General features: G+C 35.9%; 1 protein-coding gene across 1 annotated transcript; it reads right to left on the minus strand.

Moving 5' to 3' along the window:
* Positions 1-1886: 1886 nt before the first annotated feature.
* sema3ab (sema domain, immunoglobulin domain (Ig), short basic domain, secreted, (semaphorin) 3Ab) lies at positions 1887-47952 on the minus strand. The gene is made up of 17 exons (XM_055174364.2): positions 47401-47952; positions 32438-32598; positions 30556-30618; positions 19994-20113; positions 18806-18893; positions 16246-16365; positions 15186-15328; positions 13021-13135; positions 12848-12917; positions 12576-12720; positions 12257-12476; positions 12050-12141; positions 10813-10854; positions 9972-10129; positions 9115-9182; positions 5543-5688; positions 1887-4463 (listed from the first exon to the last, which is right to left on the minus strand). Exons 1-17 carry the CDS (start codon positions 47513-47515, stop codon positions 3993-3995), a joined length of 2337 nt encoding a protein of 778 aa, XP_055030339.2. The 5' UTR covers positions 47516-47952; the 3' UTR covers positions 1887-3992.
* Positions 47953-72089: the final 24137 nt, after the last annotated feature.

Genomic DNA, 72089 nt, shown 5'->3' on the forward strand with positions numbered 1-72089 from the left:
TTTGCATTTTTGTCAAGAGATCCTTCTAAAAATTACAAACTGCACCTTTAAATTAACCATGCTATTTGTAGCAAAACTATGGCAATAGATTTGTAATCAGTCATATAGTGTCTAATTTCCTATAACAAATCCACGGTTTACTTACATATTCGCATACAGTACCTACAAAAGCTCGGGAACGTTCATGATACAGTCTAAAATCCATTTAAAGTCCACTCACCAGTGTTTAAATCCATTTTAAAATGATATACAGCACTATCGTTCAGTCTTACGTTTGTTTATCCTTCACTAAGTTGGATTTTATCGATATTTTTGCTACCTTTAAAATGCACCTGTTGCAAACATAAGCAGGCATGATGATGCGCTAATTTAATTTCATTAAATTAAAATCGCAACCTTTATTATGCACATTTTCGACATGCTGTTAGTTAATTTGTGCAATATATAATATATATATATATATATAATTAAAAAATTTTTTACTAAATGCACTAAATGCACATGATCGTGAGACTAGTACACTGAATTCATTCAATTTACTAAATTTAAGTTAAGTTGCAATCAATTTATTTAAGCTATATTTAAACAAAAGTTTTTTTGTTTTGTTTTGCCTTTATATTTTTTTGTTGTTGTTGTTTAAATGTATCTTAATCAATTGATTTCAACCACTTACCTCAAAAGAAAATGAGTAAATTGAATGAATCATTTTTTTCAGTGTACAGTAGTTCATTTTATTGCTCTAGTTTAGAGAATAACTCCAAACTAATTTTCTCAGTATGTTTTGGTAAAACATGTAAAGCAATATTTAATATATTCGCACAAACTATTAAAGTTGTCCCGCATCGCTCAGCTTCATCAAACGTCATTGAATGACATATTTCTACTCCATGTTTTTGTAAGAGCTTCAGTAGCCTCTTTCACACAGTAATTCTGGTAAATTACCATGAATTTACCAGAATGAATTTACCAGTAAATACAAAAATGTGCTGTTCACACACGCAGTGACGTTCCGTTATTTTACCAGTAAGACATCATTCACACATCAGTATCAAAATACCGGTAAATTCGTTGAGAAAGCGGAAGTACCTGTAGCACGCGGCGAGCTCAGTGTTGTAGCTATTTGTAAACAATCCACGTCGTTCATATCCACGGTCCGTATTTTGTTGTTTTCACGTCTGTGGTAAACAGTCGCGAAGTTGCTCATGACCAAACAACATTGAATGAGACGACGTCAAACCGAAAATGCGTTTTTAACAACAGTACTGTTTGCACTTTAAGGCTTCACAGAGGGCGTGCTAAGGACGTCGGCAATTTGGCGGTAAGCTGTTTTAAACAACTTTGGTGAAGAAATGTGGACGTAAACTTCAGGTTTGCTCAACTTTCAAGCAGCATGTGTGTGTGGAAACGTCAGTAAACACTGCGGGGGTAAACGCGTCATCTGTATTAAAGCGCCATGATTGGCCCGAAGCTGTCAGCACGGTCTGACGTCGTCCGTTCTAAATGCCGGTAATTCTATAATTTTTGTTCACACATAGCGCTTACCGGTAAATTACTGGTAATCTTACAACCTGTTTTACTGGTAAATTGGGAGCACTGATTTACCGGAAAGGTTCTGTTCACACATGACATGTTAACGGCAATTTACCAGTAAATTACCAGTAAAGACTGTATGTGTGAAAGGGACAAGTGACTTCACTCTGAACATTAAGTTGTTGTTTTCAGCAGTAATGTGAGAAGAGAACCCACTGAACATCAGCAGAGAGAATAGAGTAAAAAAAAAACAGGCAGGAACGTTAGTTGTGTTTCGACATAGGTGCTTCAGAGCCCAGAACACAAACAAAGGTACAGCCAATACAATCAGAAATATAACACATGCACCCACCAGCCTCTTTAAACAGGATCTTTAGAAGACACATTTATTTGAACAGCAGAATGCATGCCAATAATGAACAATTTACAGCAGCATTATCATGTCATGTCCTTATTTGTCCCTCATTTTTGTTTTCAGGAGAGTCCATATGAAAGTCTGAGTAATGCAGGTGTTGTTTTCTTTTAGATGATAGCTTACTTAGGTCCATCCAGACAGAATGATAACCACATACAGTACAGTTCGGTTCAGCACTGGAAATCCTCTGTGTGAAGTCCATTCAAAAGTCAATTTTTGATGGGTATACTTAAATTTAGCTACAAAGTCAAAAGAGTCCATTGGGCAGAAGTTGTAAGTCAATAACACCATATGTTATCAATAGCAGAATATTCTTGAGCACCGCCTGGAATTCAATGGCAGACAGATTTGCTCATTAACAAGAACAGACTGTAAACAAGTATGCAAATGAGTGATGCTGTAAATTTACATGCAGTTTGTACACAGTGGCATATATTTTGGACCATTTTATTATAAATAGTCTATATGTTCACAGCTACATTCTGATGTGTGTGCTGTATGTGCAATGAAAAAGGGGAAATGTTGTATTGAGACCATACCAGTTTTGTGTCACGCAGCAGTTCTTTCTTTAACTTAACATAACCACACATAGGGGCATACTCAGGCTATTATATAATACAATAAATTTGTCCTCCCTTTTCCTCACATTTAATGTCCAAAATGACCCTTTTTATGTCCCTGGTCCTGTTGTGCATGATTTATCAGTACACAATATTCCAGATATAACACCACAGTCTTTTTAACCAGTAGGTGGCAGTGTTGTCCTTCTTTGATCTTCACTCACTGTTCACAATCCAACCAATTCCCAAAGCATAAAATCAAATCTACATTTTTGTTTATCTTGCTGAATATCCAGTTTACTCGAAAATACATCAGACGGGTTGCTTGCTTTCATGTTGACTTTAAATGGATATCTTGGCATACAGTAGGCATCGCTTATAAAACAAAACTATTTTACTATTTACCGCAGCCAATGAAACTCTAATCTCTATAATCTATATCTCCTCTGTAGCAGATATGCAAGTCATGCTAAATAAAGTTTTAGCTGAAAAAGACTTCACAGATGTGATAAAGTCTGCCTTGGTCTTGCAAAATGTATACTCAAAACGTGATAAAAAGCAACATAGTGACATTATCCCTCAAATTAAAGCCACTGTATTTCACATACTTGACCACAGTGGTTTATATAAACATTGGTTTGAACATAGATTAAATCATGTCAACAAATAATAACTTAACTGAGGAAAAAGGGTTAGTGAAGAGAGTTTATGTACCCTCAATGCAGTGGTTTAAAATGAGGAAAACTAATAATAAAATAAATCTATAATGCAATATTTTAGATATACTCTGGAACAGTACAAAATTAAATATTGATCTAAAAAAATAGCAGGAATAAATCGTGTTTTCTTTTACCTAAAAGAGCTTATTTAGAGGAACAACACATTTCCATTAATAGATTTGCTGAGGCTTTGTTTCTGGAGCAGATGAAAATAGAAAACACAAGGAAGACAGAAAAGGACCTGAAAGAAACACTTGATGTACTTAATGGATAACAACAGAGCCTACCTTTCCATTTTGAAATAGATATACAGTACAGTATATGTTAAGGTCAACACACTCTATACACATAATAGTACTAACAGTTTCATTACCCAGAATGCACTGGGGTTGTGCTTCAGCAAAGAGTGGTCTTTCTGTATTCTCCGTGTTTATTTTTGTCCCTCACCATTTGAAACAGGGCTTTTATACAAACTGCAACCCGTTTCACAGTATATTTTTTCATTTTGCGTCGTATTTACACATAGTCCAGTATCGTCCAATGAAGCTTTAAGCTCCATCACATCCTCTTAGAGTCAGAATACATACTGTAGGTGTGAATGAAGTGTGCTCAGGTTTATAAAGTACGTAAATAACTCTCTCTCTAAAACACACATACACATGCACACACCAGGAGTGAGATGCCACACTTCCTGTCTGTGGCGTTTCCATCTCTTTGTTTGATATTCCCGTCCTTGTGTTTTAAAATGTTTATTTGGCGTGCAAGTGATCACACGCTCCGCGGTGCCCGCTGCATCTCGTGGGTCCTGCGATTGCGTCCTTTCTTGTTTTCCTGTAGTAACTTCCACTTACTGGCGTGTGATTGGCTAGACTGGAGGAGCTGGCTGGCATGCGATTGACTGGCATGCAGTAAATTGGCTTTCTGCCTACGCTGTTTCCGTTCTCTCTTCCAAACCTGTTCGCAGAGTTGATCGACGCTGTTCGGGGTGGTGGGGTTGATGAGGGACAGAAAGTCACGATACCACATCTTGCCATTGGTCGGATCGTTTGTGTCTGGTGTGTCTCGGTGCAGAAGATCATCCAGGTGGTCGGTGGGAATTACGTGGAGGGTGAGACGGAGGAGAGTCTGGATGAAGCCGTGCTCAACGGCGTGGCAGTAATACACACCTGAATCCTTCTGGTGTAGAGTTCGGATCAACAGACCCTGTTCTGTACCCAACACCCTGTCATCTGACTTGATCTGGAAAAAAAGTGGTTACACATGTGGATTACATCATAAACTCTAAGTACCACAGTTCACAGTTCACCATATAGTTCATGCCAGAGTACATGTTGTTATTAAAGCAAATTACTTTATACTTCATATAAAATCATATGAACGTTTTATTCTAAAAAAATTGTTGATAATAACCTTTGTAGTTATACATTTTGTGTTAAAGGGACACTCCATTTTTTTTAAATATGCTAATTTTCCAGCTCCCCTAGAGTTTAACATTAGATTTTTACTGTTTTGGAATCCGTTCAGATGATCTCTTCAGCTGATTAGCATCGCGTTCAAAAATAACCAAAGAGTTTTGAGATTTTTCCTTTTTAAAACTTGACTTTTCTGTAGTTACATCGTGTACTAAGACTGACAGATAATTAAAAGTTGCGATTTTCTAGACAGATATGGCTAGGAACTATACTCTCATTTTGGCATAATAATCAAGGACTTTGCTGCCGTAACATGGCTGCAGGAGGACTTTGCTGCCGTAACATGGCTGCAGGAGGACTTTGCTGCCGTAACATGGCTGCAGGAGGACTTTGCTGCCATAACATGGCTGCAGGAGGCGCAATGATATTACACAGTGCCCGAAAATAGTCCGCTGCTATTGAAAGTTACCAAGGGGATTATTTTCGAGCACTGCATAATAACATTGCGCCTGCTGCAGCCATGTTACGGCAGCAACGAGAGTATAGTTCCTAGCCATATCTGCCTTGAAAATCTCAACTTTTAATTTTCTGTCGATCTAAGTACACAATGTAGCTACAGAAGAGTCAAGTTTTAAATATGAAAAATATCAAAACTCTTTGGTTATTTTTAGCGTGATGCTAATGGTCTAATCAGATTCAATGGATTATGCTAAGCTATGCTAAAAGTAGTAGCCTACCGCCAGAACTGAAGATCGGCTGATTGGATTCCAAAACGGTAAAAATTAAATGTTTAACTCTAGGGGAGCTGGAAAATGAGCACATTTTCAAAAAAAGTGGAGTGTCCCTTTAAAAAATCATCAGTGGTCTCAGAGCTTTGGACCCCATTGCGTCTGTAACAAAACAAACCTCTTGTTTTCTGTCCTCCCCGTGTCTCTGAAACAGCCAGTAGATAAGAGCGCGCTGGGATTTAGGACTGCACTCCAAAAACGAACTGCTATTCTCAACCCCATATACCGTCCTGTCTTGCAAACCTCGATCCCCATCTGCCTCATCTACAAGACATAGAAAGTGATACAAGACATAAGTAAGTGATCTTGATTCCTCTGTGATGATGTGTTTAACATGGGCATCCACAAGTTCACTAGAGACACTTGACATAGTTCAGATCATATGCTATCAAGCACACACACAGTATGTCTATCACAGCTGCAATATCTCAGTGAACTGGGATCTACAGGGATCCAAGGCTAAGGGTGAATAAACTCTTTGTATTTTACCAGACCGTCCTAATTTAAATGCCATCTCTTGCCCTGTCTTTCATTTTCATCTTTCATGCTTTGAAGTCCGAACTATGAAATCTCCGAGGGTATTGTGGGTTAGCGGTGCCACTGTAATGAGGTGTGTGAGGCCAAAACTATGACACAGGAAATCAGTGTGTGGTCCTGGGAATTGCGAGTCCAGTGGCCATGCGACGTACGTTTGTGTAAGTGCAGGTCCTGTATTTCTGCAACAGCTGTGAAACAGCAGTTAAACGTGTGTTATTAACATAGTAAAATTACCTTTTTAGACTGAGTTTCGTTTCGAAAGCTTTAATTAAACACAACCTTGGCATGTACAGAATGTACTCAGTGCTTTAAAAAAAAAACAGCTGCAATTATCTCTTTAGCTTCTTTTGCATCCTCAATTTTTGTTTATAAAGAGAGATGTCCTGACTGGCTCCTTGGTTTCTTTATTTTTTATAATGTGACTACATTCATTTTAATCTTCTTTGACATGACCTTACTAAGTCAATTTTAAAGATATCAAGGTTATGTTTTCACGAACGGTATTTACTTTATATATGATGAGTTTATGTAGAAGTAAGATATCATTTACACATTTCGGATCCGATTCCAATACCATAATTCTGAGTATCGGCCTATACCGATACCTGCCAATACTACTGTATTTTTCTTGAATAATTTAAAATTGCACACATGCACACACACACAATTTTAAATGTGTATAGTGCTTTCTGCTACATCTAGTATAATTTTAATTTTAAAAACCAATAATTTAAAATGATTTACAAGTTACAAGAACATAAGTAATTATTAATCATAGCAGTGTTTAGGAGAACATATAATAGGTACGTTTAATCAAATAATTATGCTAAATATATTTTCCTTAATTGCGCAAAACTGTCACAGTAAAAAAGTTTTAGTGTCCAAATGGTTATTTTGGGAATTATGTGCTTGACCGGACCTTTAATGCACATTCTGCGTGCAGAATTGATGTGCCTAAATCATCCACCAGTGCATTTACCCAGTTGCGAGTACAGAGTTTCCGTAAACTTAAATATCTTTAAATGTGCGTTTGTTCCTTTGCATGAAGCTATCAAGTGTATTCCACTTTTTTTTCAAATATGCTCATTTTCCAGCTCCCCTAGAGTTAAACACCTGATCGAACCGTTCCGGAATCCATTCAGCTGATCTCCGGGCCCGGCGCCAGCACCCCCAGCATAGCCCAGCACAATCCATTGAATCCGACCAGACCATTAGCATCGCACAAAAAAATAGTCCCCTTGGTTACTTTCAATGGCAGGGGACTATTTTCGAGCACTGCGTAATATCACTACGCCTGCTGCAGCCATGTTACATCAGCAAAGTCCTTGTTTATTACGCCAGAATGAGAGTATAGTTCCTAGCCATATCGACCTAGAAAATTGCCATTTTTAATCTTTGTCGGTCCCAGTACACGATGCAACTACAGAAGAGTCAAGCCCCAAATAGGAAAAACATCGAAACTCTTTGGTTATTTTTTAGCACGATGCTAATGGTCTAATCAGATCCAATGGACCGTGCCAAGCCACGCCAAAAGTGGTAGCACCAGACCCGAAGATCAGCCGAATGGACTCCAAAACGATAAGAATCAAATGTTTAACTCAAGGGGAGCTGAAAAATTAGCATATAAAAAAAATTGAAATGTCCCTTTAAGAAGACTTTGAATATAGTACATAAAAATGTTTAGGGTGCTTTTATAATTCTTTGTCCTTTTAATAGCTGGTCAGTAACAACCACAGTTAACACACAGGATCAGAATTGGAATCGGTCCTGTTAGTCCGATATCCGATCCAGCCAAAAAGTCCGGATCGGCCCCGATACTGATCCAAAATATTGAATTGGTGCATCCCTACCAATGACGGTTCCCTGACAAGTTTTAACGGTAGACCTATATTTCTGCTATTATCCAGTAAGTGGCGCTTTTACCCACTTCATAAAAAACTGAAGAATCAACTAATTCAACAACATTGTAAACTCTGTGTATGTTTTGATCATTGTTCTGTATTTGATCCCTAACAAAAGTACTTAAAGGTGCAGTGTGTAATTTTTAGAAGAATCTCTTTACAGAAATCCAAAATAATATACAAAACTATATGATCAGGGGTGTATAAAGACCTTTCTTTATAAACCGTTATGTTTTTATTACCTTAGAATGAGCTGTTTTTATCTACATACGTCGAGGGTCCCCTTACATGGAAGTCGCCATTTTGTGCCGCCATGTTTCTACATAAGCCCTTACCGGACAAACTCTTCTACTAAGTTGTCTCCGACGATGACATGTTTGTTCCGTTGCGGCTATTGTAGCTTGCGTTTTAAAAGTGAGGGGTGAGCAGTGGACTAAGCTGTTGGTTGCAATGCGCAACCTCACCGCTAGATGCCAAAATACACACACTGCACCTTTAACAAAAATGCAGTTATTTTAGCTTTTTGATCAAAATTTTGTATTTTTGAAAACTATGCATATTTGAAAGGTTATAAAAATTTGATATATTGTATGTTATTTATGTATAAAAGAAACATCTCCTGAAAGCATTTTGTGAAACTTTTGTGAAAATCACAAAATGCTTGCGGCAAATAAAAAAAGTCTTTCAGGGAATGAGTTAAAGGAGCATTTCACCCGTAGAAACATTAATCTTTATTGAAAGTGCGTCATATTTGTAGTCGAAATGTAGCATACATTTCGAATTTGGTGCCTATTTGACAGAGAAAAGGGGTGTTTGTAGTCTCACCCCTCAACAAAGATATTGCACTTCCTTCTTTCAATGATGCAAAATGATGATTTTTACATCATTGAAAGAAGGAAGTGCAACACTGAAATCTGTATTTCTCCTGTCTCAGGGACAACTGAGGAAATGATGCACGACCATTTAAAAATATTACTGGGGTTCTAACTATACAAAGCTTAATGCAAATGGGTAAAGTGTCCCTTTAACAGTAAATTACTAGTACTCTTACAATGTCTCTTATTGGTAAACTGGCAGCACTGATTTACCAGACAGGTTCTGTTCACACATGATCTGTTAACGGTTATTTACCAGTAAATTTCCAGTAAAGACTGTATGTGTGAAAGGGACTATTGTTGACACAAAACACAATGGTGTGTGTTGGCTATACAATAAACATCATTTGCAATTGTACAAGATCCATATATATTACCGTGATGCTGTAGATCTGAACATTGAGTCAAAGGGTCTCCGTTCCTGATATCCTGACGCCTCGTTCTCCTACAGGCACAACATACAAACACAACAGAGAAAAAGAGAGGGCAGGTGAATGTGACCGCAATTCATCTGAACCTTGCATATCCACACCCACACACACATCTGTCTCAGAGAGATCTCACCACGTTACCATCATAGTAAATCAAACACGGCCTGTTTTAGCTCTATGTAGTCTCCATGGAGAAAAGCCAGATCTGGTGCTCACTCTTTAAGAAAAAGCATCATGCAGTTTGTGTCCCAAGTACCTTGAATTTCCCTTTAAGGTAATTCTGCCAATGTGTAAAGCAGTTTCACCACCAGTAGCACACAAAGAACCTTTCTGAGAAACCATGCTGCTTGGCATGTACTGTAAATGTGAGACCTCATCTTGTTCTTGTTTTGAAAACGGACTTTGATGTAAAATATTAAGTAGGGATACGTTTATCTCTAAAGTAAATTATTTTGACACTTAAAACCTCTCATACAGTAGTTCGTCCAAGCAGTAGAGAGCAGTAGTCAGCCTGTCCAATAAAGTTATATATGACAACCCAAACCAGGCCAAGAACTGAAAGAAGGTCTTAAAATATTTCTGGAGGTTTAAACATTTCATATTCGGTCTTTGGTTGTTTAGAAAGCTTCCATAAATCTGATGAAAGCCACACAGTTCACTGTGGCTTATCTGGAAGAGCATTGCTTAACCCGTGCAAAAGGTCACGGGTTTAAGTCACACATACTCCTAAAATGTATTAAATGTGTGAAATGCAATTCGAAAGAGATTTAATTTTGCAATGTGTGTTTGAGAGCTCAGCGTACCTCTTAGCAGTAGGGAAGTATCTGGAACATTGCGAGCCGTCCCAGGCGCAATATGGATCACGTGCCAGGCAGCACTCCGCACAAGCCTTTCCATAAACATCGCAGCGATGCAGGGGCATCTGAGACACCCCGATAGAGGATCCCAGATAGAGCTGTTGCTGTGGACGGGAGGTGTAGCAACTAAGACTTTCTTTTATAAAACAATGTGTGTTAATGGAGCCACAGTTTCTCTCAGGACACCGGGATACACGAACACGCTCTGGGCTTGGATGCATCTGTTTAATAATAAATCCTTCTAGCTAACCTCTCAGTGTCTCCTTGATTATTCATACTGTCTGTGTAGCACCATAATCGTAGATGAACGCTGCAGCTCGCAATGCAAAACCAGCCGGTGTGTGTGTATGTGTGGCCTCTAATGAGAGTACCTCATGTTGTCGCGTTGTGTGAGTGACTATGACAGCAGCTTCATGCGTAATGTAGCCAGGGGCCAAGCAGTGTGTGTGTGATCCAGTCTGAAGTGAAAGCCATCTCGGTGCATGATAAATCTGAGTGTTCGTTAGTACCTCTGTCAGCAAAATGCGGTGCGGAATGGCAATTTTCCAACAACCCCAATGCTAAACCAGTTCACCCGATCCCCTAAAACACGTTAGGCTAGTTGTGTTCCCTAGAGGTAACCTATTTGACTTGTTGTGTTAGACCTGTTTTGCTTTATTAGATCCATTCTGTTCCCTATAGTTCACATATTAGAGCAATTATGTTCATCAGACTACCCTAATGGGTTCGTGTTCAGCAGCGACATTTATAAAGAGCACCTTTATTGCCCTTGTCTGATAATGCTTACCTGCTTTGTGGAGAGCTCAATGGCTGTGATGGCAGTTGGTTCCTGTAGAAAAAGGGGTGTTTAGTATTTTATCACCAATACATTAAATAAATGGAAAAATAATACAGCTTAAACAGCATAAAACTGTAGAATACTTTAGTATTTTCTATTGTAAACTGTAAAAAATTATGTTATATGTTAATGTAATATAGTAATTACTGCACTTTCACTGCAAAAAATGACTTTCTTAGTTAGTATTTTTGTCTTGTTTTAAGCAAAAGTATCTAAGAATTCTCAAGTCAAGATGCATTTTCTTGATGAGCAAAATAACCTAAGAAAATAAGTCTAGTTTTAAGACAAAAAATCTCAAATTTAAGTGAATTTGTGGATTAAACAAGCAAAAAAAAATATCTGCCAATTGGGTAAGCAAAACAATCTTGAACTTTTTTTCACTTAATTCAAGAAAAAATCAAGAAATATTTGCTTACCCCATTGGCAGATTTTTTTGCTTGTTTTATCCACAATTTCACTTAAATTTGATTAATTTTTTCCAAAAACTAGACTTACTTTCTTAGGTTATTTTGTTCATCAAGAAAAAAAAACATCTTGATTTAAGAATTTTTAGACATTTCTACTGAAAACAAGACAAAAATAAAGTAAAGTTATATTTTGCAGTGTACACTTCAAAAAATGATTTTCAAGAAAAAAATTCTTAGTATTTTTGTCTTGTTTTCAGTAAAAATATCTAAAAATTCTTAAACTAAGATGCTTTTTCTTGATAAGCAAAACAACCCAAGAAAATGAGTCTAGTTTTTAGACAAAAAATATACAATTTAAGTGATTTTGTGCATAAAACAAGCAAAAAAAAAATCTGCCAATGGGGTAAGCTCATTTTTCTTTAAATTTTCTTGAATTTAGTGTTTAAGAAAAATGTTCAATGTTTTTTTGCTTACCCCATTGGGAGATTGTTTTGCTTGTTTTATGCACAAAATCACTTAAAATTGATATTTTTGGTCTAAAAACATTTTGCTTATCAAGAAAATGCATCTTGATTTAAAAATGTATACATATTTGTACTTAAAACAAGACAAAAATATTAAGTAAGAATATCATTTTTTGCAGTGTACTAAAGTATTCTGCAAGCAAATAAATTTAATCCATTTGTGATAAAATACCATAGTGTAGCATTTATGATTTGACTTGATGAGATTTCAAACCATATATTGGGAAAAAGGCTAAATAAACCAGTATAACTCACTCTGAACACAGTCATCTCCTCCAGCAGGACTTCCTCAAGATCATGCCAGGTTCCTCTGGGTATGGACACCACCTTAAGAACTGTGCCCATGTCTTAAAGGGAAAATAACACTTAATGAACTTGCTTTTTCTGTAGAATACATGCAAAACGACATAAAAGATTTTGTTAAATGGAAATGACTAACAACTAATGCTGTATCACACTCACCGGTGCCAATAAACATGACATCATACTGGCCATCTTCTGCCTCCACCCTGTCCACTACAATCTGAGTAAACTGATAATCCACATCCGTTCTGATTATGATTGGACGGTTGTTAATGGGTAAGACTGGATTGTACATGGCCGGATGACTCCTGGCAAATGTGATAACGTCATCAGGAAAGTCCTTTGTCGACTCAAAGCCATCAAATGTTTTACTTGGGCACGTGAGTATCCAGGGAATAAAAAGGAAGTGTTAAAATGTCAGTTAAGCAGGTCAGCTGTTAAGAAAACAAATAGGAGCTAATGTATTGGCTATTCTTACCGTGCCAGGTCTTGGGTATGGTACTCTACCCAAAAATGGTACCCATTGGTAGTTGGGTCCATCTCTGTGTGCATAGGGGCCGAGAAACACCCTCCTGATATCGGCCATACTGTACATGCACACCGCGGAGCCTTTAAAGATGTTACTGTAAACCCAAGATACAGCAATTGTGAGTTTTTCACAGGGTTTTGACTCGAGGGACATAAGACACAATTATCAAGGTTCGAATTTGTTTGAAATGGGTATTTGGTGTAAATTGGATTTTGTAATACCTGGATGTTGTAAACACAGCATAAATAATTGGATTTTTGGGATCCTTTGAGCTCATGAGAAAAACATCCTCTGTTAGAAATCAAACACAAATTTAGGGAGAAAACCGTGATGTTGTAAAACGAACATGTCAAAGATGAGCCTTGATGTACAGTATTGATGTAAAGTAACTTACGCAATTCATCAAAATGTGTGTCAATGCCGTTCAGGCCTGGAACCGAGCAGATTAAACGGGCTTTCAGGAACGTGGTCCATTTGTTCACCAAACTCCTGTGGCCTCCAAAGTCATTCTGTCAGTAACAAACCAAACCTTATTGTCATTTAAGCTGACAATACATTAGAAAAACTGGCATAAAAGATGAAAGAATGTCATTACACCGCAAAAAAATATTTTCAAGAACAAGTTTTCTTAGTATTTTTTTCTTGTTTTCAGTAAAAAAATATCTAAAAATTCTTAAATAAAGATGCTTTTTCTTGATGAGCAAAACGACCCAAGAAGTTTTTTTAGACAAAAATATCAAATTAAAAAAAAAACTGCCAATGGGGTAAGCTAATTTTTCTTGAATTTTTCTTGAATTTAGTGTTTAGGAAAAATGTTCAAGATTTTTTGCTTACCCCATTGGCAGATTTTTTGCTTGTTTTATGCACAAAGCCAATTAAATTTGATAGTTTTGGTCTGAAAGCTAGACTTATTTGGGTCGTTTTGCTCGTCAAGAAAAAACATCTTAATTTTAGAATTTTTAGATATTTTTTAATGAAAACAAGGCAAAAATACTAAGAATTTTTTTGTTGAAAATAATTTTTTGCAGTGTATTGTCCACCTCTGCTATCAAGGCCAACTAAGTTCAATTTAAGCTAATAATAGTCAGTTTTACTGGCATTTTCGCAGCAATTTGTTGAACGTTTGCCACTCAATAGGGCGAGCTCTGGCGTGGTTACGTGGAAAAGTGACGTCAATGCATACCCTCTATACTACAATCTGTGAAATACTAACTCCAATTTTAAATAATATTTAGTGTGGACAGGGTGCAAATTGGGATGCAGGGCAAGAGTCCAGAATATTCTGGTCCCGAATTTAGTAAAGCCTGGGTCGCTCTTTTGATGTAAACCAATGGGGTTTCTAACATTAATTACTGTATGAGCAACAACAATAGTGATGACTTAAAACATAGCAATAAAACATCTACATTCATACTAAACTGCAATTAAAAGCATCTAAATATTGACTCTAGTCATCCCTAGTGATTGATAGTTTCGGAAAGGTGCATTTATATATATATAAACAAACGTGTCTTTTACGTTCCCGCCAGCTGTCATGTGAAACATGTCGGTAATGTAAATAATCTCACACTGTGTAGATTGATCAGCTCTAATTAAGAGTGCTGGAAATGCATTAACTAAACCTAAACTCTGAATAATGAGACATTTGTCTGTGCCGGAGAATGAAGAATTCCAGTCGTGCCGGAATACCGAAGGACCTGTAATTGAGAACACCTTTCTGCCGCTTTGAGATGTAGACTCGCACTTGAGCCGAGCGAGTCTGCCAAAGTCTCACATTTTCTCCACAGTGGTGTCTTTGTTTTCTTGGCTGATGGCTCCTGTGACATTTTAGGCATCTCTTAAGTTTCAAAGTGGGGGTGAAAGCAGGACTGCAGGAAAGCAGAGGTGAAGCCAAATGCAAAAAAACCCGGACCACCTGTCTGGCCACTGTCAGAGGAATGGGGATAGTGTGTGTGACTCTAGTAATCCTAACAGTATCTCTAAGAGATTTTAGATGAATCTCTAAAACTGTGCTGAAATTAGCAACACTATTTAGGTCTGCAATTCAAGGTTTTATTTACTTTAAGCATTGTGCAGAAAAACACCCGCAAAGCATGATGCTACCACCCCCATGCTTCACAGTAAGGGATGGTGTTCTTGGGATGGTACTCATCATTCTTCTTCCTCCAAACACGTTTAGTGGAATTATGACCAAAAAGTTCTATTTTGTCTCATCTGACCACATGACTTTCTCCCATGACTCCTCTGGGTCATCTACTGTAAATGGTCATTGGCAAACTTAAGACGGGCCTGGACATGTGCTGGTTTAAGCAGGGGAACCTTCCGTGCCATGCATGATTTCAAACCATGTCTTAGTGTATTCAAAAAAGCAGGGTGTTCAAATACTTATTTTCCTCACTGTACATATGTATGTATTGTATAGAATCTGACACTGACTGAGTTGTTATCTTCACAAAACCTTATTTTTGGCCTGAGCAAAGAAAGAGCAACCTATGAGCAATAAAGTTTACCCTTCAATTTATTTGTGTGCAATGCATCTTTATGTACATGTTTATGTACCTTACATAGCTGTCCAATTCTGGCATGTGTGGCTTTACTGATTTGTTCCCCATCGATGGCATTTTCTCTGAAAAACAGAAAGATCTTGTCGTCTTCCGGATTGTCGCTTTCCGGAATGAGGTGCACGCTCACAAATCTGGGATCTAAATGGAGGACAAAAAACACATTAACTCTTATAACACTTAAACAATCGTGTATATATAACATATAACATTGAAATAACCTGACTTAACAACAAAAAAAAAACAAATCTATAATTACTAAACGCGTTAAGAGTTTTTGGTAAACATAAGCTTTATTATTAAGCTTCCTTGAAGCTTTTGCTTCATATGTATGCGTGCATGGGTCTGTGTGCTCTTGTAAGAGACCCATCACGTGTCTATAAGCACTCTTGAGAGTGTTGCGGGACCTCAGCTCTTCACATTCATGAATCATGATTATACTTTATTCACACACTTGTGCTAAGTGACTGTCTAAGAGCCACACACATACAGGCCGCCGACGCTGTGGCACCAACAAACTGTCATATACACACAGACAACTCACCACAATCCACATCCACACATTCCCATGATGTTCAAAGAAGCCAAAGCCATTCATTTAATCTTTATTTGTCACTTAAGTTAAATGAGGAAACCCTGTGATTTAACAGTATATAGTGTTTTAAATCCTAAAGCAGTACCTGTTCTGCCGCATACTTACAAATGCAATCTGATAACATTTTAGGAAGGATTAAACTTTTATAATTCTAGTTTCTGTTAGCCAGGTCTTTTGTCATAGCTCTTTCATACTTTATGAATAAGTTTTCGTTTTAGAATGAATAATTGTTGTGCATACATTATGATTGTTTATTTGTTCACTGCCAAAAAAATTGTCCCTGAATATCACAGGGGTGGTACACCTTAATTTGGCTGGACATGACAGACGTCACTGATTTGATTCACAGCCTTTTATGTGAACAAGAAACATTTTGTTAACTATGCAGAAATATATGCTTTGTTGCATTTATACATTCATTTTAGTCTGTCTTTGAAAATGTCAAAAAAATATATATACCAACCGTTGAGCCACCTGGAATCATGCTGTTCTGTTCTGATAGGATGGTGCTTGCCCAAAGTTCGGAAAATGGCAAAGTCCCGGCCCATGAAATCAGCTGATGTCCCGGCATACAATTCCCCATCTGGTGATCAAAGCACAAATTAAAAATAATCTTTAGGACAGTCACTGTGAGTTCAACATGGATGGCGAGAACAGAAATACGAGTTCAGTCTGGGTTTTGTAAACTTTAATAAGAGCTCAAAGGACTGTGACAGTCAACACTAAGGCAATTTCACGGTGAAAGATGGCGTGAGTGAAAAGGAGGGTTTGTGTGTGTGTCTCTCGAGTGACCTTTAATTTGAGAAGAGAGATATAACAGTAAAATATTCTCCAGGTGGAGAACAAACCCATAGGAACAGTGTGCAGTGGTCATCCTCTATAAGAGACCATTAATCAAAGGTGTTGAGTTTCCTTTCAAAACACACAAACCAAAACAGCACAACAGCACGTTTCGCACGGCCACACACACAAATATAGAGCAAAATACAATACAAACCCCTAGCAAAACCCATAAGAAAGCATGAAATCTCATTAATATTTTAATTATTTCTCTTAAACATCAGTGAGATTAAATGGAGATCAAATTGAAACTTTTGCTCTGCGTCTCGGATATTTCTCCAGAGATAAAGACACAGAAATATAACAAATGTCTCTGTTAGAGTTCCAGAAGATATCTTAATAATGTCACAAACTAAGCTCAGATTTGATGTTAGCAATCAAAAGATTATTTACCTTTACAAAGTGCATTACATTACTCTTAATGTATGTTAGAAACGGTCTCATTTGTTTCTATTTTCATACTTTTAGTTACAAATCGGAGTTATGAAAGAGCAACATCTGAGCAATAACATTTTCATTTCTCTGACTTACTAGATTTGGCTAATATTCATATTACAGTTTAAAGGAAAACAACACAGTTTTTCAATATTTTATTATGTTATTACCTTAACTTAGACTAATTAATACATCCCTATCTTTTTTCAATGTGTGCACTTATTCAATGTGTTAGCATTTAGCCCAGCCCCACTCATTCCTTAGGATTCAAACACTTTCATGTTTCCGTATTTAAAGACTGTTGCATGAGTAGTTACACGAGTAAGTATGGTGGAACAAAAGAAAACGTGGTGATTTTTTAAGCGGAGAAAAAATGAGAACTATATTGTATGGCGGAAGAGCACTTAGTTTGCAGCACTTTATCCATGTTTGGATCCTAAGGAATGAATGGGGCTAGGCTAAATGCTAACACATTCAAGATGTGCTATACAACGACTAAGTGCACCCATCAAAAAATTGGTATGTATTAAATTGTCTAAGTTGAGGTAAGAACGTAAGAAGTTTTCAAAGTGCCAAACAAAAGTATAATAGATTACAACGAAAATTATATTGAGAATTCAAGAAAAAAAACTCAATTGCTTTCCTTCATGTTTCTCTCATTATTCATAAACAAGATTTTTATAATATTCATACAAATGTAATTCTTATTCTGCACATTTTGTATTTATAACTGGTTATATTTGCACTGTGCACTGCACATTTACATTTGCGTTGTTTACATTCTTTGCCTTATTGTTTACATTTAGCTAAAGTTACATTTTTGTACATATGTGTGCACTATTTTGTTGTACAGCTGTACGATGAACGTATAAAGCTATTCTATTCTATTCTATTCTATTCTATTCTATTCTATTCTATTCTAGAGGACCTAAATACTGTATGTAAAGGGTGCTTGCTTATGTAAAACTACTACTGTACTACCACAATGATGGGTGATTGCCAAGGTGTTGCTAAGGAGCCGCTTAGATCCTGAAAGTGTTTAACATGTTGTGCACTTTTATTTTGGGTAGTTGCTAGGGTGCTATGGATGGTTGCTAAGTGTCGGGTGAAAATGCCCAAAAAACTCTCATTAAAGTCTCATTGATATTCTGCTTATGTAAATGTGCCCCGGGACCCTCCTACAAACCAAGTCCACTGGATTTGCCCTTCAGTTTGCTAAGTCAAGTAACAGCACATTTATTCACTATAAGCTATATGTGACACTGGACCACAGAACCAGTCATAAGTTGCACGGGTATATGTGTAGCTATAGCCAACAATACACTGCATGGGTGAAAATTATTGATTTTTTTATGCCAAAAATCATTAGGATATTAAGTCAAGATCATGTTCCATAATTTTTTTTAAATGTTCTACCATAAATATATCAAACATGTATTTATTTTTAGTAATACGTGTGCTAAGGACTTCATTTGGACAACTTTAAAGGAGATTTTCTTATTATTTAGATTTTTTGCATCCTCAGATTACAGATTTTCAAATATTATTGTCGTATCCTAACAAACCATACATCAATGGAAAGCTTATTTATTCAGCTTTCAGATGATGAAAAATTTACCCTCATGACTGGTTTTGTGGTCCAGGGTCACATATGATATGAGTTATGAGACATGTCTGTAGCGAGATGTCAAATCTGTAACTTTACACTTCACAAATCAGTAATGCCACACTGTCTTAAACACTCTTACCTATCAGTAGGGAGGCAGTCAGGAGTTTGGGGTCGTAGGGGCTTTTTCCACGCCCATTCTCAAAGGATCCTAGCCGAAAAACATTGTCCTAGATACAACGATACAAACACACAGTCAATCTCACTGAACAAATGAAGATCAACTGAGAAGATATTCTTGCTAAAATATACAAATCACATTTAATACAATAAAAGAATAATTAAATCTTCTTTTCTTTACTTAAAAAGATCTCTTCTGGGAAGGGCGTTTAGTGATTTGGTTATAAAGGGAAAAAGTGCTTATTATGTATAGTGGGTTGTAATTTGTGGCAATGAACTGTTGTCTGACCTCAAATGTGTCAGACATAAACAGTGTATGTGAGTTTGTATAAATGTGTAAGTGTCAATGCTTTCTTTTCACAGTCATTTCTATATATGTAGATTATTTTAATAACTATATTAATACTAAGAAGTGTTAAAGTCTGTGTAAAGTCATTTCAGAGATTTTTGTTCACACATTAGGAACAGTTGCTAAGACTAGGGATGCAACCAAATAATCAGTTTGTAGTCGTATTGATGGCTCAATCGTATTGGAAAGCCTTCATGTAAACACCTTAATCAATACGATTGAGAACGATTGGATGTAAATTTGGATCGTATTGAAGGAGGTGGTGTACTCCGATCTGCGATCCGACTTGCAGGCGAAAAGTACGCATGTAAACGCGTGAACTGTGAACTATGTTGTACTGATTTGTGGAGTTACACCGTTAAGCAGTTTTTCCACATTTCTGTGTTCAGGATTATTTGGGCGGGGCTAAATGGTGGCTTAATGATGCACTGGAGCCACAGACCATGGCCCCGCCCCTAACACAATTGAGAGCATTCATTCAGGTTGTAGAGGTATTTGAAAGGTATTGCGGACTGACGAGATAACTCGTCAATGGCAGGGAAAGAGTTAAAAACATTTACATCTTCCACCATTTAATATGAAGACTGGTGATCATCACCATCACCACATGCTTTCATTTCTATAGCATACAACAGGGTTTTATGAGTTATAAAGTTTGTTCAAATCCTTAACAATACTGTCAATGAAAGCTAATAGTGACTCATTTTATAGCAAAGACCAATAATGATGTGAGGGAGTGACACAGCTGAGTTTATAGAGCAACACAATGGGATTAAAGACTGTAAGTGGAGATGGATTTACCTCTGGGCGTTTTCCAACTTCTACATAAGTACAGGTGGGATGAAAAGCTCCTGTTCCACATGCATACAAATGCGTCTGATTAAACGGCTGCAGAACCTTTATGTAGTTAGAACATTCCTTCTGCGGAAGACAAGACAGACAACAAAAACCTCTCAACATTTATTTATAACCAGGGAATACAACATATCATAAAAAACATTATAAATTAATGTCTTTCTTTGTTTAGTCGAGAAGAAATTTTGAGGAAAACATTCCAAGATTTTTCTCCATAAAGTACAGTTTACAGTTTCAATGCAATTTAAATACGCAGTTTCAATCCAGCTGCAAAGGGCTCTAAATAATCCCAACCGAGGCATAAGGGTCTTATCCAGTGAAACGATTGTCATTTTCGCCAACAAATCATTTTAAACCACAACTTATTATCTTGCATGAGCTGTGTGATGCGCCAGCGCGACCTTACATATTACGCAATTACGTTGAAAGGTAACACATGACGTATGTGAAACTATCGCTTCACTGTTCACAAATCTGGAGAAAGAGGACCATTCCAAAGTTTTTGTGTCTGGAATGATACGAATTAATGTCCTTGTGTCAGTTTATTGTTTAAAATGGTCCGCAAGTGTGCATGTAACGCGTGTCCTTTTAATGTGATTGCGTAATACGTAAGGTCATGCTGGCGCATCACACGGCTACTGCAAGACAAAAAGCTGTGGTTTAAAGGTACACATTTTTAATTTATTTTATGGTGAAAATTCTACCCAGTCTCACAAAGTTTCGTGATATAGTCACGTATTTTTTTGATTCTTTATTCGTGCTATTATCACGAAATTTCGTGTTTTTTCGTGATCGTATAACGAATTCATGTTTTCGTGTGATTATCACGTATTGGTTACTCGACTGTTTTTTCCTATTTTTAAACCATTGTCACTTCGGTTTAGGGTTAGATTTGGTGCTTGCATTAGAATGTCACTTTATATATTGATCTATACTATTTTTTCTGATTTATTTTTTTATATGTCGCCTGGCGTTGGGGTTAGAGTTGGGTTTGGTTAGGGATGTCATTTTATGTAAATCTAACCCTAAACCGAAGCGACAATGGTAAGAAAATAGGACAAAACAGTCGAGTAACCAATACGTGATAATCACACGAAAACAGGAATTCGTTATACGATCACGAAAAAACACGAAATTTCGTGATAATAGCACAAAAAAAGAATTAAAAAAATACGTGACTATATAACGAAATTTCGTGAGACTGGGCTGGAAAATTACAATGTTTTGCTAGATAAGACCTTTACGCCTCGGTTGGGATCGTTTAGAGCCCTTTGAAGCTGCATTGAAACTGCCATTTTAAACTGCATTAAAACTGTTAAGCTTCACTAAAGTCCACTATATGGAGAAAAATCCTGGAATGTCTTCCTCAAAAAACTATTTATTCTCGACTGAACAAAGAAAGACATGAGGGTTAGTAAATTATCAGGATTTTTTATGAAAGTGTAGTATTTCTTTAACAACAAAAACATACTTTTTTTTTAAACAAACAACACTGAGCTTAACAAAGAGAAAAGCGACTAAATCTGTGGTGTGGTGTGTGTGTATTCAGTCATCACTGCGTTCTTAGATAAATAAACACAACCATCTGTGTCAACAAGCGCCTACAGACATGCAACTTATCACCTACCGATACACAAACATGCACACACTTTTTCATACAGTGGATCTTGAAACTAAATCATATTTTGGCACAGTATGAAAGCATGACATTAAATAAGAAAATATCAAAGTGGCATATCGGAAATAAAGGTACAAAAGCTCTCACTGCAGCGGTACCCTTTCAGAAAGTAGACCTTTATACCTAAAGGGTGCATATAGGTACCTCATAAACCGTACACTTAAGGACCTTTTTGGTATTGTCCCAATGACAGATTCTGTACTTTTAAAGCACTTTATTTAGCCAAAAATGTGTTTACTGTGCTTTATGATACGTGGTGATCACTGACGGTATAGATCATTTGAAATTATCAGTACAACAAAATAAAAAAATACTAATAACATTATTAGTATTTGTAGATAGTATTTGGATTTATAGTAAATATATATCTGAAATATGCACAGTATATGTACATTGTCAAGACAGTGTTAATTTTGTATCTTAAGTCTATTTGTGGCCACAGTGTACAGTAAGATGTACTCTTAATGTAAAGATCATCCTGTGAAAATATGATATCTTTAATACACTGCAAATATTGACTTTCTTACTTAGTATTTTTGACCTGTATTCAGTAGAAATATCAAAAAATTCTTAAATGAAGATGCTTTTTCTTGATGAGCAAAATGACTTAAGAAAATAAGTCTAGTTTATAGACAAATATAAAATATAAAGCAAAATATCTGCCAATAGGGTGATCAAAAATTAAAAAAATAAGTTTTTTTTTTTCTTAATTTAAGCAAAATATTCTCACCCCATTGGCAGATAATTTTGCTTGTTTAAGCACAAATTTACTTAAATTTTATAGTTTTTCTCTAGAAACTAGGCTTATTTTCTTAGGTCATTTTGCTCATCAAGAAAATCTTGTTTTAATTTTTTTTTAAGATATTCTACTTAAAACAACAAGACAAGAATACTAAGTGAGAAAGTCATTTTTTGCAGTGTATTGACTGAGGTAAGGTAATGGCAAAGATTAAAATCAATGAAATCAAACTATGATGCTTAACTCATTCACCGCCAGTCTTTTTGAGAAAAGTTGCCCACCTGCATTTTTCTGATTTTAACAAAAGTTTCACAAAATTCCTTGCAGGAAAATTATCTTCTATAAATATGTAAACATACAAATTATATCAAATTAAAGAACACACCCTCTGCTTTCAAACAAACAATAAACAAACAAACAAACAAAATGGGGAAAAAAACGTTTCATTATATATTTACTTTTTCCACTTAATTTAACCACTGAAATATGGATATTTTTCTTCAAAAATACAACATTTTAAGCAAAAATTGCGTTTTTGTAAAGGAATTTATGTTAGAGATCAGACTCAGAATGACTATCAAACATAAAGTCAGTTAAAATAAATCATTAAATCTTTTTAAGTTCCGTTTTTGATCAATTCGGTTTGGTATCACACTTTCACTTTGAAATTCGTCCAGAAAGGCATATTTATTAGTTAAATATTAACTCACAATTGACGAGATAACTGGAGCGAGATAACTCGTCAATGGCGGTGAATGAGTTAATCTATGCTTAATCTAATTACAATACAACTTCAAAGTGGATTGCACAAACAGGGTCACATATGGACAATTTGTGTGTTTTATTATGTAACCAAGTGCATTTTATTTCAACAAACGACCACCAAATAGTTTTGGCAGAGTTATGATGCTCACTGGCAGGCAGTTAAGCAATGTTGACTGTGGTTTGGCCTAGAAATAATGGCTCATCACATCTGCGTAAGATTTTAGCCCTTTGTTGCTTTATTTATACTGTGTTATTCCTCTGTTTATTCATGCAGACGTGTATAATATCTGTTTGCATTTTTGAAATACCCTTCTGTCACACACAGCAGACTTTCAAACATTGCAGCACAGCTGACTGACACCCAACCACGGTCAGCTTTATTAAAAGGAAAATATTACAACAGCTGGAGTGGCTGTTTAGAGCATTAACAGGGAAATCCTGTTATGAGCATCCAAATCTCAAATACTCTCAGGGTTAATGTGTGCATGTGCGAATGTGTGTTTGTGTTTGTCAGCTCCACCACTGTAGCGCCTGGGATTTTGCCAATATAGAAATATGCGTGAGTGTGTTTGTGTGTTCAGGAACTTCTCGGCCGTGTTTAAGACGCGTGTCTCAGCAGGTCTCGCCTGGAACGAATTGCAGTGACTCATTCGATGTTGTACAGGTTTACAGAAGAGTACACAAGGACACAACACAAAGTCTGACTCTTTTTCAACTTTTGTTACTTCATCAACACCTGGGGATACGCTGTGTTTTACAAGATAGTTTTTTAAACAGGTACACATCAGGGATAATCTGGCTTACATATATAGTTCATATGATTTAAAACTTCAGAGCACCTTATTTGATAACAAAAGTTTCTGAGGAACTTTGGTATATATTATGATTTATGGTTTGGTATACCATATTTAAAGAGTTTGGTTCCAAAACATGATAAAAAAATAGTTACCACCAAAATCAGTATTGTATCTGTTCACTATTAAAAAGTAAATTCTTAATTTTACGCAAAATCTAATATCCACTGTGTTATTCCGTCATCTTTTCTCCAATTTTCCCAAAACAAGATAAACAGCAGTCCTCCTTCTCTGCAGAATGCAATAAATCCACTCAACCAATCACAGCGCACCATTCCACACACTGTAAACAACAATGGTGGCGCGTAAGGCTAAGTTGATCGTAAGAACGATGTCCCAAGGATAACAGCAGCAATAAGAGTGTTATTAATATAACAAAGTAAGTTTTGATTAATGCCAATAATGTTTATTTTTTTATACCACTAGTCAACTAAACAAATATAACATGGCAAATATTAATGCACATTTATATACTGATTCAATAGATTTATAGCATTTAAAAAAAAAACTTGTTATGGATTCATTGCATTTTGCCGAAAAAAAATATTAATAATAAATCAAATTATGGATTTTAATTTTTAATGTTATTATAACCTAAAGATGCTATGTTAAAGTTTGTAATAGAAAATAGAGGATTTCATCTTGTCACTTTCTTGGTATAGAAAACAAAATGGATTTATTGCGTTTTGGAACCTATTAACCTCTTGGAACTCTTAATTTGATATGTTTTTTATATAATCATGGTGAATTTGGTATATAGTAATCATGGCTTTTTGGTACATTGATTACGATTGTCAAAACTAGAATCATAGTAACCATGGTTTAACCATGACTTCTAAAACCATGACTTCTATTTTGTAGTAACCATGGTTTAACTATAGACCGTTTCATTGGACGCACGTGTGCTGACGCGATACACGTCTGGATCCGAACTTTACTTTTGGTTTCTTTTTTTTATGGTCTGGGCCAGGTTTCCCAAAAGCATCGTAAAGTTGATCGTAAAAACGATCGTACGAATCATCTTTAAATTAAGGGCCGTTTCCCAAAAGCTTTGTAAATTAAGTAGCACTTGAAAATCATCGTAGATCTATGAGTGCTCTTGAGTAATCGTTCAGTCATAAGTGCATCGTAAGACAACAGAGTTACAAGGTCATCTGCAGGACAACCAGCAAATTGCACTCCTGCAATGACGATCATGTAATGTTTTTAATGTATATTTATTTATTGGGTTCTTCTTTATTTATTTGTTTAAATTACTTTAATATAATATATTTAAAATGAAAACGAGAAATTTAAATTACTAAACATAAATTAATAAAGTAGGAAAACATATTTGGTAAATTTTGGTAAAAGTTGGTACTAGCAAATTGATAAATGGTTCCTACAAATTGCTTCTATAATTAATCTACAGTAAAAATAATTGTTTTGAAGTGATATTGGCATCTGATTAAGGAAACCAAATAAATATGTACGTTACAAAGCAATAACCCCTAATAATAAAAAACTATTACATAAAATGCAGAAGGCAGAATATTTCATTATGCACAAATAATTTATAATATTTAGTCATTAAACAATAATGAAAAATAATATAAAAAAACATTAGTGCACATCAGCTGAAGATCATTAGCCTAAACAAGCTTCTGCTACAAATTCGAGTCATTCTATAGGTGACATTTCAGCACTTGACAAACGGATAGCGACTCGTACTGTAAGTAGCACTTAAAACCCAGCTGCGAGCGATCGTTTAATGTGCATCTTTGGGAAATGCACGTAAATGAACAACGAATGTTCATTAAGTAGCTCGTAGAAAGCGCTCTTAAGAGCTAAGTTCAATCGTTATCGGGAAACCCGACCCTGACTAGTTGCTAAACGGATTTCTTGAACAAAAGCCTCGTCGAAAATAACAAATGTTTTGGTTTCCTAGGTAATCTATGTGTTGTTTTTTTTCTTATTATATAAATAAACTACGTTTAAAGTACTTTGTTGTTATTTATTCTTAGCGGAGTTTACCGGAAGTTACGTGCGGACCACGACAGCCGCTTGTTTATGTTGTTACTGCTGAAACCATCTATAGTAGCATGTTATTTTTTGTTGTTTTAACTGTAGTAAAACCATTGGACCAAAATTATGAATACAAAACCAGGTTTATTTTCATTCATAAGTTTTAATATGTTCAAAACGACGCAAGAAAATAAGTCTAGTTTTTAGACAAAAAATATCAAATTTAGGTGATTTTGTGCATAAAACAAGAAAAAAAATGTGCCTATGGGGTAAGCTAATTTTTCTTGAATTTAGTGTTTAAGAAAAATGTTCAAGATTTTTTGCTTACCCCATTGGCAGATTTTTTTACTTGTTTTATGCACAAAATCACTTAAATTTAATATGTTTGTTCTAAAAACTAGACTTATTTTCTTGGGTTGTTTTGCTCATCAAGAAAATACATCTTAATTTAAGAATTTTTATATATTTTTACTGAAAACAAGACAGAAATACTAAGACAATATTTTCTTAGTAAATCATTTTTTTTTTTGCACTGCAGAAGTTACATAAAACACCTACACTTTAAAAAAGCTGGGTTGTTGTTAACAATGATTAAAAAAGGACAAACTCAACCAGTGTTAAATTAGCCAAGAAAAAAATGTTTGGCCCAACCATGGGTTGACACAACCCAGCATTCTGGGATAAAACATCCCCGTTTCGCTTATTTTAACCCATCAGTTTTTTGATCATTGATTGGAAACCAAGGTTTTACTATAAAAGATGGCGAAACTGTGGGTACTTCACAGCAGCAATACAAATTTGTGATAACCATGGTTTAACTATAGTAATCATGTTATTTTCATTTATAGTAAAATACATGGTTACAATATCATGGGTAAAATACATGGTAAAATAATTTGCATAGGGGATGTAAGACATTAGCAGGTTTTCGCTTGGTTGGATGAAATGACTTTTAAACTAAAAATAAGTTAATTTTTGCTTTGTTAAAAAAAGAGGCAGATGTTGTACTACATTTGCTACAATAAAACCATAGTTGAATTTCGATACAACACTTAAATAAGTTTTAACTTAGATAGATAAAAGTCTTTTTATCTATCCATGCTAAATAACTCAACATCTACACCTAGAGATATCTATGCAAACCTATTGTCTAACATACGACACTGCCACCAACATGAATGGAGGTTTTTGTGAAGACTTGAGTTCAATAAGCATTGATCTCACTTTCTCTTTGTTTCTAACAAATTGCAGCTGAGACCCTTCAACGGGGTCAGCCGTTTCTCTCTTCATCTGCCCTCAAAAAGGCCCTAAATAGACATTGTGCCACTTCACTTCAAACAAGTTTGAGTCAACCTCTCTTTGAGAAGAACAAGCTTCAGTCAATCTGTCTCTATTCAGCAATATCCCTCACTTCACATAAAAGCCATCTTTCACAGAGCAGCCCACCATTCAGCGAGACCATGTTTACATCAAAATCACGCACAATGCGTTTTATTGCGATTCAAATAAGCGCCATTGAGAACCAACCAGCCTTATAGTTCTTTATGGTGCTAACAGGACAAGGGCCGGTTGCCATGGCTTTATATTTCGAGGCGATGCCTTGGGCAGTATGTGCGAGAGCAAATGGTAGTTACGCATGAAAAAGCGTTTGTACGCCGCTGTCCCACAATTCAATGATTTTGTTTCTATTCACTCATTCGTTGACGTGTGTTAAGCTCGTCTTGCGGGAGAAACTCTTGACTTTGCTTGTGAAAGCAAACTATGGTTGACAGACAAGCATAGCCTTACCCACTCAAGGTTTTTGTTTAAAAGAAATCGTGTCTTGTTTTTGGATCCATCTCAAATATTACATTAATTCCTTTTCATTAAAGGGTACATTTCATGTGAAGCCATGTTTTCATTGCTCTTAGCGTAATAAAAGAAACAGATGCATTATACAGTAATCCTACATTTCAACGCCAATCTCTCACTCTCTAAAGAAAGAGAAATGTAAACTGGCTATCCACATTAAACACAAGAACATATACTGTATTGTATACGACCATCCATGCTTACATTATGGCTACATTATGGTCTTAATGTAGTATTCATGACCTGTTTTGATGAATGAGAGTGTCAACTTTACCAACGCACAAAGGTCAGTGGGTTTTTACATTCTTATAAGTACAGTTTTTAGTTATTGCAACTCATCACTATTAAAAAATTACTTACACAGTTAATTTGATTAAACTTAAAAATGGTCCCAGCCAGTACCCCCTTAAAAAGTCCCTGATATGTACCATTTAGGTACAGATACACTTGGCATCAATAGGTACCCTTGAGATAATATGCACTTTTGGTACAAATATGTACCTCTGAGGTATTAATATGAACTCTTTGGGGTGGTTTTCCAGACAGGGCTTCAGCCTAGTCCTAGACTATCTTAAATGTTAATGTTGTCTTGATCAAAAACAACTTGCTCTGACATATCTTAAAATATATCAGTTATATATATCTGCACACAAGTAGTGTTTATTTATAAATTATGCTTTTAAAAAATGACTTAAATATCCCAATTTACTAAGGCCTAATCCTGGTTTAAGATAAGGTGCAAATGTGTACTTTTTAAAATGCTAAAGCTCTCCCCCATTGACAGATAAAGCACTGAAAAAGTGACTTTCTTACTTAGTATTTTTGCCTTGTTTTCAGTAGAAATATCTAAAGATTCTTAAATTAAGATGTATTTTCTTGATGAGCAAAATGACCTAGGAAAATAAGTCTAGTTTTTAGACAAAAAATATAACATTTATGCACATTTGTGCTTAAAACAAGCAAAAAAATCTGCCAATGGAATAATAAATTTTTTCTTGACTTAAGTGTTAATGAAAAAAGTACCAAGGAGGATTAGGGCCAAGCTAAAATAAAAAAATAACACCCTCCCTCTCCCATTATGAGAGGGAGAAGGGGAGCGGACTTTTCAGGCGAGTCGAAGTACTCCCAAAAGTGCTATTACGCCATAAAATATAGTTCCTCTTTTAAATCCGCTTAGAAAAGCGCTACGTTTTATTTTGTACCACCAAACTTGCTCGTATAACTACTCGTGTTAAATAGGAAAAACGTTGATGTGTTTGGTCACTTCTAACTTTATCTCTAAATGCTACCATTGAATGAATGGGGCTAAGCTAAATGCTATCGAAGCGTCGCAGCGCGCTCCAGCGCTTACGTGCACGCACACAGATGATAGAGGGATGTATCAACAATTCTTAGTTAAGGTAATAACATATTTTAATATTGAAAATGAGTAGACTATTCCTTTAAGTGCAGACTCTTATAAAACCCTAAAAGAAAACATTGAATGTGGCTTAATGCATCTACAGAGTAATATTAAAACACCAAATAAAGCAAACATTTTATTAATAAAAACATTGTGTACTGGCAAGCAGAAGATCCCACAAGAACACAAAACGCTAAAGGGCGTTTCAATGAAAACAAGCACATTCGGGGATTTTCTGTTTGACCGTATGTGCTTATTAATAATATTTATATTGTGTAGTGAATTTAGTGTATTTATATCACTTTCTTAATGCATTGAATGGCTACTACTACCAAGGAGGAAGTTTTCCCAGTTTAAAATAAAAAATTCTTGTTATATAGTAACTTAATTCTTGTTAAATAACAACTTTATTCTCGTTATAATGACTTTATTCTCTGTAAATAACGACTTTATTCTCTGTAAATAACGACTTTATTCTCTGTAAATAACGACTTTATTCTCGTTATAATGACTTTATTCTCGTTATAATGACTTTATTCTCGGTAAATAACTACTTTATTCTCTGTAAATAACGACTTTATTCTCGTTATAATGACAGCAGAGATTTTACAACTTTATTCTTGCTATATATTAACTTTATTCTCGTTAAATAGGGACTTTTTCTCGCTATATATTAAGTTTATTCTTGTTAAATAATGACTTTATTCTCATTATAATGACTTTATTCTCGGTAAATAATGACTTTATTCTCGATAAATAACGACTTTTTGTTAAATAACAACTTTATTCTCGTTAAATAATGACTTTATTCTCGCATTTTAATGACTTTATTCTCGCATTTTAATGACTTTAATCTCAAGATGGTTTTATTTTTTATTTTAGCTTGGCCCTAATCCTACTATTTCAAGAAAAATTTTCTTATTCCATTGGCAGGTTTTTTTTTTTTGCTTGTTTTAAGCACTTATTTACTTAAAGTTGATATTTTTTGTCTAAAAAATAGACTTATTTTCCTAGGTCATTTTGCTAAGAATTTTAAAGATATTTTTACTAAAAACAACACAAAAATACTAAGTAAGAAAGACATTTTTTGAAGTGAGGGGACCAGTTGTTGACTATTTGTTTTCTAAGCATAAAAGTAAAAATGGGGTCATCTAAGGATTGCATAAAGGACAGGCAAAAAAAAAATGAGAAGAAGAGTCAAAGAAAGAAACGTACCTGGACGTCCTTACCAGCCCACTTGCATTCATCTCGTCGAGAAGTTGATGGTGGCCAAGCTATCTACCATAGAGAGAGAGAAAGAGAGAGAAACTAAGTTTTGTTTGCTTTTGAAATAAAAATCTTTGCTTTGGCTTGAGATATATACTTCAGATATAATTACCAGGATTAGCTATTAAAATGAGCCATGGTCTACAAACAACTTTCCAGCCGCATTGTGGCAGTCATTCAAACCATGTTCGGAGTGAAAAGACTAATGGTATTATATTAGTGAGCTTGTTTGGGTCTGTGGTCCCAGCAAGTTCTCGTGTGGTGCCTGTCAGTTAAGGTGTTGAAATGGAGCTGTAACTCCTGTCTCATGTGAACGTGCGAAACAGCATCCTCATCAGATAAACACCATGTAAACTTACACTGAGAGTGAAACTGTGTGTCTGTGAGAGTGAAATAAATTCACCATATTCTTCATTTGGACTTTGAAACAAAGAAATAAACATTTAATTTGACCTTCCTCAGACCTGGACATCAACAGTCAAATATGTTGACCCATTTTTTTCCTTTACAGTGTGACAAACTTGCCAAATTGAAAAGTCTCCCTTCTTGAGAATGGAAACTTGTTCTTCATTTAAAATGAATACACGTGTAAGAACAAATGCTGCAATAAAACATAACATCGCTCAAGTAGGTTACACCCATTAATTAAGCTAGAACAGCAACAATGGAGGTATATAATTTAGCAGTAATGCACTAAAGGCTTTGCTGATATAACTTACATAAACATTTATGACCTCATTGCACAGTGTTGCCGTTTGGTTGTGTGGATGCTACACTGGGCTGCAGTTTTACTCTGTCTGCTACGTATTTAGTTCATTATTTATCCAGGTGAATGGAGAGCAGCTCTCAGCTAAACTCAATGTGATCAGTGAGACAGATTTACTCTGAAATATTCATACACTGCACAGTGGAAACAGATCCCCGTGTCCTTAAATGTGTATGTGTGAGACGGAGAAAAAGACAACAAGAGAAAGACAAAAAGAAACTTTGTTGGTTTAAATATCAAATTATCTTTAGCAGACAAAAACATTTGGACAATTTGTGACCCAGACTGAGAAAAGCCACCTAATTGATTTTTCTTCATGATTACCTGTTTTTTTTTACATAAAATCATCCTATATAATGTAAAGAACAGTCTGTGTTAATATAACTTTCATATATTTAATATTGACTGAGTAAGGTTATGTCAAAGATTGAAATCAAACTTTGAAGCTCCTAATCTCATCATTAGATTGTAAGACAATTTCACATACAGGGTCACATTTACAATTTACAGAAATATGCTTTCTAAATGGTAACATCCACTGTAATACTCAGTATTTTTAACAAATAGAGATGGGTCAGAATTAAGGATGCTCCGATTGATTGGCCGCCAAACGTTATCGGACGATAATGGCATTAAATGACTCAATTGATACTCGCTAAATTTGCCGATCTCATGAATCAATATTTTTGTTTACTTTTGTCATCATAGGGATCCTGAATGCGGCTGCAATTAGAGACAATTTTTTACTTACACTGAAAAAAATGATTCATTGAATTTAATCAATTTTTTTAAGGTAAGTGGTTGCAATCAATTTATTTAAGCTACATTTAAACAAAAAAGATTAGTAACGTAAAATAAAATATAAAAATTTTGTTTAAATGTAGCTTAAATAAATTGCATTTTTATAACCATTGCGCATGTGCGACGTGCAAATTTGGATTTCTCTCTCTGCCTTTACAAAGATAGAAACCACCCGACACACCCCCAATCCTCATCATAAAATGTATTTTGCATTAAAAAGCCTGTGCTAATTGATATTGCATTATTTTGGTAAAAAAATCTTACTAGTTGTTGGTCCATGCTAATGTCAATCAAGTCGAAGGACAGGACGTGATCTTTTGCCCCCACAAAAAGCCGTCCTCTTTCCTCATCCAATAATAACGTGTGATAGGCTGAACTATTGGACAATCCGTTGAAAGTCAGCAAGTTGTTCGACTCCAACATTTCTGTGGGGACAAAGTGAAAAGCATTTTATGAATGTATAGTATAAATAAATTATAGCTCCCAAAAACTTCAAAAGCAAACACTGACAGAAAAATTATCCTACACATACTGAGCTTTTGAAATTGGTCTGTATAAAATGAAACAAAAAAATATGTTTTCCGACCTCATCTTCGATATGAATTATAATAAAGCTGACACGGACATATAAAATCAGTCATAGCAATTCTCTCTCTCTCTAGTTTGAGAGGTGTGCGAGTTTGGTTTTGGCAAGAGTAAAGCTGAGAACGTTAGTTGTGTTCTAACAGGCAATTTAAGGCACAAGAGGAACATGGAGTGAGATATTTGCTTGTCTTTAAAAATCTGTGTCATTTACGCTCCACAGAGCATAAATCTTAATGACGCCAGACCCTTATAACCCATAATGCAAATGATGGAGACGGGTCGGGTTACTCCTGGGCTTTACTCTAGCCTGTGGATTTGTCCTGCCAAACCTAACCTCCACTAAACTCCAGACGGATCACCACAATATTAATCCACAATCCCACCCCACACATAAAGACACACAGGGTGGGTTTACACTGGCCAGCAAATCAGATACATTCAAAACCATTTATAAGCTTCACAATGTACTATTTATCCATACAGGCAGGCAGGCAAGGACAGCTGGGAGCAAATATGAAATAAATGGCGCCAGCAGGAGTTCACTGCGAACTTTAGGTCAAAAGATACAGATAACTACATCCCAAAAAACTTAATAGATAAAACATAACAGATCCCTATAATGCCTTTTATAGTGTATCAGCCCAGTTATTTTTCACATTTTAAAGTCTTTCATCTCATTTCAGGGTTACTATTAACCATAAAACCCTAATACAACATGTTGAAATAGTTAAGTTTGTAATGTATCTGGTTTAAAATTATTGTTCAACCATTCTCGATACCAATGCTAAAGGGCGGCGTTTAGGCTGCGTAACGTCAACTGAAAGAGCTCTATGGATGGATGAATCGATGGATGCATGGATAGATGGATGCATGGAGGGATGGATGAATGAATGATGTAATAAATGAAGACATCAAGAGGCATAGCAGAGACTAAAGAAAGTAAGAAGTGAAAGCAAATACTTATGGAGGGAAGATGACGTTGGTAAAGTGTAATAGAGGAGAAATAAAGAACAGGATGAAAAAAAAGAGTAAAAAAGTAAGGAATCTGGGGCCGGATTCACAAAACATTCTTAACTCTTTCACCGCCAAGAGAAAACGCTTCCCCGCCAATGACGAGATTTTCCGTCTTTCCGCAATACCTTCCGCAACTTTTTAAACCCGGAAGTATTGCCCCATGGCAAGCGGCTGCATGTCCGTGTCTGTTCAAGAAAAAGATCACTCTGAATGGGATCTCTATGAAAAGTCCGTCACAAAAATGGAATTATAAGCTTTTTGCTCAAAATGTGGTGTTTTTGCAGAAACCTACCCATATTCAAAAGCTGATTAAAAAGAACCGCTGAAGGTAGGATGAAATGTTTTTTTTTTTTTTGAAAGCAAAGGGTCTGTTCTTTCATTTGGTATATTGTATGTTTATATATTTAAAGAAGAACATTTTCTGGAAGGCATTAAACTTTGGTGAAAATCATCATGAAAAACGCTGGCGCTGGCTGGCAACTTTTTTTAAAAACGCTGGCGGTGAAAAAGTTAAGAAGAAAAATCTTCTTAACTGCAATTTTTATCTTAAATTCAAGCTTAAGAAAAAAGTTGAGAATATTTTGTATTCTCAAAAAAGCTTCTTAAGAAAGTTCTTATTTTTTTTCCTTAAGTATGTTCTCGAAATTCTCGAAAAATAAACTGTCTTAAATAACATCTTAAAGTTAGGAAAACCTTACAGTAGTCTTAAATCTCAAAATGTAACATGTTTTATAAGTTAATGTGATTGTTTTAAATGTAACATGTTGTATTTTGTAGTCTGAAATGGCAATTTAATCAGTTTACATCACATAGATAGTTTAAAGAGGAATTCCACACTCATATAATGAAGTTTAATGGCTTACTCAGTTATATGTCATGAAACACAAATAAGTATTAGTGATAATATTAGCAAACATTTAACTTCCTCCGTAATAGCCTACATTCATTGTGAAATTACTTAACAGCTAAAAGTCGCTCTAAGCGGGAGGCGAACCGATAATCGCTCTGTCATGTGAGTCGAGGGCTCCGAAACCGTGGGCACGCTTCACCCTCCGCGTCCGTCTCTTGACGCGTGAGCGCAGGTCGCGGGAGACGAAGCCGTGGGCACGGAGAGTGAAGCACACACACCCAGAACACTCGACCCACATGACGGACCGATTGAGACATTATGGAATTATATTTACGCACCGCACCGCCTCCTCTGTTACAACAGCGAATAACATTCTGTAGTAGTCTTAATGCATCACTCGTTTGTATAGCAATAATGATCGCAAGGTAGTCAAAAGATTAATGGACAAGTGTATTGTTACCTTATTAGCAGGATATCTTAATTCATTTAAAAGCTTGTCATTTTATTCTAAAGACACAAATTTAAGATATTCTTAAGAAAAAAATTGAGAACTTCTTAAGAAATGTTCAAGAATTGCACTTAGGAACATTCTTACGCACTTCTTATAATTTATCTTAAGAACTTTCTCATTTTTTGTCTTAAGAATGCTTTTGTGAATCCAACCCCTGGTTCTTAGAGCCTTTCACTGTTGTTTTCAGTAGTTGTAATGTTTCTATTTGGCATTAAAAACCCTCTAAATGCTTTTCAACACTTAAACAGACTCCAAACACCAAGAATTCGTCTCACCATAACTTCAGGGCTCACACACTTATGGGACTTAGACAAAACAGTGTCTCTTTGAATGCCCCTCCTTTAACCAGATATTTTTTAGTTTTATTTTAAAATGGCATTTCATTTTAATGCTGCGTTCACACCAAACGCGGTAGAGGTGGCCAAAATGCCTTTGACCCTTGAACATTTTGAATTAATTTCTAGTCATCTCGCTTCAGACTCGCTTTCTGTAATCACGTCGCTACTAGAGCAAGCTCCTGATTGGTTAATGTGGCGCAGTTTTCCGCCAAAGTTCAGATTTTTCAACTCACACGTTTCCCGCTGAAACAGTCAATTCGGGTCATTGACACTTCAATACGCGTCTACCGCGCCATGCTAAATGCCTCATTTGTGCCGTGAGACCTTCAGACACGCGTAAGCGCATCTTTACATGGACTTAACATTGAAATCATTCGCGCCAGACAATCCATTCGCGTTTGGTGTGAACGCATTACAGTTACGCATTTGGCAGACACTTTTATTCAAAGTAACTTTGCATTCAGGTTATACATATTATCATTGTGTTTTTACACCCACAATCGTTGGCACTGCTAACACAATGCTCTAACTATTCAGCTGCAGGAACACACTTCAATATCACACCAATCTCTTGGTTCGGACAGGTCAGTGATGTTCAGCGGTGCAAATTTGTCATCTAATGGAACAAACAGATAAAGTAAACATTTCAAGTCCACACTGCAAAAAAATTACTTTCTTTCTTAGCATCTTGTTTTTAGTACAAATATCTAAACATTCTTAAATCAAGATGTATTTTCTTGATGAGCAAAATGACCTAAGAAAATAAGTCTAGTTTTTAATCAATTTCAATTAATTTGTGCTTTAAAAAGCATTAAAAATCTGCCAATGGGGTAAGAAAATGTTCTTGATTTGTTCTTAAAATCAAGTGTAACAATTTTTTTTCTTATCCCATTGGCAGATTTTTGTTTATTTATTTTTTTGCTTGCACAAATTCACTTACATTTTATGTTGTTGTTTTTACATCTTGATATAAGAATCTTAAGATTTCTTCAAGGAACCAAAAATGGTTGTTCTATGAAGAACCTTTTAAACACCCTCATTTTTAAGAATGTAGTCACCGTTTTCCTGGTGGTCCTGAATGCATGTCATTGTATGGTGAAGACCTCTGACTCCATATCACATACTGTCTTCTTTATCAATGTCATAGTCCTCTGTATTATAGTCACTTTCTTTTGTAGGTGTAGAATCGGTTGTTTGATGTTTTGGAGTGTGGGTATGAGTGTGTAACATCAAGTATGGTGTCATTGAATGGTCAAGTGTTTACTTGCGTAATGCACTTGTGCTGGAAAGAGGTCCAATTAAAACAGCAGGCACACACATACAGTACAGCAGTGTATACAGCACAACACACATGCAAAATACTCTCTATGTATGCACATAACAAACTAAATATGAATAAGAAATATTGCAAACAAATAAAAACTCAATATATTTTTCTGTGTGAGTATGGGTAAGTTGATTTAGACAGACAAAAAATAGATGGACAGAAGGATTTTTTAAATTGTCCTCAAAAGTTGCACTAAACTTGAAAGGGGTTTTGTAAGCATTTTGAAAATTGAAAAATAAAGTAAACATTACAAACGATGCTGTATTGCCCTGTCTAGTTGCATGTGTAATTTGTAAAACAATAAATCAATCATCATCATGTCCTAGAAAACAGGTAAAACAATGTTCACTAACGTTCGCATAGTCTTTGGTAAAAACGCCTCTGTTTTGATCCAGTCTGTTGCCGGGGTTTTAAAACCAAAGGTAGAACGTCATGTCATTGGTAGTTTGTGTATTTGTCAGTGTGTGTTGACAAGCTTTTATCAGGTTGGTTGTGGGAGAAGTGTACTGTATGTTATTAAATTTGGTAATCAAATGCCATTTGAGAACACAACGTTTCTGACTAATCTTATGGTTCATGATCTAACTACATGATAAAGTGTCACAAATTGACAACAGGTACATACATCTGTAATTTCTGTGTACTACTTTGCAAGGGTGTAATATAAACAATTTAAAGGTAAAATTTAATGCAGGGTTAATACTAGGTTATTTATAGTGATAGTTACTGTTTAACAATACTGCAACACATGTAATTCTCACAGACCCTTCAGTTATATATTCAGTAGATTACCAAAGAACACTCTATAGCCGCCTTTCCACTGCACACGACAAACGACGGCCAATAAGCCGGAAGTCATTCATTTCCTATGGAGAGTCGCAAAGGGGTTGCGTGAGGTGCCGACCATCTGCGGATGCGTAAATATCGGATCCGTTTTGAGCGCTGGATCCGTTAAAAATTGTTTAACTTGTGCGACTAAACCGCATGCGATATGCAAACCGTAAGGGATGTATTTCATTGTATTCCAATCCCAAACTGTGTGTGAGGTGAAAATGATTAATCCTTTTGGTTTAACTTTATTAGTAACACTTGAATCCTTAAAAAAACACTTTTGATTACTGATAAGTAATACATTATTAATTTAATTTGTGTACGTTCTTTTTTATCTTGTCTTTATATGTTCTCTCCAAAAAATATTGGCAATCTTTGTCATATATGCATAATGAATAATTTATTATTTCATTTATTTGCGTTAATTTATTTATTCCACCATGGTAAACATATTAGAATTAAGCCTCTTGCGCTGGAATGAGCTTCTCTCCCATATACGATTAAACTGAAACTTCATTGACCTGATAAAGGTTATTATGATGTACAGATACGTGTTATGGACAAGCGCCATCTAGCAGTCAGTCGCTTATTAAAACCTGTGGATACGTTTCAAACCCAGCCACTCAAAACATGGAAGTAAAAGTACAGTCACTGGTTTTGATTGCACAAAATGACCAATAAACAACAGTATAAAAGGATTACCAACACTCGCGTTGCAAACCTTGTGAAGTGCGAACTGAAGCCATGAGATAACTTTACATGAAGAACTTCGTGAACACAGTCAGGTCTCATTCATAAACCAGAACATTAACGCATGATGTAATTGGTCACAAGAGCCAATGGAGTTTCACACTGTAAGCTGACGTAGTGCAATCGGTCACGAGACTCACCAAAGCAAATGCTATATCAAATACGATGTATCGCTGCTTCTGGTGGCAGTTTTTTTACAGCAGATAGTGATCGATTATGCTTCTTTTTTCATATTAATCGATCGTATGACCTTGGTACACTTGAAATATTTGTACCTTTTTTTTTACAGTTTTGTATGCTGTGTTTTATATCATATATTAAATAAATAAGTATGTTCAAAATGCCCGAATAATGTAATGTGTAATATAAATATAATTAATACTGGTGGTTTAAATTTAAAATCATATCCTAATACATGTCGTCAATGCAAAATTATAACACAAATAACGCATCTGTGCATCTGTGGGTCATTTTTGGGGGAAACGACTTAAACAATTGTATGGGGTGGAGGATCGGTTGAGTGTTTAATAAAGTTTGGCAAACATAAACACACTGCTTAAAGGCAGGGTGCATGATTTTTGAAAAACACTTTGGAAAAGAGAGTCGGGGCCGAGAACCAAACACACTTGTAGCCAATCAGCAGTAAGGGCTGTCTATTAACCGACATTGTTGCTTGGGTTGCGTATGTGTGGGGCGGGTCTATCAAAAGAAGGTCCAGGTTCTATTGGGGTAGGGGCGTGTTTGTTTAGGTGATTTCAAATGTCAACATTGGCTTTCAGAAATAAGGCAATAAATTTAAAATAGATTTTAAGTAAAATCAACTAATTATACCTTTTTATGATTATTTTTACTGTGTAAACCAAATGAAAGACATTGCAAAAAAGGTTTATGTTCCTTCAGTAGTTCCCTTTCAGTCGGTCACGACGTGACATCTCCGTTCCCCTTCTACATCTGTAACCATAGACGTTATTATTATAAAGCGACGAGAACACTTTTATGTGCAAAAAAAAAAAAAAAAAAAACGAACAATTTTATTCAACAATTTGTTCTCCTCCTTGGTCACATGCTGCTGACGTGACCTTCTGACGTAGTTGCCCATGTTTTTTTACTCTTTTTTTATTTAAGTCATTATGCAAACATTGTAAGCAATACTTAAACAGCCCTACATACACACATTACTTGTCAGCGTATTATATGTCTGTATGCTGGCAACTACAGTATGTCCGCAGGTCACGTCATCAGCATGCGCCGTAGTCTGCTCGTGAACATGCAGTGAAGGACCAATGTGGAGAACAAATAGCAAATTTGCACACAAAAGTGTTCTCGTTGCTTTATTGAACTACTGATGGAACATGGACCATTTTGGCACTGTCTTTCATTCTTTTCTGGGCTTGATTGTGAAAATTAAACTGCAGTCTCTGGGACATGGGTTTTCATCAAAAATATCTAAAAATGTGTTCTGAAGACAATCGAAAGACCTGGTGGTTTATAATGACACAGGGGTAAGTGATTTATGATCAAATTTAAATTTGGAGGAAAACTAACCCTTTAAAGGGATAGTTCGGCCAAAGACGATGTTGGACCAATGGTTTGCTCGCCCCCGGGCTGTCCGGGTTGCGTGTGTCCATCGTTTTTCAGACAAGCACATTTTCGGATATTTTGGAGGGGGTTTTGGATATTTCTGTTCGTTGGATGTTGTGTTGCGGGGTCCAGCAATAGTCCACAACCTTCAAGTCCAAAAAAAGTGCGTCCATCCTTCACAAATTAAATCCAAACGGCTCCAGGATGATAAACAAAGGTCTTCTGAGGGTAATCCGTGCGGTGTTGTTGTAGAAATATCCATATTTAAAATGTTATTAACATTATTAACTGCCTTCCGGTAGCGCCGCCATCTTAGAGTCATTCGCATTCAGGATGAGCGCTTACGCAGCATACAGCGGTTTCTCTGTTGCTGCTCTGTCCCCCGCCCTCCGAATTTGTCATACGTCACTAAGAAAAGTGCGTACACTACGCTAATACTCTCTCCTGAGTCTAAGATGGCGGGGCTACCGGAAGGTAGTTAATAACGTTAATAACATTTTAAATATGGATATTTCTACAACAACACCGCACGGATTACCCTCAGAAGACATTTGTTTATCATCCTGGAGCCGTTTGGATTTAATTTGTGAAGGATGGACGCACTTTTTTTGGACTTGAAGGTCGTGGACTATTGCTGGACCCCGTAACATTACATTTAATCAACAGAAAGATCTAAAATATTTTCTAAAATATTCGAAAATGTGTTTGTCTGAAAAACGATGGACATATGCAACTTGGACAGCTTGGGGGTGAGTAAATAATGGGTTTAATATCGTTTTTGGCCGAACTATCCCTTTAAGGAGACTAAATACAAATTGTATATGCATGAACATCATGCATGTAGGATCAAATGATAAAACTAGCTAACAACTCAAAAACCTAACAACGTGCAAGGTAGTCCCATAGGCAATTTGTACGTATTTTATGAGGTGGGTCATTCGTATTAATTTGTACGTTTTTGTGATGGGTTAGTGGTGGGGTTTCATTATTGTTTGCTTCATACGTATTAGCCAACTCGTAAAATCCATACAAATTCACATGACATCAGGCTGACCCTGTAGAATCCCTACTAAGTGCACTGCAATCTACAATATTGTGAGTTTTGTCTTTATACATCACAATGTAGATGAGCAGGATAAATATAAAAATATACATTATGTGTGAAATTCAGAAATGTATAAGAAAGCATATGGTGGCTTCTGCCTGGCATTGTGAGTAATCACAACCACAACAGAGTGGAAACCAGCCGTCACACAGGAAGAAAACGGCTTTAGACATGCTGATAATCTGAAGCTGACAGATTTACACGGGCTCACAAACAGACCTACACCAAGAGAGGAGAGGATGGAGAGACTTACAGTATAAACAAGAAAAGAAATCATTTTGACATCAGCCTCTTCAAACCACTTTTCTCTTGATCTATTATTGTGGAAAAACATTCGAGAGAGGAAAACGTTGGAAGCAGAAGTACGGTCCCATCTGAGGCTGATAAAAATAAACTCCCCTACCCTACATACTGCACTGCAGGGCACATGTGTGTGTTTGTGTGTTTGTGTGTGGGCAGATGACACACGAGTGTTATCCAATCTCACCTTTTTCCATTCACTACAGCATGCAGATCTCTCTGATCATATCTTTTCGTTTAAAATTATCGTTTGCCCTTTCTGCAGAGTTCACGGGCCATTTTACAGTGATCGAATATCTAAAAACAAATCTAATCGCGTTTTTATCTTCCCAGAGAAAAAACTATAATCAGGAATAAATTCAATATTTTCCATTTCATAGGAATTTGGCAGACTATTGTTTTAGGATTGTATGCTCGCCGTGGCTTTATTTCTGAAAAGGATACACTGAGTTCACATGCTGCAAATGCAACCCAACACCAGATTCTTGGCGTGTTTGTGGATTAAAAGCTTAATTAAAGTGAAATAAAACGTCTCCCGTTTCTTCATGAGATTATGTCTTAAATCTTTCACCCCAGAATGCACCCAAAACATTTATCCAGGATACAAATCACCACAGAGAAAAACACATACAGTACTGTGAGGTAGCCAATCTTGCGTAAAGATTGTTCTTGTCTAACTGAAAGACTAATTTGAGATAACATATGTGGCCACAACCTTTCTCTCGTTCTGGCTGTCTTTCCACAGGTTGATATTTATTTAAGGGTGTTATTGTTAACCTGCCCTGGGAACTCTGGGCTCAGATGGGATATTGATCCACCCCTGTGAGATATACCAGCCCTCGGTTAGGACTTCCTTATAGGTTTCCTCTCAGCACACCCATGAAGGTTCTTCATTCTGCTGATAGAAATACTTATGTGTCATATGTGTGTATGCATATATTTTATTTATAAAAATATGATTTACAGACTGTACTAGACATGTAGATGGCTAAGCTTGCTTTGTTTCTCCACATCAACATTTACTTTAAGAACGTGTTTTTATTTAACCAAGCATTTCATATTACTGCATTCGAAAATTCCATTGAGAGTCATTTAAATATTTCAAATCAGGAAGAAAGACCTGTCTATAGTGTTTTTAACATTTGAAGTGTGGGATAGGACTATCCGTTTTGCAGACTAATAATATTCAAGTGTTGCAAGTCAATTCAACATACTATTTAAGGTTTTTTATCTGTGATAAGTTGACATAACTTATAAAAACAAGTTGAAATTGTTTAACTTAATTTTTCAAGTTAACTCTTTCCCCGCCAGCATTTTTTAAAAAAAGTTGCCAGTCAGAACCAGCATTTTTCATGATTTTCACAAAAGTTTAATGCCTTCCAGAAAATGTTCTTCTTTAAATATATAAACAAACATATCAGATAAAAGAACAGACCCTCTGCTTTAAAAAAAAAAAAACGTTTCATCCTACCTTCATGTGTTCTCTTGTAATTACCTCTCAAACATGGGTAGGTTTCTTCAAAAACACCAAATTTTGAGCAAAAAGCTGAGATAATTCCATTTTTGTGAAGGACTTTTAACAGAGATCAGATGCAGAGCGATCTTTAAAACTTACACAGAGTTCTTTCTCTTTCACGTGAGGCGCTACTTGCGGGTTGTATAAGTTGCTGGTGGATAATAGCGGTATTGCGGAAAGACATTTGCATTTTCTTTAACATGAGATTAAAATGACAACGCAAAAATCGGTAATGCTATGTACACACCAAACGCGTGGCATCACGTTAAGGGCTCGTTATAGTTGTGCGTAGGTCCTACGGCTTAGCCTCGACGGCGTAGGTTCTGCGTCGGTTTTCATTTATACTTTTGCGGCGTCGACGTGCAAACACATGCGCCGACCACTGGTAGGTAGTATCCATGCGTGTAACCACAGTAGCAGCGTGACCATCAATGAAGAAGCAGCTTGGCATGTTAACTCACAAACGAAGAAGAAACAGCAACTTGTTGTGTATGATTTAAGAAGACCCGCATTGATGGAAGTAAATAAACAGCGACTTTTGTTGCGGTTTGAGTTAAATCACTCCTCAACTTGGCTCATCTTTGTTTTCATCGTGGCAAACGGAAATACCTATGACGCAGTTTTTTACCTGACGGGAGGGGTTCTGGTGGACCAATCACAGCGCTTAGGCTCTGCGTAGAATGGACGCGCTGTTAAAAATTTTGCGAGGTGCACGTCAGGCTACCCACAGGCTACCTACGGCGTAGCTACGGCGTAACTCACAAACGAAGAAGAATCAGCAACTTGTGTATGATTTAAGAAGACCCGCATTGATGGAAGTAAATAAACAGCGACTTTTGTTGCGGTTTGAGTTAAATCACTCCTCAACTTGGCTCATCTTTGTTTTCATCGTGGCAAACGTAAATACCTATGATGCAGTTTTTTACCTGACGGGAGGGATTCTGGTGGACCAATCACAGCGCTTAGGTCCTGTGTAGAATGGACGCGCTGTTAAAAATTTTGCGAGGTGCACGTCAGGCTACCCACAGGCTACCTACGGCGTAGCTACGGCGTAGAGCTTATGCAAAACTATAAATTTGAAAATACTCGTGGGATTTAACTTCGTGTCGTGCAAATTTTTTGCTCGAGTTGAATATTTTCAACTTGGGCAAAGACGCGTTTGAGGCGAATAGCGCGTGTTTTTGCGGCAAACGGGTCGCCCATATCGCATCATTCGCATCGCCCCACGCGAGGACGCGTCTAATGTAATCTACTCGCACAAATCATTGAACTTGCGTCTGGTGTGAACCCACAGTAAGTGTAGCGAAATTTTACATTTGTGATTTTAGTAAATAACTGCATATTTACAGTATATATCAGTGTTGATCCCAAATGAGCGGGTGCTGCGGTCACCCACGGTTACGAGTCATCCAAAAATATTTGTAATGATATCCGGTCGCGGATGCCAATTAATTATTTTAAACAATTACTACTTTTAAAAAATGCGGTTCGGGTACAATATTTTTTTTTTTGCGGTCCGAGTTTAAGGGCGGGTTACTTGAAAACGTCAGTAGGGTGCAGGTTGTTTTTACATTCACCCGCGCATCACTGATATATATATATATATATATATATATATATATATATATATATATATATATATATATATATATATATATATATATATATATACTGTAGTGTAGTGCTGGCAAAATTGTCTTAAATATTACCAAGTGAAAAAATGGATAATTGAATTATAAAAATGTTTATACAGCACCCATTATGTTAAATATAATATTCATAATTTGCAGGGGTTGTTCAAGTCAAACCAGGATTTATACTGTATAAGTCCCAGTTTGATTTCCCATTAAATAATCATAAATTATTTAATAACACTTTAATATATTTAAATTACTTTAGGTATCATAAAATAACAATAACCAATACATTTTATAGCATGTATTCACCTTTGTCATCTATTTTAAAAATATATTAACTGATGCCAAATCATACTTGAAATTGACCCTTATAAAAACAAACTGTTACATCGTGGTGAGGGTATGATAACAAATAAATATCCCAATACATACATATTTGAAACACCAAGTAAGCATTTCATTGTCCTTTGATGCAAAGTATATAACAGACACTTTCCAATACTCTACCATGAGTAATGACACACAAACCCTGAGATTAATTGATGAGAATTGAACATAAGATGAATCAGGCAGACTGTGGTGACAAATGTACACAGGTGTGCGGGTTGTGCTGGTGGATATCAGAATCAGTCTTGGCTTTTTACCAAGCCGTGTTTCGAGTCTGCTCAGTTTAGCCTGCAGATACACATCCAGTACACTCTCCCACATATACAAATAAACACAAACAAATATACACATTTTGATCTCTACTGTATGTGTCTTTTTGTTTCTTCCCACACAAACTGTGTGAACGCCTGTAGGTGTCAGTATGTGTGAATGTGTTAGTGGTGTGTGTTCAGGCAGATGAGAGCTCTGGGTACTTCAGAAGCACCCTGAGTGTTTGTGCTTATGTGTGTTTGTGCCGGATTCAGTGCGTCTGTTGCCTGACAGTCACACACCAGGGTTCATACACAGCTCTGCGTCCAACAACCAGCTAATGAGAAGCTGTCATTGCAATTAGAAACCTGGCAGACAGAGAAATGATTCACTTTTATACAGCCATCTGCCCCGAGTGTTATACCCCTCTCTCTCTCTCTCTCTCTCTCTCTCTCTCTCTCTCTCTCTCTCTCTCTCTCTCTCTCTCTCTCTCGCTCGCTCGCTCGCTCGCTCTAATTACAGAGGTAGTGTGGAACAAGCTCTTTCATTTAAACACTCTCACTGTGAATTCAGTCCTGACAGCTCACTTCATCATGAACGGCAATCACATTAGGAAGAGTTTTATTATTATAACAAATCACGGCATTAAAAACTGTTTAACAGCCACCTTGCATTATTTGTTCTGAAATTATAACTACATTACCTCTGAATACTGCAAATGTTATAAACAATTGACTCTTACTGAACCATCCGATTGTTCAACCAAGATTGAAAAAACACTGCATGTGAACTACATTACATTTACAGTAAGGTACAGACAGTACTCTCAAATGTACTAAGAATAAAAAGCAACAAACAATGTTTCAAACGATGGTTGGGTTATATGAACAGATTAAATTAACACAACGGTTGGGTTAACCACATTTTACACAACCATGGGTTGAAACAACCCATTTTAAGAGAGCATTTTACATTCATGCCATTGGCACATGCTTTTATCTAAAGTGACTTCCATGACAGATCAAACGCATGACATTTGCACTGACAAACTCTTTTATTATTATGGCATAAATTTATTTATTAGAAGCTAGAACCGGATATCCAAGGCCGATACCAACATGGACAGGTTGCGTGACTTGCCCTTATCATTAAAAACCAAGAACAAGATTTAAAACTGCCCAATGCAAAGCAAGAGAGCCGCTGTGATTGAAGTTTATCTTAAACAAGTTACATTTGTGAGAAGTGCAGATTAAAATCATGATATCAGAAAACGTAAACAGTTATGCCAGCGTTTTATGCTAAATGTAGCTGAACATCACGAGGAGTGATATACATGTGAATACTGTACAGTAATTTAAACATTTCCACCTGTGCATGAAGTTATACAGTATACTCATTCAACCACACACAACAACAACACACGTCTGATAAAGCAGACACAGAATCTGTAACACAATAATGCATAATTTTACAGAATTACGCTACAGTAAATGGATTTATGTGTGTTTCGGTAAAGTTTCTTAAGTGTAATGCTGCGACTTGACTGGTTTGTCCTATAACCAAAAATGCATTCAGTTAAACATTTCAATTAGCTGAATAAAATAAATTAAACAAATAAAATGAAAAAAATAAAATATATAATTTAATTGAAATCAACCTGATTATACTACGGCAATAAAAGTAATGTAACTACAGTACACAATTTTTGCTACACGCGTATGTAAAAACAATGAAAAGCATTATGGTTAAAATAAAGTTATTCATAATTTATAAACTAAAATTGCCTAAATCTTTGGGAACTACTGGTAAATCGTTTTAAAACCATAAAAATAGTATTTTACTTTTAGTTAAACCCTAAAGTACCCAATACAAGCTTTATAAAATAAACCATATCACTTCTAATAAATCACTATGATATTAAGCTTACAAATTAAAATAGTAAATTGCTAAAATCTAATTTAAAGAATAAAGTAAAGTCCCAGTTTGCTTGGTTTAACATTTAAAAAATAGCTTTCAAAATGATTCAATGATGCAAATGTGAATCATATAAGTGTAAAATCCAACCGCACAACATAAACACCCGTTTAACCCAAACCAAAAACACGCTCTCCACATGAAGACACCTCCAGCTCGGACCAATCCCATCAAACTTTAGCAAGATCTGATCCCATTCCCAATCGATCAAACTGATCAATTTCTCCTCCTCCCAGAATTCCCAGCAGCAGAAGGTGTTGATGGGCACTAACCTTTATACGAGAGTTTTAGACGGGGAACGTTGTTCTTGCTCCTCTGAGCGTCGGCTCCTCTCTCCGGTGTGCTGAGAGCCCACAGCAACGTTACAAACCCCCACAGGTACTCCATATCTGCCGGCTGTCCCACGGCTTCCACAAAACACGGGCAGTTTCAGCAATCCAGTCCTCCTGAACGCCACCTGAGGAGGGAGCAGGTGTGTTTGTGTGTTGGGTTAGTCAATGTGTGTGAACCGTACAACGATCACATCTCTCCTGGTGAAGCAGTCACAGCCTCAGGAGATGATCATGAGTGTCCACACCACTGTCCCTCCACGCATCCAATGTCTCTCACTTAAAAATGTGTTTTCCAATGCGTATGGCTTTGTATGTCCTTTTGCACTTTTTCTCTGTGATTGTTTAAAATAGTAACACAACTGAGAGTAACGTAAGAGCAAACTAAACTGAAACTCGCTGGAGCCCAGAGCGCTTTCTCTCTCTCTCTCTCTCTCTCTCTCTCTCTGCAAAGCTCAGCACACGCACACACGGTCACAGGAGCGCAAAGACTGGGAGAAAGAGGAACCAGCTGAGACTGAAAGAGAGAGAGAGAGAGAGAGAGAGAGAGAGAGAGAGACAGAGAAAAAAGAGAGAGAGAGAAAGGGGAGGGGTGTGTTTTAAACTGAGGATCCTCTAGGTAGATATTTCCCACTTCCACATCCCACCACCCACTTTTTCTCTCTCTCTCTCTCTCTCTCTCTCTCTCTCTCTCTCTCTCTCTCTCTCTCTCACAAACACACAACACTGTTTAGATATTGTCTTGCTTTACACTTTTACAAAGTAAAGGTCCAAAAATGGACTTTGTCAGGTGTCAGGTTATACGGTTCAAGAATCTTCAACATCCACAGGGATCCAAAAGTCCTTTGTAGTGTAAAAAAGTTTCACAGACAATAAAACATGAACAAAATTCTTCATTGGAAAACCAAAAATGACAAGGATAAAATTTGTTTACATTTTGTTGGAGAAATAAAGACATTATTTGAATGTCAACAAACTTTGTCCTTGTCAAAATATTTCTTCCGGTCAATGTGTGACATTGCTGAGTGGCGCCCAGGAGTCAGTAAAACATTCGGCTGAACTCCACCCTCCACCAGACACTTATTTTTAGAACATCCATACGCGAGGTGAAGACGTGTGGCGGGAAGGATGATATTCCATGTTTAGGAAGAACGCTGTTTAAAGGACTTCAGTAAATAGTTTTACATTTCGTTATCTTTTATTTACCTATATGCCCTTCTGACCCTGATGTATTTCAGCATGAGATTTGTGAGCTACGAACACTGCAAAAAATGTCTTTCTTACTTAGTATTTTTGTCTCGTTTTCAGTAAAACATATCTAGACATTCTTAAATCGAGATGTTTTTCTTGATGAGCAAAATGCACTGCAAAAAAATGATTTTCAAGAAAAAAAAATCTTAGTATTTTTGTCTTGTTTTCAGTAAAAATATATAAAAATTACTTAATTAAGTTGCTTTTTCTTGATGAGCAAAACAACCAAAGAAAATAAGTCTAGTTTTCAGACTAAAAATATAAAATTTAAGTGATTTTGTGCATAAAACGAGCAAAAATATTTGCCAATGGGGTAAGCAAATTTTTCTTGAATTTAGTGTTTAAGAAAAATGTTCAAGATTTTTTTGCTTACCCCATTGGCAGATTTTTTTGTTCGTTTTATGCACAAAATCACACAAAATCCCTTTTATATTTTTATTATTTTATATTTTTTGTCTAAAAACTAGACTTGTTTTCTTGGTTTGTTTTGCTCATCAAGAAAAAGATTTAAAAATTGTTATATATTTTTACTAAAAACAAGACAAAAATACTAAGAATTTTTTTTCTTGAAAATATTTTTTGCAGTGTGACCTATAGGAAAATAAGTCTAGTTTTTAGACAAAAACATAAACGTTAAGTAAATGAGTGCTTAAACAAGCAAAAAATCTGCCAATGGAATAAGAAAAAAAATCTTGAAATTAGTTTACTTTTTTCCATAAACGCTTAATTCAAGAAAATTTGTCTTATTCAATTGGCAGATTTTTATGCTTGTTTTAAGTACAAATTCACTTAAATTTTATATTTTTTGTCTAAAAACTAGACTTATTTTCCTAGGTCATTTTGCATATCAAGAAAATACATCTTAATCTAAATCTGCCAATGGAATAAGAAAAAAATTCTTGAAATTAGTTTACTTTTTTCCATAAACGCTTAATTAAAGAAACGCTTATTCAATTGGCAGATAATATTGCTTGTTTTAAGGACAATTTCACATAAAGTGTATATTATTTGTCTTAAAACTAGACTTATTTACTTAGGTCATTTTGCTCATCAAGAAAAAGCATCTTAATTTAAGAATTTTTAGATATTTCTACTGAAAACAAGACAAAAATACTAAGTAAGAAAGTCATTTTTTGCAGTGCATAACTTTTGTTCTGCTTCTTACACAAAGATATTTGCATTTATTTGGCAGTTTTATCCAAATCGACCCATATACATGTATAGCTGTATATGTGCTCCCTGGGATTGAACCCACAACCTTTTGCTTATCTACAGGAAATATTTAACAAAGCTAATAGTGGATTATATTACTTTTATGATAATTTTAGGATCTTAGGTTATCAGTCATCCACTTTCCCTAAAAAAAGCAGAGCAGCTCAATAAGCAAAACCTTCATCTGTTTTCAGATGAAGAGAAAATCACCTTATGTAAATCTTCATTTACATCTGAGCTAAACCTCAGTTGAGGTTTCAGTTTGTGTGGGTGTGCTTGATTGACACCGGTAGCTGTGACCCCGCCCACTTCACCCCAAAACCATTGACCTCATTATCTATGACCCCTCCCCCACAAAACATACCAACACTTCTATAAGACAATGGAGGGGTACATGAACAATCCCAAAACTCTCATCCTGATCTCTTTAATTTTTCAAAGCCATGGTGCTGTCACATTTGTAACCTGATAATGTTCAACCGGAGACCATCAAATCTCCCATCGCATTTCAACTCGGCACAAACCACAGCGCATGAATACTTCGGTAATTGTGATTTAATAGGTTTAGACAAAGAAGCTGGCAACCGATAGATCTGTCCAAATCTCTCAGTAACCGACATCATTTAGACCAAACAATTAACAACAATTTAGACAGAATAAGTCACCATTGGGAAGAAATTGGTAACATTTTACAATGTTTATTAACATTAGTTAATGCATTAGCTAGCAGTAAACAATACTACTACAGCATTCGTTTACATTTCCATCACATATAAACTTACAGTCTTTGTGGAAGATTCTGTAATAATTAATTATGGTTTTTAAGCAGTGACAAAGAATTATAATTTTTTTTTATTGTTTTCAATACAAATATCTAAAGATTATTAAATTAAGCTGTTTTAAGATGCCAATGGGGTGAGAAAAATTAGCTTGAATTAAGTGTTTAAGAAAAAATAAATCTTATTTCAAGATTTTTTTCTCACCCCATTGGCAGATATTTTTGCTTGTTTTAAGCACAAATTCACTTAAATTATATATTTTTTTGTGTAAAAGTTAAACAAAGTTATTTTGCTCATCAAGAAAATACATCTTTATTTAAGAATTTTTAGATATCTCTACTGAAAACAAGACAAAAATACTAAATTAGAAAGTGATTTTTTGCAGTGTAATACAGTCAGTAATCGAATCATCATCAAATGCATTGCTAAAGGGTAACAACAATGTAAAATATTTTATTTTGGTAACTTAAATATTTTAAGTTTAATGTAAAGTTACCGAAAAAAATCCATTTTTGTATTACGGAAAATGTACGTAATTTATTGTGCCCGTTATTTTACGGTATTTTTCTGGCACCCCAACTGCCGTAATTTTACAGTTATTTACAGATTTTTTTACAGTGTAGGCCTACATCCAAATTGGCTGCAGAAGAAAGTTCATCTTACTATATTAAATCTTGTGTGTTGTAATTTGAAATTGCTTAACTTATTTGATGAGTTAAAGTAATGTAATCCATATGTTGTCACAACTTACTAATCACATAATTATTTACAGAGTAGATTTCCCAACACTAACATCATCATTCATAGCACCCTGTAAAATCATTGCCGAAAACGTTACCGCTCTTTTACCCCTGACTGTGTGATTTTAACTCTCCATTTGTCATAAAGCACCAGAACTGCAGATGTAAGCCTGCTAAACCTGGTTTATATAAATTAATTTGGAGTCATAGTAAAGTAGCAAACACTGGCCTGCTATATTAAGGTTTGAACAGACAGTCTGATAATGGGTAAATAATGAGTCCAGCATGCAAAGTGAGAGAGAGGAAGTCTGCCAAGCTGTTCAATTTTCATTAAATCTGCTTCGTCCTACAGTGAATACTGATCGTCTCTAACTAATTGATGTCAGTGAGAAACAGACTCGGAAATTCTAAAATAGGTAATAAACCACATAACTAATTATAAAGAGTGCACTTAAATATTAATAAGCACACTTTAAGATATTTGTACTTCTCTAAACTCTACAAAACTCACAATTTATCAATGTTGAAATGCTGACAAATTTGAAAAGTTGGGTTTTAGACAGACAAAATATATATTGCACTACTAATACTAGGCCTACTAATAATGCTTCTCCTCATTTGTAAGATACTTTAATCTTTGTTGTTGAGTTCAACAGGTTTAAATCCCTTGAGCAAAACATTCAACTTCAGTTTGTTCCAGGGAAATGCCCCATTAACGTAAATGGGCACAGTAGTTCACCTGGAAATGAACAACAATGCACAAAAAAATGCACAACATGTTGTTGCATACATCACTGACAGTCACAGTCCCCGATCACTTTCATTATACATTCTTTATCATTTATTCTCTTATGTTCCATAGAGGAAATAAAGACAAACTGGGTGATTAAAAGATGACAGGGTTTTCATTTTAAATGAACAAGACTTTTAAGCCTTGGGGGCTGTTCTTGTTGGCACAACTTTACTAATAAATGACACCCGTCCCGATGGTTGTGTGTCATTTAGCAGACATTTTAATCGAAAGTGACTTACAAATCAGCACTTTGGAACTTAGCAACCAATCTGTCATTCAGACACAAGAGCTAACAACATCTGCAGTCTCTCACCATGTTTCAAGAGTAAGCAAGAGCAGTACAAAAGCAAAATAAAGAATATTAAAGGAACAGTATGTAGGATTGTGGCCAAAACTGGTATTGCAATCACAAAACTTGTGGCTAAAACTGGTACTGCAATCATACAGCTAGTGGCCAATACACAACATGACAACATAAACATCAGTTGAGGGCTGCAACTCCACTTTTTAAAAGACAATATCTTGGCCAGACCACTGTTGTCAGTGATATAAGTATTTGAAATGAAAATGATTTCTTAATGTCTAGTGACATATCAGGGCCATTTTATGATTAATTTATATAAATTTCTTACATACTGTTCCTTTAAATAAGCTATTAAATTTTCCTCAACCACCCCATCTTAGCTTTTCTCAGTACTGTTTTTCATTAAAAAAAAATCAAACAACTGCTAAACCATATTCCTGCATGGCTCCAGGGTCTCACTATTACACAAGTCAATTCAATGACACTTATAAGACCAATGTGGCGTCATACATTGTTCCGGTTCTGTTTTGCAAACCTCACATTGGAATCAGATGACATAGAACCCGGGGTTTATTCTCAATATCAGATAGAAAAAGTAAACATCTGCAGAAACATCTACATAAAAATAAAATCCATTGAAATTATTGAAAATATATATGCAAATATGGATGAAAAGCTGTACTAGTGTACAAAACTGTATTTAGGTTTAATGTTTGACAAAAACTGTGAAATAGTCATGCAATATTTTGCTCATTTTTGCATGTCATTGTCACGTATTTCCACCATTTTACGTGCCCGTGCCACAACTTTCTTTGTAGTGTCAGTTTCACGTATTGGTAACTCAACTGTTTTTCCTAGTTTCTTACCATTGTCACTTTGGTTTGGGGTTAGAACGACTTTCTGTTTCATAAAATGACATCCTTACTCAAACCCAACTCTAAGGCGACAATGGTTTAAAAAGCATACGAAAAAATAGTACAAACCAATACTTAAAGTGACATCCTAACGCAAACAGCAAATCTAACCCCAAACCGAAGCGACAATTGTTTAAAAATAGGAAAAACAGTTGAGTAACCAATATGTGAAACTGACACAAAACAGAAAGTCGTGGCAAGGGCACATAAAATGGTGGGAATAGGTGACAATGTACTGAGCCCATAAGGTGACATTGGAGTAAAAAAAATCTAAAGTTTAGTTTCATGTGCTCACGTGAAACGTTCATGTGCTCACGCTAATTTTTTTTAAAAAGTTTAGTTTCGGGTGTGCACATTAAACTTTCATGTGCTCATGCGAAACATTCAAAATTTAGTCACGCGTGCTCACGTGAAACTTTCACGTGCGCACATGAAACTAACATGTGTGCACGTGAAAGCCAAACTAATGCATTTAGTTTAACGTGCGCACGCAAAACTAAACTTTATTAAATTTTTGCTCTATGTCCCCTTAGGGGCTCCGTAACAATAACACGCAAACATTTGCAAAATATTGTGTTACTATTTCACGGAAATTTGTGAGATCATGTTGTTTGTGCCAATAAAATTTTATTGCTCTCCATTTCACCCTACTATAATTTATCTAACCAACTTAAAGGCCATAGTCGTAAATAACGTAAATAAACCAAAGCCTAAAAGTTCACATTTACTTTTTTGTATATGAAAGTCCTGTATACAATTTATAACTAAATTTATTGATAAATTGATCATTGTTGATCTTCAAGATCAAATGTATTTGAGTTTGTGTGTGTTGTATATGTCCGCATGTGTTTATGTGTCATTGATGTTATTAGGTACATCCTTGTTGTAAATCAAGTTATTTGGAGACGGACTGAACAGCAGGACGAAATTCTCTCACAGACACTCACGGTTATGAAAACTGAAGCTCTTGAGAGTTTGTATATCCAGACTGGAGATAAACCTTCAGCTGGAAGTTTGTTTGCTTATTGATTATTGTCTTTGCAAAGTAACCCCGCCTGATTCTCTAAACCCACCCGATCCACGTGTCGAGCTATTTAAAGTGCGAATGGGCGACATGAGGGAAATTCATGAATTAATTTCTTATTATTCTTATGATTGGTGTTAAGAGGTGGCATAAATTGTATTAACATTTTAAAGGGGTCATAGAAAACGTGATAAAGATCAACCCAGTAACTTGGTTTTGGTAAGCCATGCTCTGCAAGCATGTGAAAAAATAGGTTGTTCAGATTTCACCTGTTTTGGGATGTAAGTAGTAAGGCAAATTACAATAATACTGCCCCTTAATCTGCACTATCCAACCACGGCACTGCCATTTAGTGCAGAGAGAAAGAAATAGAGAGAAAATTTTGACAGCACATTTGAGTTTTAAGTGCAACAAACCACCATCATTGTGATCAGTGTTTGCATTTCATCAGCTCATTTGCATTTTAAAGGACACACCAAAAAAACTGTACATTTTTAACATGCTATAATTAATTATCTGTGGGGTATTTTGAGCTAAAACTTCACATAAGCTCTCTGGGGACACCAAAGACTTATTTTACATCTTTAAAAAAATCTCATAACATGACCCCTTTAAAGCATTTGACGTGCACTTTTATTCAAGGTAATTTACAGTGCATTTAATCTATACATTTCTTTTATCAATATATGTGTTTCTCGGATCAATCCCAACAAATCAAATGTTAATACAATGCATTAGCCATTAGCCCACACAAGTACCCTCAACCATACAACCACACCTCTGCATTGATGCCCACACACCTCCTTTATCCCCACCACCCTCTCTAAAACTATTCAGACTCCATCCACCCTTCCTGGCCCCCTCTTGACATCCCCCCACCTATCAACCACATGGGTGGAGTATTAAAGTTCTCATCTGTTGAAACACTCTGGTAAACAATCCCATAAATGAGGCTGTTTAACTCCACCATTTGTCCAAAGCCTGCAGAGTTTGTCTCTCTCTCTCTCCCCCAGAAGAGTCACATGACCATTGAACCATGTGACAGGTGTGTTTTACTGAAAAGTTTGCTAAGGACTTCAGCACAGTACTGTACAAACTGGGACGCTGCACTTTTTTGGCCGTGAGCCTGTGATGAGAGTGAAAGTGAAGAATTATGGTGTACCTGCTCTGATAACAGTAACATAAGATGGCGAGAGAAGTTTCCAAGTTCTCACAGGCACAGATATTGGGTTGCACGCTGCTATGGGGACAGATACACAGTCTTTCCCGTGACACAAACACAGTGTATTTCCCAGACTGATGGGACCCAGCTGTAAATGCCAACAGCATTCTGAGAATATAAAACGATCTTGAGCTGACCAGAGCATATTAACCTGCCAGGTTCATTAATGGTACTACACAAAGTACTACATTGGTGCAATTGTACTGTGTTGATATCCAATATCCAGTGATAAACTGCTAAAAATTATTTTCAAGAAAAAAAATTCTGCCAACGGGGTAAGCAAAAAAAATCTTGAACATTTTTCTGAAACACTAAATTCAAGAAATATTCAAGAAAAATTTGCTTACCCCATTGGCAGATTTTTTTGCTTGTTTTATGCATAAAATCACTTAAATTTTATATTTTTGGTCTAAAAACTAGACTTATTTTCTTGGGTCATTTTGCTCATCAAGAAAAAGCATCTTAATTTAAGAATTTTTAAATATTTTTACCGAAAACAAAACAAAAATACCAAGAATTTTTTTCTTGAAAATCGTTTTTTGCAGTGTAAGATAATGTTTCTTGAATTTTTCTTGAATAAAGTGTTAAAAAAATGCATGATTTTTTTCATACCCCATTTTTTGCTTGTTTTAAGCACGTTTATAAATTTTATGTTTGTTTGTTTTTTTTTTGTCTAAAAACGAACATTATTTTCTTAGGTCATTTTACTCATCAAGAAAATGTATATTAATTTAAGAATTGTTAGATATTTATAATGAAAACAAGACAAAAATACTAAGTAAGAAACTTAGCCAACAATTTCAAGGTTTTACTTTTTAGGTCTTCTCTAAAGAAGATTTCCAAAATATATTTTAATGGGAAATTAGTTTGAACGAATGTCTATCTGTTAATAAATAGGCCTTGGCGATGTATGACCTTTTAAATCAAAATATGAAAAATCTTAATATTTTATTTAAAAAAAAATGTTTTAAAGTAAACAAGATAGCTCCGTTTTTTTTTTCAGAAATCTCGTTTTTTGGTTGTGCATTCCAATTAATATCAATTCAACTGCAGTTGGTTTGTTTTGATTTAAACCTTCATAACTTAAAAAATACAGCTAAGTAGCACCATAAAACAAAATAATAACATGATAACATAATAATAAACATGTTTGGACAAATTTTTTTAAAAAACGGATTTATCTCGTTTTGCAACGAAACTCTTTATATACATCTCAAGCTAAGAAAAATCACACAGCAATGAGATTAAATCATGTGTTTTCCTCCGACTCGGTAAAGCATTGCATTATCAATGCAAGAGTCATAAGTTTGATCCCAGGAAATGTATAGATAATTGTGGATAAAGATCTAACTCTTTTTGAAAAAACGGATCTGCCAAATGCATAAATATAAATGCAAATTAAGAAATCAGGTCCCCTGCTTTTCATCTTATGTTTCTTTGAGTAAAACGAAACCTCAAGATCACAATAAGTCGTGTTATCACTCCTAAGGCCTTTACATGTATGCTCGGACACACAGCCTTGTAAAGTACACTTCATTTGACACGTACGCATACACATACAGGCATTCGATGCATGCAGATTGCAACAAACTGAATAACCGCTCCAGTAGCCGCATACTATTCTGATGACAAAATTTGCGGTATGAGCACTACACCCCGATGCTCGCATATTTGTAAGTATGTGTAAGTTAATAAAGTATACTTAGACCCTTAATCCTTAACATCTGTAATATATTTTCAAAAAAAGCAGGACAAACGGAGGTAGTGAAGAGGAGGTATAAAATAAGGTTAAGGGGTGTGGCCTAATTTCAGAATGTTCCGAAATATCCTTCTGTTTCAAACAACACACCTCACCTTACCAGTAACATGCTTCTTAACCAGTAACGATTTTTTACCCTATACACTTTTATGGTAGATTCCAGGCTGAGACCAGCATGCAGTATTAATGTTCAAGAAGACAATGCAATAAAAAATGGATGGCAAAAATAACTCAAAAAACCACAAAGTCATAAATAAAATACTCTATGCAATATGCCCACCTTCACAACACGCAGTAGACGTCCCACCCCACTCTTAAGTGCCATTGGGCACATAGAGAAACTTCACACTACTGACCTTTAACATAGCTGCAAATTACACAGAAGCTGCACATGTGTTTCAAATCAGATAACATTTTTTCAACCACTTTCTTTGATTTACACCAGCATGGGTGCAGGTCTAAATGCGTATGTGTGCCTGTGCACATGTAATAACCTTTGAACTTTAGCACTTTTTTGTCTAATGTAAGTTGATATAGCTTATGATATTTATCTTAGCACCCAATGAATCACAATAATGTTAATGCTCTTCTGGTTTTCATGTTGTGTTACATAATTTGTTAAGTTGTGCTCTTTAGACACAGTGCCTGTGAAGGGGGGAGTGTTAAATAAAGGTTTAGACCCATGATACTGGATCTCGAATGATCATGTAGTACAAATATAAAGGCCATGGGCAATTTATACAGTGCATCATCTCTGCAGTGTGTACAGCAGCATCCTATTGCACTACATCTTCTTGCTGCCGAAATGCATTCTGGGATATTGATTAATTTTCAGAGACTTACTTGTCATGTGAAAGCATAAGCTATGAGTATTTGTAAAATTTTTGTAAAAGTAAGTCGTATAGGTTCTCCTTTACCTCTAATCTAAAACCAATAAAATATATAAAAAATCATATTTGGTTTGGAACAACACGAGTAAATAAAGACAAAAGTATTAGTTTTTTTGTGAACTATTCCTTGTTATCCCTGAACATTAAACATAATCCATATTACTGTAATTAACCTAAATGAAAACAGTTAAACCCATTTGCAAATTAAATCTCTCTGACTGAGGAACTCCAGCTTAAGGCAGCCGAAAAAGAAGATTATATTCAACAACCTCAGGTCTGCAAAGTAGGATTAAAGCAATCCATTCAATGCATTCAAGCTATTCAGACGAAATCAGGTCTTTAAAGCACTACACTTGACACTAATCACTATTCTCACACACATACATGGTGACTCAAAAAACCTTAAGAACTGATAGAAATCATCTATCAGTTTAAATACAGTCAAAGAAAAGGACTTTGTCAGCTGTGATGAAGGGATAGCAGTATCTTTGTGTTATATTTTGAAAAGTCCAACTAAACAACTAGCTTTAGATTCAATCAATGTATTATAACACATTTAAATGTTATTACAGAAGATACCAGCTCTTGAAAAATGGACATCTAACAATCACACAGTTTTGGCCTACATCCCATGTCCCTTGAAGTCAAATCCTGGTCTGAATGATACAACAATGTTCCAGTTTGTACTTGTATAAACTGAAAACATAAGCACTTTCAGTTTTCTGTCCGTATGTAGCCACCAGGCTCTGAAACCCATCCATCATCCCGCCTACATAAGCATGGCCACCTCGAACTGAACCCAAAACAGTCATGAATACTTTTAGCCATGCATCAACGCATGCCATTATAGCTGTACACAAGCGAAAACCACAACAAAGCACAATGAATGAACCAACAAAATAAATGAATAAACTCTTGTCTAACATATTGATTGTTATACTAGACTAAACATAGATTAAATGTTTGTATATCACCGCGAGACAAATATGGTAAAATGATGGTTCCTAGTTGTTATTTGGGCAGTACCTTTCAAAAAGTACACCTTTCCACCTAAAAAGTTCATATTAGTACCGCAGAGGAACAGCTTGGGTCCATTTTTTTTGACTGAGTATTGGCTGTTTTATAATAGCTTTGAATGTAATTAACAGCCAGAAATATTTACCTTTTTTGGCTCCTTTTGAAAATATGAATACATGATGATATATATGATATCATATTCTAAATATTAACATATCTCTTGTTTCCTTCTTAGTTGGCTTTATTTATTCATTACTTTGCAGAATTTCATTTTAAATGAATTCACTGTAGGGGAGAGCGGGGTAAGTTGTCACATGGGTAAGTTGTCACACTGTTCGTAACTCCAACACTAGAGGCATCTCAAAAATCACAGTCACTTTGTGTGATGACTTCTATAGTTAACTTCGTGTTCACATGTGGTCAAGATCCCTCTAATCTGACGTTAGCACAATTTTCTAATTTTTGCTTAAAAAGTAAAAATTTGCACTTTTGATGCAATACAACTTTGTTAGGTATGGATGTTAAAAACTATTATTTTGCACAAAATAGAGAAGACAATAACGTGTCTTCTGATATTTTAGCTGTCGTGCTATGTTAAACTAACCCTAACCACAGTAGCACACATGTCAATTTGGGGCAAGTTGTCTTAAAGACTTTGGGGCAAGTCATGACATGCTTTTCACACTGGAATTAGTTAACCCCGGGTTATTCTAAACCCCGGGTTAACGGAATCCTCGTTATCTGTTTCACGTTTCACCAGGGGTTAAGAGATAACCCTGGGTAATCATAATCTGACGTTTCACACTGTGCATTCCTAAACCCTAAATCAGGTGTCTGAAATCCCGCTCATACACACCTGTATGTAATTATCAAGCAACCCTGAACACCTTGATGAGCTGCTTCAGCTGTGTTTAATTGGGGTCATAACATTCTAACCCTGCTTCGTTTCACACTGCGTGCATCTGGCACCGCAATGTGAGGCTAATCCGACAATAGCAGGGCTAGCAGGGTTTCATAACCCTGGGTTAATTTCAGTGATAACCCTGCTTCTAAATTACAAGTAGGGGTTCATAACCCTGGGTTAATTTCAGGAATAACCCTGCTTCTAAATTACACATAGGGTTTCATAACCCTGGGTTAATTTCAGGGATAACCCCGCTTTTAAATTACAATTAGGGTTTCATAACCCTGGGTTACTTTCAGGGATAACCCCGCTTCTAAATTACAAGCAGGGTTTCATAACCCTGGGTTAGTTTCAGGGATAACCCCGCTTCTAAATTACAAGCAGGGTTTCATAACCCTGGGTTAATTTCAGGGATAACCCCACTTCTAAATTACAAGCAGGGTTTCATAACCCTGGGTTAATTTCAGGGACAACGCCGCTTCTAAATTACAAGCAGGGTTTCATAACCCTGGGTTAATTTCAGGGATAACCACGCTTCTAAATTACAAGTAGGGTTATATAACCCTGGGTTAATTTCAGAGATAACCCTGCTTCTAAATTACAAGTAGGGGTTCATAACCCTGGGTTAATTTCAGGAATAACCCTGCTTGTAAATTACAAGCACCGTTTCATAACCCTGAGATCATTTCAGGGATAACCCTGCTTCTAAATTACACGTAGGGTTTCATAACCCTGGGTTCTTAATTACAAGCAGGGTTTCATAACCTGGGTTAATTTCAGGGATAACCCCGCTTCTAAATTACAAGGAGGGTTTCATAACCCTGGGTTAATTTCAGGGATAACCCGCTTCTAAATTACAAGCAGGGTTTCATAACCCTGGGTTTATTTCAGGGATAACCCCGCTTCCAATTTACAAGCAGGGTTTCATAATCCTGTGTTAATTTCAGGGATATCCCAGCTTCTAAATTACAACTTGAAACGATCCTTAACCTAGGGTTAAAAGCAGGGTTTAGAAGGAAGATAACCCAGGGTTAAGCGCAGTGTGAAATGCGCTAGAGTTAATATTTCCAGTTCTGGTAATAATCACAATTAAGTAATGTTCTTCTTTTAAGATAATATACTGTAGTGTGACAACTTACCCGCCAATGAAGCAAATTGTCAAAAGTGAACATTCTGTATTGAACCGTCTACAACTTTATAATGAGATAATATTTGAAAATGTAATGAATACAGCTTATGTGCACAAGACTTCCTTCTTTCATTTGGCATGAGATTTATAGCATTGTGATGTATGGTGCACAATAAGTGTTAGACAATGTGAAAAGTGTGACAACTTACCCCGCTCTCCCCTATATGTTGATGTTAAGGTTCGTGGACATCATGATGATATCACTTGACTGGCTGTCTAAAGTCTTTCTGTAGAAAAGACTCCAGAAGGGCTTGTCAAGGCTAGCTGAGATCATTTACCAAAACACAGGCAGAACGTTGAAAAGAAGGCGAAACAAGGGTGGATAGAAAGCAAGTGACTCCTAAACATCGGCCTGCATGTAAGGTTACACCTCCGCAAAGCAGACATAACAAAAAACTTCACCAAATCCATAAAGCCTGTGCCCCTGGCTTCCATTTCCCACTATAACACCATCCACAGGTTTGACATGTTTAACAGAAACCTCTAAGAGTCGTTTCATGAGAGTTCAACAAAGAAATGGACAGAAGAGAATTTATTTCGTTCATATCCCAAGTGTTTATTTGTAATTTTCAGTTATGTTTCATGTTAGTATTAACTGTTTGAGTCTAAATTGAAATATTTGGAGTCTTAAGGAAATTCTTCAACTATTTCCCTTACTAGAAGAAACAAGAGAGATGTTCATATTTGGAATATGGTATCATATAAATCATCATGTATTTATATATATTTTCACGAGGTAAACGTAAAGTTCTTCAGTTCTTACATGTTTTAATCAGCAATGGATTTTTTTCACCATCATAAATCACTGCTCGAGTGTTTTCTCAGCTTGTCTGGGAATACCTAGCAGTGTGAACAAGTGCTGGTCTAATGTATTTCTAAGGTTTCCAGACGTCCAGTGTTTCACTTCTGAATGCATGTAGGAAAAGTGGTAACACACTTAAAACAGAGTACTAAACAAAAGTTAAGAGAGAGCATGTTCATTTAATCCTGCTTTAGAAAGACGAAACTTCTCCACCTCTATTAATCAAGCCTTGTGGAGAGCAAACCAAACCGGTTTACTTACAAAGAAACCTCAAGAAAACGTCTTTTAAAAAATGTTCCACATATAAAACCGGTAATACGAAAAAATGTAAACAGAATAATATTTATTATGGAATTTACAGATATGAAAATAGTATAAACTTCTGCCTACACTCTCTAAAAATGCTAGGATGTTTCAAAGCATGTTTAGGTAAATATGGACAAACCCAACTGTTGGGTTAAATTTAAAAATGCTGAGTTGTTTTAACCCATGATTAGAACAAACATGTACACTTTTTAGGTTAATTTAAATTAACAGTAAGGTTTGTCCATATTTTACTCAACCATTGAACAACCCAGCATTTTTTAGAGTAAAGTTTATGCAACATACACAAAACAAAAACTCCTTGGCTGTTTGCCGATGATGTATAGGATCCCTCCCTTCATAGCCACACCTCCTCCAAAACACATGCACTCTGCTTTTAGCTATATCTTGATCCAGACATTTTTTCTTTATATGCATTTCGTTTTTTTTACTTCTTTTTTCTTGTGCCATGTTTTGTCAATCCAGAAGAAACGTACGGTAGTCACTGTTTGTTTTTCATTCTTGCATGGTCTGGCATAATTGAACATGCAGGGTTGCCAGATATGTCTTTGCATTCGACCAATGCTGATACAGATTCTTCAAGCTGATATGCAAGCTCTTTAAAGACTGTAACTGTAAGCATTTTTTCTAGATAAAGTAATACCACATGTTATATATATATATATATATATGAAGAGTTTTGTTGCAAAACGAGATAACCACCGTTTTTTTAATTGTTCAGAAATCGCGTTTTTTGGTTGTGCATTCCAATTAATTTCAATGCAACTGCAGTTGGTTTGTTTTGATTTAAACCTTCATAACTTAAAAATACAGCTAAGTAGCACCATAAAACAAAATAATAACATGATAACATAATAATAAACATGTTTTGACAAAAATGTTAAAAAATGGATTTATCTCGTTTTGCAACGAAACTCTTCATATATATAAGCACAACAAATATTTATTCTGCAAAGAGAAATTTAATATGCCTTTATAAAGGCTTATGTCTGTTAAAAGTAATGAAAAACAAAACACTTCACAGTCTTTACTGTATGAAATATACACGCATTCGTATGAAGTACAACAGTTCTTCAGTGAAGAGTATAGAGTGATTTTATTGAGAGATGAATTAGTTTACTGTAGCTTTAAGATGTGAGAGAGATCGCTCTGTACACGTGCACTGATGACAGGCTGCTGTGTGTGCGCGTTGCGAGTGTACGCAGACAAGCTGTGAGGAAAATGAAAGTTTAAACGATAGAAACTTTAAAAGCATGCAAATAATAAACTTTCGGCATGAAAATTTAATGTCCGCCATAAATATGTGTTGTATACGTTGTTTGATGGGGATGTGAAGACATCCTCATAGAAAATACACATATCTCTGTAAAGGCAAAGAGAGAAATCCAAATCTGTACGTCTCACACGAGCAACGAGTTATAAAAATGCTTGCACTGCTTTAAAATGGTCTCTAATTGCAGCCACATTCAGGAGCCCTATGTTGACAAAAACAGAAAGATCGGTTCATTAGATCGGCAAATTTAGCGAGTACCGATCAAATCATTTAATGCCGTTATCGGCCGAAACCGATCTGTGGCCGATAGATCGGACCATCCCCAATTTGATCACTTTATCAGTGACCATGTCACAGAATTCAGCTTTTTTTCCGTGACAAGACCACGGATGTCTTTTCAGTGTCACTCCCATGAATTTCTTGTGTCATTTTGTGTATTGTTTTTCCTTTCCATTGTCACCTGGGATTGGGGTTCGAATCACTTAAATTTTTTTGACATCCTAATCCAAACCCCAACTCTAACCCCAACTCCAGGCGAGAAAAGATTTAAAAGTGGAAGAAAGACATGTAGACACCAATACATAAAAGTACATCCAAACCCCAAATCTAACCCCAAGTGACAATGATTTGAATATAGGAAAAAACTAAGAGAAAACAATACATAAAATGACACGAAAAATCCGTGGGAGTGACACGGAAAAGACATACGTGGTCCCGTCATGGAAAAAAGCTGAATTCTGTGACATGGTCATGGATAAAGTGATCAAATTTTGTGACTATAACACAGATTTCCATGAGATCATGTTGCTTTAACTATATATACAAAAACAGAACAGAGAACAAAGAGAAAGCTTGTGTTGGGATCCCAGTAAATAAGAGTGGATATTTCTTTAAGCAGCAGCAGAAGGTGAGATGGATCTCTCATTAAAACCTCATCAGGGTTGAATGGAGGCAACTCTTCTGGAATCTTTGATCAGAAGCGAGAAGCTCGATGCTTTAGGCATGTGCCACACACTGTTAGGTGTAAATGACCCCTTCATAAACCCCGAGGTCTTAAACCCTGTAGACAGTAATAAAGAACAAGTGTAAGTGAGAGGGGTCGTGCAGGTTCGACCCAGCGAGATCTCTTCCGCTGGACTCTCTCGCTACAGTAGATTGATTTCACCTGTGCACAGTTTCTCTCCGCGTCATAAATCACTTCATGCTGTCAATGGGTCCGGTATTGTTCCAAAGCAATTATTTCTTAATGAGTCATTTGAGTAAAAGCAACTGCTGACAAAGATTGATATTGCTTTAAAACGTCTGAATGTGCCTTTTTTGTGACTCATGGCTGAGTTACCTTCTCAACTGCTCAATTTCTTCAGCAAAATTCCTTTCAGGAGCCTCCAGTGTCATAAATCGACACTCTTTAATGCAACACTGACACATTTAGGGTTGAGGTTACAAAAGAATGAAATTCAATGCCTCTGTATTGTTTAAAGGTAGATCAATGCAAGACATATATTTAGTGTAACACTGAAAAGATGAATAGCAGGTTGTAGACAAACTTATCGGGACCCAACAGGAGGATGACAGTAATGACCCTGAGACAATGTCACCTACTTTAATTACACAATACAGTTTGACCTAGAGAAGGACAATGCCATTTCATAGTTAGAGAACATTTAGTGCTTCAATGAAAGCAAACTAAAGTAATATACCCACATACCCAAATTTTCATATTTATTTGGGTGAACTGTTCCTTTCCATGTTGGCTTTGTTGTCAGTCAGGGATCTTTAAAGAACAATTACTTCCTTACCTTTTATAGTCTAAATAATTATCATAATTTTTATGTGCATAGCTAACAAACTAACAATGAATCACATTTATAAATGCTGTAGAAGCACTGTTGTGTTGTTAGTTAATTTATGTTAACAAATAAATTATTGTAAAATGTATAAAATGTAATAAAATAAATAATAATAAACCAACATAATCTCACAGCAAGTCGTGTTATAGTCACAAAAAATATTCATTTATTAATGTCTCTGGCACGAAATTCAGCTTTTTTCGTGCCTTGAGCACGAATGTCTTTTTTGTGTCACTCAGCACAAATGTCTGTAAATAGTTTTTCGTGTCCGTGGCACAACTTTCTTTTTCGTGTCATTGTATGTATTTTTTCCTCATTCCCCCCATTTTTAAGTTATTGTCGCTTGGGGTTGGGGTTAGATTTGGGGTTTGGGATGTACTTTTTTGTATTGGTTTCTAAATGTTTTTCTTCCGCTTTTAAAACTATTCTTGCCTGGAGTTGGGGTAAGAGTTGGGGTTTGGGTTAGGATGTCTAAAAATTAGGGCTGTCAAAAGATTAATCGCGATTAATCACATACAAAATAAAAGCTTGTGTTTGTGTGTGTATCAAAATATATATAAATTTACATGTAAATGTTTCTTAAATACAAACATTAACATATATATATATATATATATATATAATAATAATTACACACAGTGCACACACATAAATTATGCAAAAAAACTTTTATATTGTATGCGATTAATCATAATTAAGCTTTTGACAGCGCTACTAAAAATGTAACAGAAATTGATTCTAACCCCAACCCCAAGCAACAATGGTAAGAAAATAAGAAAAAAAAATGAGAAAATAATACATAGAATGACATGAAATAAAAAATAAGTCGTGCCACGGACACGAAAAGCTATTTCTAGAAATTTGTGTGAGTGACACGAAAAAGACATTTGTGCATTTCTGTGAATATAACACGACTTTCCGTGAGATCAGTCTGTCATCAACGCATAAACAAGAGAGAATATATACTTTTTTGATAAATTGTCATGTCATTCTGTCAGCTGTTCATGTACTCGTATAATGACATGTCAGTCTCTCTCTCTCTCTTTCTCTCTACCCTTGGACAGACTGACTAAGGGCACACTCATATTATGGCTAACCCAACCAAACCATGCCCGAGGGTTAGGGTTAGGGTTGTCCCCCCTTCCTACCCCCCAGAAGCAAGCACTCACACTGTATTTGACCGATCCGAGCCCAGGCACGCTTTCATCATTAGGATGCGATTGTTTTGAAGAAAACATGAAGTAAAGTGCTCTCTTAACACTGGAGCTCATCATGATGTTAAGTCCGTGTTTTTATTTGAGTCATTTGGTGCGCGTTGAGACAGATGATGGTGCGCAGCTCAGACATTTACGTAACCCTGCAGGTGAAGGTCAGTGGTTGCGCAATTGACATTTCTCCTTTTGAACTGCGCTCTGGCACGATTTGCAATCACACTGCGCCCTGCCCTGCACCTGAGCCCAAGTGAAAGGCACCCGAGCCCATCTCTGCAAGCCGGCCTGGGCGCGATTGACCAAGCGGTGCACAGGCATGGTACAGAGCAAACACACAAGTCAAACAAACCATGCTTTGGGGGTCAAACGCGCTTAGGCACGGTTTGGTTGGGATAATGTGAGCGCACCCTAAACAGACACTGCCAATTTACTGCTAATTAGACTAGAGGAAATTACACCTCATTTTAATTTACTGCTCAACAGCAGCCGATATTTAACATAACACACCCATACGCCCGACTGTCCAGGTGTTAAAGGAGAAACAGAGAGAGAAAAAGGAGGACAGGCACATACAGATAGACAAAGAGTTTGACTTTATAGCTACTATATGAACAAGTCCAGACACAAATGAGCAGCTCATCTCCTGTTCACTAAAAACAGGTGCACTAAGTGCAATATTACTCTTTGTATACACACAACCCCACACATGCCAAATAAAAAAAAATGTTGTGTCTATAGCTTAATAATCATGTTATTTTTTACAAACCCCTACACTGCAAAAAAATATTTAAAAAATATATATATTTTATATTTTTGTCTTGTTTTTTTTTAATAAAAATATCCAAAAATTCTCAAATCAAGATGCTTCTTCTTGATAAGCAAAATGACCCAAGAAAATAAGTCTAGTTTTTAGACCAAAAATATCAAATTTAAGGGATTTTGTGCATAAAACAAGCAAATAAATCTGCCAATGGGGTAAGCAAAATTTTCTTAAATTTAAGTGTTTAAGAAAAATGTTCAAGATTTTTTTGCTTACCCCATTGGCAGATTTTTTTGCTTGTTTTAGGCACAAAATCACTTAAATTTGATATTTTTGGTCTAAGACCAGACTTATTTTCTTGGGTCGTTTTGCTTATCAAGAAAAAGCATCCCAATTTAAAAATGTCTAGACACTTTTACTGAAAACAAGACAAAAATACTAAGACAATTTTTCTTGAAAATAATTTTTTGCAGTGTGCATGTTTAAAAATATGTACAAGCAAAAAACGTTTTGGGAGCTGTTGTGAAAAGGGAAAGTTTATAAGATTTTTCGAAACATCTTACTTTGTGTACCGAAGATGGAGTAAATGCAAAAATTTTAATTTCCGTGTTAACCCCTTACCTTAACTTAAATTGGTTTTAGAAAGCTTCTACCTAATACAGTCTGGCCAGACATCCGAAATCCGATCATATCCAGGTAGTCTTCTCATTCAAGGAAACAATATCTGCCAAGGCACTTAACCTGGAAAACCTCGAACCCTGAACCCACTTGCACACTTGTTGTTTTTGCCTTAAAATCCTTTACCGTTGCAACACAGAGGTATAAAGGCTGGAATTTGGCTTGTAAGGAAACAATAACAGAGAAAGGATGAATAACCATACAACACATTCTGACCCACACCTGACTGCAAAATACCCTGTTACCCTGAGGTGAAAGAGTATAAACACACACAGCTCTGCTATCTGATTACAGAGCTGATATATAGAAACACTTTCTCCTGTCAGATCAACCGATGTGTGTAATACGTTAAGAGTATCCCCAACCCCCTGTTATCAGCGCCCTGCACCAACTGATCCTTTGCTAAACCCTGTCTTAAAATGTTATAGACCAATATTACTTTAGTAATTGTTGCCATACACTCCTAAAAATAAAGGTGACAGAAAAAGTGATGTCATAGAAGAACAATTTTGGGTTCCCCAAATAACTTTCAGTCAAAGGTTCTTGAACTGAAAGTTCTCCTATAAATGAGCATTTTTATTAGGAGCGTATGTTTAGTTTTACTGAACTCACTTTAATTGCAATGTGAAAAGGTTATTAGCCAGTTATTGAAATGCCATATTTTCACAAATCATGTCACCATTTTGGGGCAAAAACCTTCACTTCTTTCACAAAATCCACTTCTTTGGACAAGACATAGAAGTGAGATTAAGTGGATTTGAACCTAAAGTATTTGAGAGCATTTGAAGAGTTTGGTTCCAAAACGCGATAAACGCCATTAAAAAAAAAATAGTTACCACCAAAATCAGTATTATATCAGGTCAGTATTAAAAAGTAAGTTATTATTTTTACGCAAAATCCAATATCCGCTGTGTTATTCGGTCATCTTTTCTCCCTTTTTCCCAAAACGCGATAAAACGCCAGTCCTCCTTCCCTGCAGAATGCAATAAATCCGCTCAACCAATCACAGCGCATCATTCCACGCATTGTAAACAACAAAGGCGGTGCGTTGAATACACACGGAATCCTAGTTTTCTTTATCTACTTTGTACTCCATGATCAACAATCAAATAAAAGAAAATAATACTTTTGATGGCATTCATATATCTGTGGTGGTTTTCTGTGGCGGGGAAGAAACATAAGCCATCAAAATCAAATAATTTACGTGAGAGGCACTCGGGCGAAGGAAAAATGCCGGCTGTTGCTTGTTCTCACACGACAGCATCAAGCTTCTGTCATGCTAACACATTGACCCCAGCAGATCTTAAGAAAAACTTTCCATTATTTTACTCGAAGCCAACGAAAATCAAGCAGGACAAAAACATTTTATAGCTGATCGCTGTTTCCATTTTGTGGAAAAAAGAATCAGTTTTCATTTTTGAAAATCAAATTATGAATTTGATTTTTTTATGTTTTTATAACCTAAAGATGCTATGTGAAAGTTTGTAAAAGAAAATAGTGGTTTTAAGTTGTCACTTTTTTGGTATAGAAAACACGTTTTTACCGAAATTAGTCAAAATGAAAACTCTTTTTTTGGTTAATATCATCATCTCATTTTTGACATAGGTGGCGTTTAGCATCTTTTGCATCTGAGCTCTTCATGTCTTACCTTTCAATAGTCTAAAGAAACTTTTTTTTTACTATCAAAAAGGTTTCTCTAGATGTTAAAGGTTCTTTATGGAACCATAAAGCCTGACTTCAGATTCAAGCCAACATCAGGTTATGGAGGTTTATGAAAGTTAGGATCATTTCAAAATGTCTAATTTGATCCAACGTGATGTTCTGTAAACCTAGCCAAAAGATGATGGGGTTTAAAAAGAGTCAGCTGAGTGATTGCTTTAATACTCCACCAGAAACTCATGGCACATTAGTAAACCACTTCAGGCCAAATGCCCCAATGCCAGTGTGAGAAAGACCCCATTCACAAGAAGCGAGAGAGATAAGAAAGAGAGTCAAAGAGAGCGGAAGCTTCAATATGCTCATCAACTCAACATATTGTTGCATCTGCGTGACAGCCAAGTTGATTTACCATTTAAAGAAGAGGCCTCTTGGTTCAGTTACTTGTTTACCACAGTCACAAACAACACACAAGCACGCATGCATATATTACACTCTGTGTGTCTCCTGTATTCCCACAACCTCCTCACATTCTGCTTGGCTCTGGTACAGCTGTTGGCGACAAATGGAGCTGCATCCTACTCAAGTTGTAGCAGGGTGTCATTAAACTTTTAAAAAATAGGTGCCTTTTAGTCAAAGGTTCTTAAAAAATATCTTTTTATAGTCTTTTTATACAAAGAAGCTGTTATCCAACAGAAAGTTTTTGTGAATGTAAAAGGTTATTTAACCATACAACATACAAGAACTTTTTAGGAATGAGACAATTTTAACCTTTATTTTTAATAGCGTAAGTGAAAAACAGCAGGGATCACCAATGCTGAATGCTAATAACATTGCAATAACCATATATTTGTGCACAGTAAGACTAACTAAACGCTTCACATATCTATTGTGTTTAACATTAAAGGTTGTGCACAAATGCATGGGAGTCAGAAGCAAAAAATAAATAAATAAATAATGTGGGTGGGCGCAAAACATTTACATGGACTAGATGCTATTTTCTTGTATTCTGGTGCCTTTTAATTAAACAATTGCTTTTAAACAATTGCTTGGTTTACCTTGTTGTGTCACATGAGTGCAACAGGTGAAAGTAGTGAAAACACGAAATGGAGTTTAATTTATATGGACTCCATATACAGTAGAGGGTATGCACGTGACGTCACCTTCGAAAGTGAAAGTGACTGCAATTACGCCCACTGAGTGGCGCAAAAAAATATTCAAAGAAGAGGTATATCAGTAGCACACTGCAAAAAAGATTTTCAAGAAAACATTTCTTAGGAATTTTGTTTTGTAAAATATCTAAAAATTCTTAAATTAAGATGCTTTTTCTTGATGAGCAAAACGACCCAAGAAAATAAGTCTAGTTTTTGGACCAAAAATATCAAATTTTGTGCATAAAACAAGCAAAAAAATCTGCCAATGGGGTAAGCTATTTTTTCTTGATTTATTTCTTGAATTTAGTGTTTAAGAAAAATGTTAAAAAATAAGTGTAAGTGTAATGTTCACAAATTAGTGTAAGAGCGCTGATGGGAGTGGTAATAGCTGCTTGTTATTTACTTAAAAGGTGCAATTTAAATATCACAGGCACAACAGCTGATTTCCATTATGTCCAACCCAATCTATTAAGATAAGCGCCAATTAGTTCAGGGTCGCAAAAAAGCAGAGCTGATGAGGTGCGAGTCATCTACTAACGCCTGATGCGCTTGAGTTCAGCACCACAGACGTTGCAGCAGAAAATTTGGGTGGTGTAATCCCAGCTAACGAACTGGAGGACAAAAAATTAAGGTTTACAAGAAGTTTTGAAATGTCTGGTATTGTGTGACTTCTCCTAGTGAATCCTCTTATTTTTACTTCACCAAGGCTTGGTAAACAATATTTTAAATATGTTCCTCTGGCATTCCAAATAAACTGTTACGTGTGGAAAAATCCTCTGCCTTCTATCAATCGTTCTCTGTCTCTTCTTTTAGCAACAATTGCAGCCTTTTCAAGCACCAAATAAAAAAAAATTCTGCATTAAATTATAGGCACAAATACCAATAATTACACACATGCAAACATTAGTAAATTGCATTGCATGAAT

Source organism: Misgurnus anguillicaudatus, chromosome 15 (genome assembly GCF_027580225.2).
Source record: "Misgurnus anguillicaudatus chromosome 15, ASM2758022v2, whole genome shotgun sequence".
Classification (NCBI taxonomy): domain Eukaryota; kingdom Metazoa; phylum Chordata; class Actinopteri; order Cypriniformes; family Cobitidae; genus Misgurnus; species Misgurnus anguillicaudatus.

Coding starts and splice junctions, on each gene's coding strand:
- sema3ab (XM_055174364.2), bottom strand. CDS start 47,515: ATGGAGTACCTGTGGGGGTTTGTAACGTTGCTGTGGGCTCTCAGCACA. Junction 12,721..12,847: donor GCTGTGTTTACAACATCCAG/GTATTACAAAAT, acceptor TTGGGTTTACAG/TAACATCTTTAAAGGCTCCG. Junction 12,477..12,575: donor CATACCCAAGACCTGGCACG/GTAAGAATAGCC, acceptor TGGATACTCACG/TGCCCAAGTAAAACATTTGA.